The following is a 72,089-nucleotide window of genomic DNA, read 5'->3' as shown; positions in this document are numbered from 1 at the left end:
CAGCCTTAAGTTGACAGTCATTTTCCAAAGGTAACTGTTCAAACAGAAGCTTTTGGCCTTGAATTACTATCCTTAGTTAATGAGTTTTGCTCTTTGTTATAAAATCCAAAAATTGTTAAATTCATGCTGTATTTGTTAAACCCAAATACATTTTACTTTACTAGATGGTGATCAAAGTCATAGTTTTTGTATTTATAAAGGAGGAAGAAGAGTTTTTATAAATAAATGAGGAGGAGATTCATGCATTTTATAATTTTTGTTTTTGCTGTTGGAGGAAAAAACATCTAAAGTAGGAGTGAGCTCCCGTTTTTAACTCTATACCAAATAGGATAATGTAGACTCGATAATAATAATACTAAATTAAAAGATATTAACATATTCCATACATTAAAATAATAATAGGGGGAGAGTAGATGAGAACTCCATGATTAATTGATCTCTTCCCCCCCTCTTTTCAGCTGATGAAATTGTAAAATATAAAGAGCAGATATCAGAGATAGCAAAGTATTAAGGGCTTAAGAGCAAAGTAGTGTTATCTCTGTTATCATCTTCATCATTATCTGATATCATTATCATCAATATAGAAATTCTTCCCTCAAATTTGCTAAAATTAGAGAGCAATTAGCCATTTTCTGACCAAAGGATCAGTGTGCCCTTAGTGACCTGATGAATTACAAATATCTTCTTTCCACATAAATATAAACATTTCAGCTCCACTAAATCCCTTACATTTTCTTTCTCTTTTAACCTTTTTAGGTTCCTCTTGGGTCTTGTATTAGAGATTAATTTTTTTGTTTCATTCTGGTCTTCACTTTATGAAAGTTTAAAATACTTCTATTTCATTGAACAACTATTTTTTTTTCTCTTAAAGTATTCTACTTAATTTTTCTGAGTAGGTGATTCTTGGTTATAATCCTAGCTCTTTTGCCTCCTGGAATATTATATTCCAAGGCCTCCAGTTCTTTAAAGTTAAATCCTGTGTAATCCCTGATAATTGAATTATTTCTTTTTGGTTACATAACAGCATTTTTTCCTTGAACTGATAGTTCTGTAATTTGACTTTCCTGAGATGACCAGTGGATTCTTTCTTTTTTTCCCTTTTTTTTTAGGTTTTTGCAAGGCAATAGGGTTAAGTGGCTTGCCCAAGGCTACACAGCTAGGTAATTATTAAGTGTCTGAAGTCACATTTGAACTCAGGTCCTCCTGACTCCAGGGCCCATGCTCTATCCACTGCGCCACCTAGCCGCCACCTAGTGGATTGTTTCAATACCTATTTGGCCCTCTGGTTCCAGGATACCAGGACAGTTACAATAATAAATCCTTGATAATTTCTTGAAAGATGACGTCCAGGTTTGATTATGGCCTTTAGGCAACCCAATGATTCTGCCATTGTCTCACCTGTATCTATTTTTCAAGTCAGTTATTTTTCCAATAAGGTATTTTTTTTCATTCTTTTGAATCTGATTAATTATTGACATCTCAGAGTCATTAGCTTCCATTTGCCCATTAAAACATTTATTTAAGGTAATGGGGTTAACTGATTTGACCAAGGCCACACAGCTATATAATTATTAAGTGTCTGAGGCCAGATTTGAACTCAGGTACTCCTGACTTCAGGGCTGGTGCCACCTAGCTGCTCCCTCTAATTGTACTTCTTAAGGAATTTTTTCTACAGTGGATTTTTGTATCTTTTCTATTTGGCCAATTTTTAAGCAGTTTTTTTTTGCCAAGCTGTTGATTTTTTTCATAATTCCCTCTCATTTTTTCCCCAATTTCTCTTCTACTTCTCTTATATGTATATTGAAGGGGTGTTGTGGGGTGTGACTGGCATGGCTGGAGATCATAGGGTCTGACAGCTTATATGGTGTTGAGTTGGGGTCCTACTGCTGGAGTCCAACATGTGCTGAGGTCCATGGGGTATTTCTGTGTTTTCCCCGGGCTAAACTGAAGCACTTGGGGGGAGGGCGTCTCAGAGCTAGAGCCTGCCCATTCCCATAGCTATGCTGAAGTATGGAGAGGGTCCTGGAGCTGGTGTTTGCCTGCTCTGCTCTACTGCCCTGGGGCTCAGGATCTCCTGTTAGTTTGCTGAGGAGGGGCTTGCTGATAGCTTGGTGGAATGCTTCCTGGCTTTACCTGGGACTTTTTTTATACCTGAGGCAGACCTTTCTCATAAATCTTCTCAGATTATTTCACTCCATCTTTTTATCGCCTCTGTTCTTCCAGAATTATTATGGGGAGTTATTTTATGGGATTCTGGGGGTGACTATGGGACAGGTATGATGATTTACTGTTTATTTTGTCTTTTTGGCTTCCAGGAGTCTTGGTGGCCTTTAGAAAAGCAGCTCATGCTCAGCAGACCACTGCCCCCAGATGACCTCCTGAAAAATAAAAAAAAATTGGGGGCCCTGCACCAAATATGGATAGCCTCATCCATCCACGAACCAGAAGTTTGTAAATCTACTAAAATATTTCTATGTGATTGCCTAGTCTTCCAACCAATAGTGTGTGTAAATTAAGTTTACCCCAGTTGAAAGGTAAGATTTTTTTTTTTTACTATTGTTGTGACTATGTCACCTAATTTGCTAATTTTGTCTAAGGAGTCATGAAGACTCTTCTTCCCGAGTTCAAATTTGGCCTCAGACATTTACTAGCTCTGTGACCCCGGACAAGTCACTTAATCCTGTCTTTCTCTGTTCCTCATCTGTAAATGAGTGGGTATTATTGAAGTACCTAGAAGTTATAGACTTCAAATCGGGAAGACTTGAGTTCAAATCCTGCCTAAAACCTACCTTAAGAGGATTCATCCCTTTCAGCCTCAGTTTCCTCATTTGTAAAAGAGGAATCATAACAGGATCTACCTCACCAAGAAATGAAATAATATTGGTAAGGCACTCTATAAATGCTAATTGCCAACATTGCCTATATTTATAGAGTAGAGATACAACATCCACATATTTTGGAGAACATTTATCTGCCTTGGGGAAGAGCTCAATTAAGGAGAAGGGAGAGCAAAGAGAGTATATAAGAGAAGCCCCTCTTATCTTTGGGGAATAATCACAGAGGAATTCTCAACAAGTATAATGTTCCAGGGTCTTATCTGAGTCATTTTTCTAGTTACAAGCTCATTTTTCTTGTGTATGTGTTGGTCTATTAATCTTAACCCAACCTCTTAATTATATAATTGGGAGGAGATTCAATCAGTATGTAATTCTGAAACCCCAAAGGTTTGTCTGAGAGGCCCCTCAGCTCTGGGAGACTTGCTCTTCAGTTATTTTTAGAAAAGCGGAGAATCTGAGGGCAGTATAGCTATGGAATGGTTATGCCTGCCTTGTTCCAGGACCCCTTCATTAGTATCGTTCTCCAAGAAATGTATACTTCACGATAAGCCCAGGACGAAAAAAGAATAAAATTGAGCTTTCCAGAAAATTCCCAACTCCCAAACCAAAGACTGGAGGCAGGATTTGTCAATCCCTCAGAGAGAGAATATAAAGAATGATGAGCAGTTGATACATCAGGTGGTATTTGTAAATGTTATTGTCTCTTCCTCCTATCTACAGCCTGGATTAAGAATCATCACCTTTAAATCTTCCTTTTGCAAAAGATCATGCCTGAATTGAATCTGATAGAAAAATATTAAAAGATAAAACCCAAATAAGAGGATTTCAGAAAGAGAGGTTCAGAAAGCATTCTCTTGGGCAGAAGGGATATCTTGAAAAGGGCCAGGGAACACCTGAGGTTTGTGATAACTCCTAGAAATTGTATTTGCATAAAAGATTATAAAGCAAGAATAAATAGATGATGGAAACTCCTTTCAAAAAGATGTTACATTGGCTTGTTCAACACTTAATCTGCTGTCTATGCTTTGCAGAATAGAAAGAACACTACCCCCTGGAATCCTGGGACTTGGGTTCAAATTTCCCTCTGGTGTTTACTACCTTTGTGAGTTTGGGAAAGATGATTTACCTTCTTGGCTCATGATTTCCTTAAGGGTAAAATGAGACTGGGGCAATGAACCTAAAATAATACCTTAAGTTTTTGGTGTGAACATCTGTACTTCAAGAATGGATGGTCACTGCAGACTAAGACTTGACTGGTTATTTTGTGGATTTGTCTAGACTTAAGAAAGTGATAGAAAAAAATAATGTTGACCAGTGTCCTGCATAATTTTTTTTCAGTTGTTAACCTTTACCAGCACATCCCGGAACTGGCCTCTTCTTTCCTTAATTCTAGCGTCTAACAAAATAGAAATTTGGAGAGACCAATAAAAGAAAAAAAAAAGCATCCCAAAACATAGTGAAATGGATTGTGCTGGTTTCTCAGCATTCATAAACTGAATAAGAGTTTTTTGAGCTGTTTGCTTTTTTTTTTTTAGGTCTAATGCTTATAATTGATTTATTTAGCAGTAAGTAGAAGACTGGGCCTGGGGTTAGGAAGAATTGAGTTTAAATCCCATCTCAGACATTTACAATCTGTGTGATCCTGGACAAGTCACTTAACTGTTTGCCTCTGTTTCTTCATCTGTTAAATGAGTTGGGAAAGGAAATGGCAAACCTCTCCAGTATCTTTACCAAGAAAACATCAATTGGGGTCACAAAGAGTCATAAATGGCTGAAAAGTGGCTCAACAATAGCAATAATTTTTGTTCATTTCTCTGATTGATTATTCTCATCCAACTAAGACATCAGGGCATCTTGTCTCCTACTTAACAGTGGACTGATGACATGAATTCATTGATGAATGAATTTACTAGGCCCCCAACCTTTCTCAAATATTATTATTCTAGTTTAACAGGTAAAGAAACAGACCAGCTACGTAGATGATGGACATATTTACCTAAATTTGAGAATCTTATGTCAATTGTTAAGTGCCCTCCATGTGCTAAGCATTTGATTTTTTTCATTCTCCCTTCAGAACTGGGTAGGGACAGCTAGGTGGTGCAATGGATAGAGCACCAGCCTGGGAATCAGGAAGACCTGAATTCAAATTCAGCCTCAATAATCACCTAGTTGTATGACCTTGGCCAAATCACATTTTTTGCCTCCAAAAAAAAGCCCACAAGCAAAACAAACAGTATGGGGTAGAACTATGTCTTGATATAAAGCTAGTTATTTTGACAGTTCAAAATAGAGGCAGTTTGGTGATATAGTGATAGATCGAGGGTTCCTAGCAGTCAGGAAAGCATAAATTCAAATTTGACCTCACACACTTAATAGCTATATGATCCAAGACAAATCAGTTGACTTGTCTGCCTCAGTTTCCTCATATAAAATTATAATAATAATAATAATAATAATAATAGCACCTACCTGGATTATTGTGAGAATCAAATGTGATTATATTTGTTAAGCATAATTATGGGCATTAACCTCATATTTTACAAATGAGGAAATTGAGGCTCAAAGAATTTAAATATCTTGTCTATGCTCACACAGCTAGTTAAGTTTTGGATTCAAACCCAGGACTTTCTCTAAGACCAGAATTTTCTCCATCTCATTACTCAATAAATATATAAATGTGAGAAATTATGATGATGGTGATGGTAGTGGTGATAATGATTATAAAAGATAGTCTGGCTCAGAAGAAAGAGCAGTTCAAGTCAGAAGACTTGGATTCAAATCCCCTGCAATTGATGTGTACCACTTATATGACCTTAGTTAAGTCATTCAAGTCAGTAAGCATTTATTAAGTGCTTACTAGGTACCAGACTCTAAGTACTGGGAAGGCAAGAAACCCCCCAAAACCAATCCTTACTCCTTAACTCACAGACTAATGGAGGAAGACAGCATGTGCAAACAAGACAAGTTGGAAATAAAATCAGAGGGAAGGGACTAAGAATAAGGAAAGACTTCATGTTGCAAATGAGACTTTAGCTGAGACTTAAAGGCAGACAGGGAAGCCGGGAAGCAGAGATGAGGAAGGAGACGACCCATGAAAACATCCAAAGTTGGAAAATGAGGTATCTTGTTTGAGGACCAGCAAGGAGATCATCTCTGAATCACAGAGTAGCAAAGCATGAAATGGAGCATAAGATATAAGAAAGCTGGAAAGGTGAGAAAGGTCCAGATCATAAATGGTGTTTATATTTGATAAAGGCAATAGAGAGTCACTAGCATTGATCAAATAGGGGTTTGGATTTTAGAAAAATCAATTTACGATGGCCTGGATTAGAAGGGACTGGAGGCAGGAAGACCAAGTGGAAAGATAGCCAAGATAGTTCAAGTGATGAGGGCCTGCACCTGAATGGTGGTAGTATCTTAGGAAAGAAGAGGAGGCATAGATGAGAGAGAAATGATGGAACTGGCAGCTGTGAATATTGGGGCAGGGGTGAGAAATAATGAGGTACCAAAGATGATACTTGGTTTGTAAGACTGAAAAATGGTACCTTCTACAGTAACAGAAAAGTTAGGAAGAGGGGCATCTAAGTGGTTCCACAGAGCAGAGGGTACTGGGACTTTCCTGAGTTCAAATCTGGCCACAGCCACTTACTAGATGCATGACCCAAGGCAAGTCACTTAACTCTGTTTGCCTCAGTTTCCTCATCTGTAAATGAGCTGGAGAAGCAAATGGTAAATCACATCAGTATCTTTGCCAAGAAAACAATAAATGGGGTCACACAGACTCAGACATACCTCCAAAAGAACTGAACACATAATAAGAGGGTTTTGGGGGAAGGTTTTTATTTTTATTTTTACTTTTTTAAGTTGAGACAATGGGGTTAAGTAACTTGCCCAAGGTCCCACAGCTAGATAATTATTCTTTTTTTTTTGCAAGGCCAATGGAGTTAAGTGGCTTGCCCAAGGCCACACAGCTAGATAATTATTAAGTGTCTGAGGCTGGATTTGAACTCTTGACTCCAGGGCCAGTGCTCTATCCACTGCGCCACCTAGCTACCCCATGGGGAAAGTTTTTGGGGGAGAGGAGGGAGATAAGATAAGAAATTCTATTTTAGATTTAAATTAAAGAAGACTAGAAGAAATCTGTTCAAAATACCCAGCCTCAGACACTTAATAATTGCCTCACTGTGTGACCTTGGGCAAGTCACTTAATCCTAGTGCCTTAAATTTAAAAAAAAAAGGTTAAAAAAATACTCAGGTGGCAACTGGTCAGCAGAGAGGTTAAGGGCAGATTAGGTAGATCTGAGACATAAATTAAATTTAACGGAAGCTGATGAGAACAACAAAGGTAGTGGTAAAGAGGGAGAAGGGAAGAGGGTCTGTCTGTGAGCTAGATGAAGATACAACCCTAGACACCCAGGAGTAATCAGATAGGTAAGAGGACCCTCCTCTGTGAATCGAGGAGGGGGGTATTATGATCCATATGATCCATAAAGGAAAAGACTGCTAATATAAAATTTCATTATAGTTAGAGAGAAGCCAATTCTGGCCTCCCTACAATCATCTTTTCACCTGCTCTTCCTGGAACCCAGTTGGAACAGCAGCCTGGAGGCTCCTGAAGGGAGAAACAGTCCTAGATTTCAATGTTAGTCTTATCCCAGTGGCTCCTTACCTTGCTCTTTGAAGCAACCCAAATCCTCAAAGAAGAATATGACAGTAAGCTAAATCAACCTATCGGGGAGACTTAGGGGAAATTCAGAACCTGAAAAGAAAATACAGTAAGTTCTCATTCTGTTTCACTGAATAATCTGATTAATTGAGGATCAGCCTCTGTGGATAATCAGTTTTCAAAGAATTCAGATATAATAAAATTCTAAATTTTAGATTCAATTAAATCATGCAATTAACTTAAACCCAAATAAACTATGTCTTGATATCAGATTACTCACTGTCTTGGGGAGGGGGAAGAAAGGGAAGGAGGCAGAAAATTGTGGAATTCAAAATCTTACAAAAAATAAATGTTGAAAACTATCTTTAGATGCAATCAGAAAAAAATAAATGAATAAATAAATAAAATAATTCTATAGTGCATATAATGAAGTCTTTCTTTGATAACAATTTGGGATTCTGTAGTGATTCAAGGCTGTTTACCTGAACATCAATTGTCCTTGTATAGCCCTGTAGATGTAAAGGATGTAAGACATTGTGTTTAATCTGTCCTGACCCCATAATAGGCCCCTTCAAATAAATCCCTAACAGCAACTGGTTTATTTACCATTTATCTCCAGAGCATAGAAAAATTCCAGTCCTTTGATCTTTCCCTATTTGAGGTACAGATAAATGGGAAGTTTCTGTAGATCCAAAACAGATTCATTTCTGATTTTCTCTTTAGTGGTTGGGAAAAAAAACCACTATTTTCTATATTTTTCTTTACAACATGACTTTGCATGCCTCCACATGTACAACCTATATTGAAATGTTTGTCTTTTCAATGAGGGAGGAAGAGAATTTGGAACTCAAATTTTTTTTTAAATAATATTTAAAATTGTTTTTTATATGTAATTGGGGAAAAAAGAAAAAATAAACTTGATTATTTTCTGTTTACCCTTGTATTCTAGGTTAGAAAAAAATGGAATGGATTGTTTTGCCTGAAATCCAAGTCCATGATATTGTTAATATCATATTTCATTAAAATAAGCTTCTGTCTATAATTTGCACCAGTGTTTCAGAGGCATACCACCAAACTAATGAAGTTTTTAGTTACAGTTCTTAGCCATTTGTAGCTATACACCTGCTGATCATCTGGCAACCAAGATTAAATTTTCTGAATATATTTTGCATGCTGAACAGTATGGTATGAACCTATTAACCTGGGTGATGGGGGGATAAAACACTAAGTGTCAACTGATGTTGATAAAGTTGATCAAGCTACCAATACATAACATTTCAACTCTTTTATAAATTATAGTCAATAGGTATAATCCTTTAAGGAGTCATGATTTCATTTGTATGAGTAATCCTTCCACTAATCAATCCATAAACACTCATTCAGATCATAGCCCTGCCACATCTTAATCTTTAGGATTTCCGTGGTAGGAGAAAAAAAAAATCAGTATTAGTGTCAGATACTACTAAGCACTTTACAATTATCTCATTTGATCCTCACAACAACCCTGGCAGGTAGATGCTGTTATTATCCCCATTTTACAGTTGAGGAAACTGAGGCAGATAGAATTAAATGATTCACTCAAGGTCTCACAGCTAACAAGCATCTGAGGCTGTATTTGAACTCAGAAAAATGAGTCTTCCTGACTCCAAGCCCAGGATTCTTTACACTATGGCACCACTTGGCTGTCCCAGATACCTGTATAGACCTTAACAAAGACATGAGCCTCATTTGATCTTCAGAAAGCTACCTTAGTGTATTCTTGTCTCCACTGGATGGAGCCCATTGAATACATTTCTTCCCTTTTTTAAAAAAATTTTACTTACTTATTTTTCAAACTACATAAAAGAAAGTTTTCAACAGTCATTTTTCTGTAAGGTTTTAAGTTTCACATTTTTCTCCTTCCCTTCTTTAGAATTGTCTTTGATCATTGTTCTACTGAGAAGTCCATCATAGTTGATCATCACACCGTGTCGCTGTTACTGGTGTGCAGTGTTCTCCTAGTTGTGGCCATTGAGCACATTTCTATAAACCTTTCAAATGTACAGGCAAAGGTTGGAGGTGGTCTTCCTCTTTCTGGACTATCCCAATCTATTCATCCAGCAAATACTGTTGTATTCCCATTATATACTGACAGAACATTGTGATACACTATGGGAAATAGACTGGAATAGAATCATTGAATCTGGGGGTTAGAAGGGACTTGAAGGAGCGGCTAGGTGGTGTAGTGGATAAAGCACCGGCCTTGGAGTCAGGAGTACCTGGGTTCAAATCTGGTCTCATACACTTAATAATTACCTAGCTGTATGGCCTTGGGCAAGCCACTTAACCCCATTTGCCTTGCAAAAAAAAAAAGCCTAAAAAAAGGGACTTGAGAGATTGTCTAGTGAATCTGACACTCTCCCAAAGGCAGAAACATTTTCCAATAAACCATTACTGTCAAGTGGCCTTCCAGTCTCTGGTTGAACACTTTTTATAATAGGGAGGTCCATAGGAAGTAGAAGAATAAATTCACTTTGGAGGGATTTCAGAGAAGAAATTAATGGATTGGACACCTGGGGAACCAAGAAGGGGGGAAAAATCTAATACAGTAAAGCTTATTTCCAATTTCTTGACCAGGGAGCATAAAGATAAAGGGAGAGTGAGCAATTAAACATTCAATTTATTTAAGCAATAAATGGAAAAAATCAAGCAAATGAAAAGAACATCTAATTAGGGGCTGAATTATTCAAACTAATTGGATAATTGCCTAACTTTTTTTTCTATCCTTGTTTTTTGGGGGGTTTTTTTAGTATCAAACAGTTTATAGTAAAAATATACAAAAGAATACAAAAGAAAACACATTTACAGGTCATAATGATATAGTTATATGATCAGATTTTACAAAAATCTAAAACTTTCTAAAATTATTTTAATAGACTGCAAGAGAATTCAGTGTAGCATGAGTTTTAAGATATTGGAGAGAAGTTTGAGATCATTATAAGTGATTTGTAATTTCCTGATGGCTTTTCTGGTCTACTCTCTCCTTCTCATGTTGAATTTTAGGTACAAAGTGTCCATTTGTACCCTCTGTCAAAAAAAATAGAGACATGTATGGATATGGCTATATGTTTATATAGATATGTATGTATATGCAAATTATGACTATGAACACATACTTGTAAATATGTAAGTGTATATATTCATATGTGTCTCAATTAGTCTTAACTAGAGAGCTTTATTATTAATTGAAGAATACTAAAGGAAGGGAAGAAATTAAAAGTAACACATTTATATAGTTCTTTTTTAAAATTTTATTTAAAGGGGCAGCTAGGTGGCGTAGTGGATAGAGCGCCGGCCCTGGAGTAAGGAATACCTGGGTTCAAATCTGGTCTCAGACACTTAATAATTATCTAGCTGTGTGGCCTTGCAAAAACCTAAAAAAAAAAAACCCTAAAAAATTTATTTAAGGCAAGGTCACACAGCTAGGTAATTATTAAATGTCTGAGGTTGGATTTGAACTCAGATCCTCCTGACTCCAGGGCCAGTGCTCCATCCACTGCACCACTTAGCTGTTTCTATATAGCTCTTTGAATGAGTGAATGAGATGGATGGATGAATGAAAGAATGAATGAATGAATGAATGAATGAATGAATGAAAAAACACATGATGAGTGTTACTATTTGCCAGGCTTTGCATAGAAAGCTTCTATCCTGTCATATCTTTATTACTCCATTTCAGGTCTTTCAAAATTTTAGATCTTTGTAAAATCTGATCATAAAATTATATCAGAGAATTCTCCTCTGAAGGGTCAGAATATGAGACTGGGCTGCTGTAAATAGTTGGGGGAGAATGAGGGCTTTCTAGCTAAGATAGTGGAGAGAAATCAGAAAGTTGCTTAAGCTAAATTATACTTCCAAAAGAATTATAAAATAACAGAATCCACAAAAAGAGAGAGGGAAACCATTTTCCAGTCCAAGAGACCTTAGAAGGATTTCAGGAAATCTGTCTCACCAGGGTGGGAGTCCAGCTAAGTGGTGAGTGGGCAAGCCAGCGAGAGGCTCTTAACCAAAGCACAGATCAGCGACCAGGGGTCCAAGTCCTGGCTGGGCAGGCTAGCTGTGAGACCCCCACCCCAGCACAGCAGGCAAACTGCCAGTCCCAGAGCCCAAGACCTAACCACCCAGCACAGTGGACAAGTATACCGTTCTCCCAGAGAGGTAAATCAGTAGCCTGCACCCAAAGCAAGAGGCTTAGGGCAGCACCCTCTGTACCCCAGGAGCAGAGCTCAACTTTTTTTAAAAAAAAAGGCAAAAAACCAAAAAGAGCCCGGATTATAGAAAACTATGATGGCAATAGGGTACATCAAAATACAAACTCAGAAGAGGATGACAATGTCAAAATGCCACCATGAAAAAACTACAAAGAGGAATATGAATTGGTCTCAAGCCCAAAAAACCTTTTTGGAAGAGCTCAAAAAGAATTCAAAAGTCAAATAAGACAGGTAGAAAAAATTGGGAAAAGAAATGAAAAATATGCAAGAGCTTGGAAAAGGAAGGACAAAATGGACTAAAGAAAACAGTTCCTTAAAAAATACAATTGGCCAAATAAAAAAAATACACTAAAGAAAACTACTCCTTAAAAAACTGAATTGACCAAATGGAAAAGAAGGTACAAAAGCTTACTAAAGAAAATAATTCCTTAAAAATTAGAACTGGGCAAGTAATGACTCTTGAAATATCAAGAATCAGTCAAACAAATTCAAAGAATGAAAAAATAAAAGAAAATGTAAATAAGTTACAGGGAAAACTGCTGGAGGTATCTATTATATATGGGAAACTCATATCCATCCCATGCAGAAACAAAACAATTCTCCCTCAGGGTGACATAGTAGTTCCTCTTGAGAAGGCCTTATAATACTTTGAATTCTTCCTGAGACAGTGGTGTTCCATTCTGTCTGATACCTTCTATGCCCTCCTGTTGAAAAATAACTAGGAGATTGCATAGGCTGTATTTTTATTAATTAGATGTGTAATATACAGAGACAATATAGTTTTATCTGACCAAAATACAACATCAAAGTCAAAAGGTTTTTACTGTTGGAAGATCTGCATAATAAAAACATGATTTCAGGCCAGTGGGTAGAGGGCAATGAAACTGCAGCCTCTTAGATTAACTTCTATCTAACTCAAACTGTTTATATGCACACCTGAAAGAAGTTTGGGAATTTTTAACCCTAAATCAGAAAGTTTTCCAGGAAAATGAGGAGCTAAAATGAAAAGAATTAATCTTAGAAACGAGTTGCTGCCTATAAAGGTCTTTACAAATGTTCAAATTTTATTTTAAGGTTAGGTATTATTATATAGAGATTTCTCTAAAAAATTCTATAATGTCATAATATTTGATTGAGCAGTAAACTGGCAAATCTGTTTACAGTATGTTTACACAGGTGGTACCTGCCTCTGACACTTATTAGCTGTTTAACCATAGGTAAGTCATGGGTCTCATGTACCTCATCTGTAAAATGGAAATATTTAGAGCTATCACACCTAACTGGGCTCTCATAAGAAACAAATAGCATAGTGTATATAAAGTACTTTGCACACATCAAAGTTCTATAGAATGTTATATGAATGTTGTTTTTATTATCGGTAGTGTAGCATATTATATTTATATTTTATCTATACAAACACATACAAAGGGTTTATCAAAAGTCGAATTAAGCTTAAAAAACCTGAAAATCTCTCCATATGATTTATGCTATATATAAAACATACATGTTATATAACATATTTTATGGGTTGTACACGTGGGGAGAGTAGGGGAGAGAGAACTCTGAATTTATTCTCCTGACCCACACACTCAAGAGCAGGTCCCATTTCTAGAATGTGACTGGCTTTCCCTCAGAACTCTAGGGGTATCCCTGAAGTTCTTCTAATGATATCTGCTTGAGCTGCCATCCAGCATATACCCCTCCAGAATCATTTGTTTAGTGACAATTAATATTCATATGTCCTCAATATCACTGATATTAATAACATCTCCCATTATCAATATAATGTTATTTCCTTAATATCAATAATTAACATAAATTAACTTTTACAAAGGGATATTTACTGAAAAGGTATAACAGGACCTTAAGTGCAAAAACTTCCCCCCAAAACTAGGGCCTCTTCTCTCCTATACAAGGGTTCCTGAGTAGAGTAAGCTCAAAGTTAAAATGGAAACTTTAATAATTCTTCCCACTAGGTTCACTTCCAAATGAGACACACCTCATGGTCATATCGCTCCCTTGCTTTCGGAGCTGGATTGGTTGTTCCTCGGAGCTGCGTCGGCAAGCTTAGATGCTGATGCTACCCTTTTCAAGTTTGCTAAAGATCCTAGATACTGGACCTCAAGTGGTTCACAAGATCTCACTGTCCGACCTGGGCCACTCTACAATACTCATTCACCTAAGATCAGGAAAAAACAAATTTAGGCTAGCCCATTACGCCCCAGATTGACCTCTGCTCCAACAACCTTCTTTAAACACTGGCCAACAACTCCACACCTATTTCTTTCTTCCTTCTCTGATAGATGGGTTCTTCTTCAAGCCTCCACTAGAGGAAGCACCCGAATCAGCAGTCTTGTTCTCTTCCAACTCAGACCACCCCAGACTGCCTTTGCACATTGTCCTCCCCCCCCCCCCCCACTAATCCCTTCTGTTTTTCATCTCCTTTTAACATGTTCTCTTCCCCCACTGGAATGTAAGCTCCCTGAGGGCAAGAATTCTTTGTGTTTGTTATTTGTATTTCCAGTGCTTATCAGAGTGCCTCTCACATGGTAAGTACTTAATAAATAATATATCTCTATATCTATCTCCCTAGTTTCATCTAAGGATGAATAAAAAAGAGGCAGACAACATGGCATGTGTTCATGGTCAAGTGTTGACCTGGATGAAGACAGATGGCAACTCCTCCTTTTCACCTACAGAATTAAAGTCTTTTTTTTTTTAGGTTTTTGCAAGGCAAATGGGGTTAAGTGGCTTGCCCAAGGCCACACAGCTAGGTAATTATTAAGTGTCTGAGACCACATTTGAACCCAGGTACTCCTGACTCCAGGGCCGGTGCTTTATCCACTGCACCACCTAGCCACCCCTAGAATTAAAGTAATTTTTACCTCACCTGCCAACAGGGAAGAAACACAGGTTGAATTGCCCCATTGGAGCCTTTATCCTCCCATTCAGTTCTGACTCAACAACCCACTAAGAGGCTTTCCTTTACCAGTAAAGTAACCATCTGAACCCGTCACAGAACTATTCCATTCTACACTATCACTCACTTCCCCAAGTTTCATCACCAAGTCATCACACATCATTGTCGCATCCCCCATTACAATAGCTAAGTGAAAATGTTGTCCAGCTACAGTAGGTTCTCCCTCCAGTCACTACTAACTTGCCCTTACTGTTAGAATTGATTGTAAAACAGCCTCCACTGACCTTATTTTTTAGAACTGGGGGAGGGGGGGTAAGTTTTCCTTGAGAAATATCGTTTACTTCCATTGACCTGTGAGATGCAACATCCTGTTTCTCTGTTCTGCCAAAAGCTGATAAGGGGCCAATAAGTATACACGTCCTGAACCGAGAACAAACAATGCTCACTCCTCATGATACATTGTCCTGGCAATCTGAACATTGGGAGTCAACCCTGATCTGGGGTCATGATCATCAATCATTGCAGGCTTGGGGGAAGGGGGGCGGGGTTTCCTACTTAATTTCTTCAACCCTCAGTTTCTTCATGAGGATCAAATGAGATACTATATTTAAAGTCCTTTGCAAAGGCGATTATCCTTCCTTTCAAAGACAAATCTTTTACTGTTCTTTGGCTATAAAATGATGCTTGTCTTTTGATTCCTGCACCAGTCCCAAGTGACAACTAGCACACAAACTGGAATCAATAAATTGCATGTGTATTTTTATTTGAATATTTCTGCAAATAAAAACATCTGAAAAGTGAACCATGCATGCCCTGCTTAAGATTAATTTAAGCATATGTACCAGGAGAGTTTATATAAGAAAAGAAGCATGCACTTGGAGAAAAACATCTGTTATGGAATGTCTGACATTTCTATTGCGATCAATAGACATGTGAATCTCTCAGAAAGCCTCAAGACTCACCAGCCATTTCACATAAAATATCTCTCCCCAGCATTCCCCCATCAATTTAAGTTGTGCTTAGATTTAATTTGGGAACTGTTTCACTGATACCAATTGGCAGTTTCTCTGTAATTTTAAATCATTTACCAGGGACGCTGGGAGGCTAAATGCTTTGACCGCGGTCACAATGATAGTATATGTCAGAGACAGAACTTGAGCCAGGGTATTTATGACCACAAAGCCAGTCCTCTATTCACTACACTACACAGTCAGAAACACCAACTGACAGACAGACAGAGAGAGAAAGAGCCAGAGGGAACCCATCCTTGATCTTAAAATTGCAGTCAGCCTAATTGTCAGGTGACTAAATGACTAAATAGGCTAAATATGGCACACATTGATCCACCTCATGGCAGAGAAATAATTGACTCAATATGCAGAAAAGGACATTCTTTTTTGGATGAGCTAATTTCTTTCTAGTCAAAAGAGTAAAGTATAAGAAGCATTCTATAAAGATTTTTCTCACTCTGGGTAACTGAATATATATTATAAAACACAAATGAACCAGTGGCCACTCTATTTAGGGCATTGTAACCACAGTTCCTATATATTTAATGCTTAATGTTCCTAATCTGTCCTATGTCTTATAAGGGGAAATCTTCACTTAATTTTATTTCTCAATTGAGTAGCGTCTCTAGGCTTAACTGCTATGGGGGTCTAGACCCTCACAATTCCAGAAAGTGGAGCAAGGGTGGGTTTTGAGCATACTTTGGAGGTAGGGATGAGAAAGGAAAGGGAAGGAAAGGAAGAACCTTGAAGCCGAGCAAGATTGGCTTCAAGGTTCTTCCTTCCCAGACCTCCCCTCATGTCTGAAGGTTTTGGACATGTTTCCTCTTTCTCCCTTTTATCTACAGGAGCTCTGTTCAAGTTTCCAATTGTCTGGCATATGTCCTATTCTCCCATCTGTGACTGAGCAGTATCCCTAGATCAGCTAATAGAAGTTTCTGAATTAGTAGCCATCCAAGTATTGGTCACTGTCAAATAGTTCAATATCAGAAACAGATTACCATCTTAGCAGTGGAAATAGCAGTTGAAAAAGCCATTAGTACCATCTGCTTTGCCATTTCATCCTAAGGACTGTGGGTTAGTCCATTAAACTCACAGCTGCAACCTCCCCCACCCCCAACCCAGGTATCTTCCCCCCCATTAGAATGTGAGCTTGTAAAGACTAAGTAAGGCCTGTCTACCTTTACTATCCCCATTACTTTACACATAATAAGCACCTACTAATTGCTTTTTCATTCACTCATTCAAATAATATGGGCTTAGGTTATTTTAAGAGAGTCATAGCTTCCAGGAATAAAGAGCTGATAATCCCACTGTAAATAAGCTCTGGTCAGATTCCATATGGAGTAATTGTGTTCCATTTTAGGAACTACATTTAAAGGAGGGTGTTGATAAACTAAGGAGTGTTCTGAGAAGGGTTATGAGGATGATGAGGCTAGATCAAATGAACATAAATTGAAAGGATTGGGGATGTTCAAGCTGGAGAAGAGAAAACTTCCAGGATTCTTTTTCTTTAGTTTTTCTCAAGCATTTGACAGGTGATTATGGGAAGAAAGGAATTAGGATTCTTCTATTAAAGACAGTCTTCCAAAAACATTCTAAAGAAACTATGGGGCAGCCATAGAAAAGGACACCAGCCCTGGAGTCAGGACTAGCTGAGTTCAAATCTGGCTTTGGACCCTTGGTTCTTACAGTGTGATCTTGGGCAAGTCACTTTATCCCACTGCCTTGCAAAAAAACAAACAAACAAAAAGAAACCATGGCACTACAAAAATATATATCTGATAATTATCAACTACCTTTGCCAGATTCATACTTTTCAAATGATATTTATACCATGATGACACTGAGTAATTTTAATTTTTAATTATATGCTTATTACTTCATTTTGTTTAAAACAGTTTATTTTTCACCAGAAAATGAGTGATGGATCCAAACCAAAATTTTTTAATATATTCTAGATAAATGATGTCCTAGATAAAAGCAATGAATGAAAACTATAAGGAAACACATTTAGGGTTGAAGTCCAGAAAGACTTTCTAAAAATTAGGCCTATCCAAAGGTAGAAAACACATCCTGGGAAAGTATTGGGTTCTACCCAAGCAAAGGTTGGATGACCCATTCATCGGGTTTTTTTTTTGAGATCCTGTAAAGTCTCTCCCAACTAAGAAATTCTGTGACAGGAGGACTTCGAAGGTCCTCTTCCTACCCCAATGCCTAACAAAACACCATGCATAATAATAGTAAGGAATCTATAAATACATATTGAATATGACAAATTTGTCTTACTTTTTAATTATAATTATTAATTATAATTAGGAGGGTTTTTTGCAAGGCAAATGGGGTTAAGTGGCTTGCCCAAGGCCACACAGCTAGGTAATTATTAAGTGTCTGAGACCGGATTTGAACTCAGGTACTCCTGACTCCAGGGCCGGTGCTCTATCCACTGCACCACCTAACCACCCCCTTTACTTTTTACCAAATTAGATGTTTTAACAATAAATCTGAGTCATAAAATGAATTGCTTTTACAGAGCAGTGATTTTCTGTTATCCCACTTAGTTTTCTTCTTCCAGATATATTCATAACTTAATGCATGCATATGAATTCATAATGTGAATTGCATATGCAAGCTTTTAAGAGAAAACACACCCCCAAATAATCAGCTGTTTAACAGAGACTGATGCCAAAGAGAGTACCTTTGTTATGGAAGGGGAACTAATGACTGATGTGAAATTTAAGAAAATTTCATATTTTTAAATACCTTATTTTATCTTCTTTCAAAACTACCATTTCCTATTTAAGGATACTTAGAAAGATTTTGTGTGTCTGTGTATGTGTATATAAATATATATATATATACATATATATATATATATGTATATATATATATATATAATGCAGTAGAAGGAGATCAATTCTAGAGTCAAAAGGCCCAGATAGATTCAAATTTTTCTTCAGTTACTTAGTAGATGTGTGACTTTAGTCAAGCCAATTTCTCATATTTAAAATTGAGGGCTAGAATAGATAGCAGAGTGAGCTCTCTAAACCTATTTCACCAAGCAATAGTTTAAAAAAAGAGAAAATATATTTTAAAAAATTATCATAGTAGAAGTCTGCCAGGATCCTGGGCTATCAATACATTCCAAGGACCCCAAGCCAAGCTCCAAGAGGGATGAATTAGATAATGATGGAAGGAATGAAGACTTCCCACTACTGAGACCCCAGAGGAGTTCCCTTTGTTTCACTGACAGTCAGGGACAGTAGATTCCTATTTGATTCTTCTTTTAATTGCTTTCAATTCGGGCTGTCTCTAATCACCAGGAAGAAGTCTCAAGTTCCATGCTGGAACACTATCTTCCCTCCTCCACAATTCTAGGCACTGTGACCAACCCAGGCAGTTTCTAATTAAGACAGGATTCAAGCTGAACCAATCTAGAAAAGACTTCAGTCCCTATTTCTCAAGGGCAAAATTCTAGAGAAACAGTAACAAGTGTGGAAACTAAAAAATTTGTTGGTATCTTCTACCATCTAGTGGCCCAATGAAAAACATGCAAATTATGTTCCCATATAAAGTCAATTCAATCTTATATATATTTAGGCATTAGTTCTTAATAGAAGAAAACTATGCTAGGCAATGAAATCTAGACAAAAATTTAACAGTACCTGCCCTCAAAGAGGTTATCTATACAGTTACTAAAGTTAATTTTCTAAAAACATTTTAAAGAAAAATATTAATCTGCATAATTATCAATAATCTTTCTTACTTTTGCTAGAATCATACCTTTCATGTATCATTTATACTTTGATGAAATTGAATGAAAATTTTCATTTTTAATTACATGATTACCTCATTTTATTAAAAACAGGTTCATTTTTTTCAACAGAAAATATGAGAGTGAATGATGGATTCAAACCAATATTTTTGAATAAATTCTAGATAAATCATGGCCCAGATAAATTTCCATTTGGGATTCAAGAAATACCCAAACAGCTGATAACTTTCATGGAAGAAATAGTAGCTCATAGTAATACAAATCAGAAAAATGAGAAGGGGAAAAAAAATCTGTTTTTGGAAAGGCTTAAGGCTGTAATGCAAGATCCAATATATCAAATGCTATCCTTTCAACCTAGTGTCTCTAAAGGGTTAAATGGTGAAGGGTGCAATAACTCCATTAATGTAACAGAAAAGTTACAAAATAAGCATAATCTTTTGGTAGTCCAGAGACTCCTGATCCCCAAATGCCCTTACTAATAAGTTATATGGAATTTTGAAAGTTAAAAAATTGGAATGGGAACAGAACTCAAAGATTATCTAATTCAACTTTCTGCTGATGAAGGGTACAAAGTAAAATTTCTCCAGACTTTTCCAGAGCCAAACCTCAACCACATTTAGGCAATTCCAACTTATTTTGCTATTTCCCTACTGGTAGTCATCAATACCTTCATTATCTGTCTGACTTTATGGATTTCAAAACCATACCTCCTCTGCTGCTGTAGAGAAATGACTCCACTTCCCTGAACACCTGGGACTTGCTTGCTTTGAACTATACCTCCTCAGGACCTGCTTCATTCATTGCTTGGTGAGTTCATCCTGGAGTCTCTCTTTTGGAAAGGACTCAAGCCCTCATTCCTCTCCAAGCCTAATTTCTAATTTTTTTTTTGAACTTTAAAACCATTCCCTGTTAAGGATACCTTCATTCCCCTCCCCCTCCTTTGCAACTGCAATTCTTATTAAAGTAAAAGCTCCTTGAGGGCACAGAATATTTTTTTAAGCTTTCAAATTTTTATTTTTAGTTCTTTTCAATATGTTTTGATACAACAAAGTTTTGATATAATATACTAATGAAATCTGGAATTTAATTTTAATCCAAGATAATATTTACTTACAATATTGTCTTTCTTTTTAATTTTTATTCCCAGAGCTTATTGCAGTGCCTGGTTTGTTGTAAATACTTAATAAGATTTGGACCCAGGTCTCAGCATCCAGAAAGGCATATCTCCTCCCTAAAGGGTTCCTCTGTCCCATTATCCACACATCCAGTATTCTACTGACCCTACAAACTTCCTGAGTTCCCGGCCATCCCACATTTCTGGGGGATCACAGATTCCCCACTTCTGAGGGCTTTCCCCCCCTGCCACACCCTTCTCCACCTCTTCTAGTTTTCAGAGGTCAAGGATTGACAGCTAAACTAAGCTGCACATAGACCCAGGATAGTCTGTCCTCAGTCATACAATTCTGTCCTCTCCTCTCCCCACAACTAAATTTTTCCCAGGCAAATTCATGACTATGTCATTCCCCTTCTCAGTGAAACTCCTAAAGCTTTGACTTCAGTATATCCTTTACATATGACTGTCCCATCTTTAACTCAATGCCTTCACTATCCCCCAAATCAGTCTTTTAGGACAGCTTTTATTATCTTTAACAGAATTGAATCTAAATGTGAGTGTGAGTATAAATGTGTACAATCTAAGTTGTGCAAGTCCATGTCTTTTTTCCCCTATCTTCTCCTCTCTAATGTGTGAGTAGACTCTAAAACATTCATAAATCTTTTTCTCTCATTCTTTGCTTCATTTCATTTATTCACATATAAATGTGATCGAATACTATTGTGGTTTTTTGGGCCTATCTAAATTCAGAAGTGTGTTTATTTTTTTGATAATTCCTGAAACTGGCTTGGGTATAATATTCACAAATACTATATCCACAATGTGGCATAAATGTGCTAACTCCCCACCAGTCTCAACCACTAACACATGTGGTTATCCATTCTCACCACTAGATGACACCAGTAACTGACAGGAGACATGGCTCTTCCACCATGCTTCTGCCATAGCTTCTCATTGCTTTCAAGGGCACTGCCACCTTTACAATCTCCGAAGCTCATCCTATTCTCTTCATGCTCACTCACTCCACATAAACATACATATCATTTCTTTCTCTATAATACCATGAGCATGCATTCCCTTCCCACCATTCACAGAACCCTTCACGGTGGGTATTGCAACTGCCTCCTAATTGGTCTCACTTCTTCAGACCTCTCCCTACTCCAATCCATTCTCCACAATGCCGCCAAAGGGATTTTCCTATATGTCACTAAACAGGGAAATAGGAGGGAAAGGAGAGAAGTGAAAATGGGGAATTAGAGACAAGGTAAATTGAGGCAGGGTAGTTAGATGGTACCAGTGGATAGTATAAGAGTATAGAGTATAGGAGTCATCTTTCTGAGCCTTAGACACTATGGAATGTGTAACCCTGATATGTTGCTATTCAGTCATTTTAGTCATGCCTGATCCTTCATGACCACATTTCTTGGCAAAAAATATAGAGTGGTTGCTATTTCTTTCTCCATTGGATCCATTTTGTCAAACAATCAGAGGTTACATGACTTGCTCAGGTTACACAGCTAGGATGTATTTGAGGTTAGATTTGAACTCAAGTCTTCCTGACTACAGCTCTATCCACTGAGCTACCTACTCTCTCCTGGGCAAGTCACTACCCTGTTTTCCTCAGTTTCTATACCTGTAAAATGAGTAGGAGAAGAAAATGACTAAGTACTTCTGTATCTTTTCCAAGAAACCCCTAATTGGATCACAAAAAAACTGGATACAATTGAAAACTACTCAACAACAACAAAATTTAAGGCAAGAATTAGTTTGGAACAAACCAAAACTCTAATTAAGAATGCAAAAAATATATATATATATAGCTTTTTTTGAGGTGGCAAAGAATGAAAATCTAAGGGGTTGCCCATTACCTGGGGAATGACTGAACCCTTTGATGTACCAACCTCTCAGACTGATTTTTTATTTTTTGAACTAGGCCATTCTTTATTTCACTTCATTTATTCAATATACCACATATAAATGTGATAGAATAGTATTGTGTTATAAGGATGGTTTCAGAACCTGGGAAGATTTACATGAACTAATGCAGAAGAAAGTAAACAAAATTAGGAGAATAATTTATAAGTTGAAAACAATATGTTAAAAGCAAGCAATTTAGAAAGAATTAAGAACTTTTAGAAGCATAATCCTCAAACTGCAATTCCAGTGGACTAATGATGAAACATGCTATCCTCTACTTATAAAAAGGCAAAGAGTGAAGAATGAGGTGTGTGTATGTGTGTATATATAGATGTAGATATAGAATAGATACATAGATATATAGATTATAGATATAGATATAAATTTGAGGCCAATGCAGAAACATTTTTTTTTGCTTGACTATACACATTTATAACAGAAGTTTCTCATTAACTTGGGAATGGCAAATTAATTTTTTTTTTGGACTAGGTAAAAGGGGTCATTCTTTCCTTCTCAGTAGGCATTAGAATGATACTGGAAAAGGAATTCAGATTTTTAATAACTGAAAAAATGTAATTTTTATAAATTAACCAAAAAGATAGTGACTTTCCTAAAGCTCAAGTCTGACCATGTCATTCCCCTTCTCAATAAACTCCTAATGCCTAGACTCAAACTCAACTTCCTTGGTTTGTCTTTTAAAACTTTCTACAACACATCTTTCCAGTAGGAGGATCAGTAAAAGAAACCAAGAATCAGAGGGGGTTTGAATTAAAACTCAGAACTAGCTATCTGATCCTGAGCACATCATTTAATCTCTATTTGCCTCAGTTTCTTTATTTACAAAATGAGGATGAAAGCCATACCTACTTCCCAGGGTGGATGAGATCAAATAAGACAATAGTTTAGTATAGTGTAGTGTGTTTGTTCTAACAGTAAGCACCAAATACAAATGTTAACTGATGTTATTAGTTCCTTCATTTTACTTTCCCTACCTGAATTTTACAATCTAGCCATACTGGTCTGTTTGTCTTCCTGGACTTGAGTACTTGTCCTACAGCCTAGAACGTTCTTCCTCATCACTTCTGCTCTTATTTGAAATCCCTGACTGCTTTAAGACTTGGCTCAAGAAATATAGTCATTTCTGCTCTCACTTTGCAGTCTCTAGTGCTCTCCTTCCCAAAACTACACTGCATTTTTTATCAAAGGGGGTAGTATAGAGGACCAACTAGGTGGCTCAGTGAAATGAGCACCACCCTCAGAGTCAGGAGAACCTGAGTTCAAATCCAGCCTCAGACACTTGATACTTTCTAGCTGCCTAACCTTGGGCAAGTTACCTAACCTTGATTGCCTCACATCCAGGGCCAACATCAAGACTAACAAGCTTAGAAAATGTTGTCTCTTTAGAATAGTTGGTAAGAATCCAAGAGTTATCTCATTTGTTTTTAGTTTCCAGATTGAAATCATTTGTACAATGCATCCTTACTCCTCTTAACTTTAAAGACTTCTGACTGCATTCTATGACCATTTTGTTTTCTTTGAAAGGGTTTGGAATTCCAAGCTTAGGAAACAAGATGTGGATTCAGCCTTCTCTTTCCTCTGACTCTACCGTGCTACTGGTGCAGGCCCCCATCCCTGGCTTTTTTCAGTGGCTTGCTTTGATCTCCCTGTTTGGAACCACTTCACACTCGCCCTTCTTCCTCCCAGCTATTAAACTGATCTCCCACTGCCCATGTCACCCCTTGCTATTCAGTAAACTCTGAGGCAGTAGGAGATCTTGGCCTTTTAAAACTAAGTTCTTTAACAGGTCCCAGTTTGACAGAGGCAATACCTATTCAGAGATCTAGTCTAGATAAGAAAGAATGAAGCAAAAAAAGGACTCTTTTACTTAGTCCAAAAAAGAAGGAAAAAGATCAATCTGGGAGGCTTGGATATCCCAGTTTGCCTAGTCTCCCTAATTAGACTGTGATCCTCTTGTAGGTAGGGGCTGTCTTTCTTTCTGTTTAAATATGTATCTCCAGCTGTAGCACAATGATAACAGGTGCCTAATCAACAATGATTAACTTACTGAATTCTAATCTCTGTGTTTCAATAAAACAAGCTATCCTAATTTGTCCCTTCAGTATGGGGGACAGATTCTGAGAATCAGGTAGCGACAGTTTCATGGACAGGAGTTAGAATTGTGGCTATAAGGGGCTGCTAGGTGGCATGGTGGATAAAGTACTGGCCCTGGAATCAGGAGTACCTGGGTACAAATCCGGTCCCAAACACTTAATAATTACCTAGCTGTGTGGCCTTGGGCAAGCCACTTAACCCCATTTGCCTTGCAAAAACCTAAAAAAAAAATCATGGCTATATCAAATCAATCCTTTCTCTTTTTCTGACCTTAATTCCCCACCGCCACCACCAAGTTGAAAGGGTGTTTAGCAGGTGAATTTGGTTCCCCCTAATGAGGAAGGAAGGCCTAGCTGTGTGACCTTGGGCAAGTCACTTAACCCTATTTGCTTTGCCAAAAAAAAATTTTAAAAAAAAGAGGAATGAAGGGTGGGGAAAAGAAAGGGCAGTATATACTGAAAGGAAAGAATAATAGTAAAGAAATTGGGAAGGTTTCTACAAAGCTGATGATTGTGACAAAACTGTAAAAAGGATTCAGTTGTCACGGCTAGGTCTGGGTTTGGGTAGAGCAAATCTTCTTTGGGGAAGACAGCTGCAACAGCTGCATCCTCTCACCAGGATAATGAAAATGTTGCACAAATGAGTCTCCATGTGGGCTTTCACAGGTGAGTGGCTCAGGAGAAAATCCCTCTTTACAGGCCTTTTCAAAGCTACAGCTTCTTGGAGCCACGGGTGAAATTTAGATGCCCTCTAGACACCAAAGGTAAGTGAGCAGAGGTGCTAGTCCCCCCTGAATGCCCTATGTACCCCCAACAGATTCCTGAACAATGGCTGGGTCCAGGCCCTCTGACAGAGAGGTAGAGAGCATAGGCAAAGATACAGAGGTAGGAACCTAGAAGATATTTATAGAAGATAGAGAGTAGGTGTCTTTGGCTATAATGTAGACCAAAGATGCTAAATTCAAATAGAAGCAGGAGCCATTAAACCATACATATGGATTACTCAGGCCACATAATGACTTAGAAACCACATATGTGGTTTTATTTGTCCCTGAAAAAAATATGAAATAGAGGATATTGTGAGGTATAAAATGGATAATTTTGACTTCATTAAATCAAAAGGGTTTAGTACAAATAAAGCCCATGTAGTCATAATTATAAGGAAATTGAGAAAACTGAATTTTTCTAGTCAACTTCCTAGATAAATATTCTTCTTAAATATATTAAAAAACTTTCAAATTTATAACAATATGACTCATTCCCCAAATGATAAATAGTTTAAAGGATATAAATAGGCAGTTTTTTCAATGAAGAAATCAAAATTATAATAGTCATATAAAAAGTGTTCTAAATCACTGCAGTTCTATAATCAATAGTGATTTAGAGCATTTCTTCCATATGACAATATAAGTTTTGATTTCTTCATTAAAAAATTGAAAATATTATTTCCTACCCTATTAAATTGGCTAAAATGATAGATGGGCAAAAGTAATGAATGTTGGAGGACATGTGAAAAAAATCCCAATTTTTTTCACTAGCTGACTACTGGGGGAACTCTAAACAGATCCATCCATTTTGGAGAACAATCTGGAATTAAGCCAAGAGTTATAAAACTATATACCCTTTGACCCAGAAATACCACTATTAGGTATGTTTCCCAAGTTGATCAGAATCTATGTTCTAAATCATTTATAGAAACTTTCATTGTGATGGCAAAGAACTAGAAATTTCAGGGAGGCCCAACAATTGGGAAAAGTAAGTTGTGATATATGATTGTGATGGAATACTACTGTGCTAGGAAATGATGAGTTGGTTGATTTTTTAGTAAATCACATTAGTGGCTGAGTAGGGAGAGACTTAAGGCAGGGCGACCACCCCAGCAGGCTAGTGCAAGAATCCAGGCAGGAGACAATGAGGGTCAGCAACAGGGGTGGGAGTGGGGCAGCATATATGAGAGATGATGTAAAGGTGAAATTGCTAGGCCATAGGCATTTTGGATATGGGAGTGAGAGAGTAAGGAGCTGAGGATGATCCTGGGGAACCCATGGAACAGGAAGAGGGAAGTGTTGAAGCTGATAGGGTTTTGGGGGAAAGATAATTAGTTCCATTCTGGACATGATGATTTTAAGATGACTATAGAACATCCAGTTTGAGATGTCTGAAAGGACATCTTTGGAGTTGGAGATATTAGTTTATAATATGAATATAGCATAATATTTTAATAAGTATATATTATAAGCTAATCATTGTATAATTATATAATAAGCTAATCACTATATAATTATATTATGTAGCTATAATTATATATTATGTGATTATGTAATATATAATGCTACAAAGGTTGGGGCAGGATTGGTCAATTTGAGAATCCTCAGCATGGAGATGGAAATAAAATTGATGGGAAGTAATGTGATCACCAAGTGAAATAATATGAGGTCCCAAAGTTTTTAATATATTGGAGCTATGATTTTGGCTACATTGGCTTTATTTGTACTTTTGATTTTTTTTTTTTTTGATAGAAGAACCAGAAGAGTGGTATATCAAGGAGCAAAAGAGGACTCACAGTATCAAAAGTTCCAGAAAGGACAAGGAGAATGAAGATTGAGAGCAAATGGTCTCAAATGACTATGAGAGGAAAGAAAGGAACATATTTTAGAGTTTTAGAGATAAGGATGATAAGATTTGCCTATTAACTGAATAAATGGGTAAGAGAGAGGAGTCAAGGATGACATCAAAGTTAGGAATCTGAGCTCAGGGCTGGTTGATCAGATACAGGAATTATTTACATGGAGGTGATCCTTGGACCCATGAGCACTGATGAGGCCAAACAGGGTCTTCACTTGATAGACTCAAAGAACAGGACAGAATCTTGGAGGGTATCCTAGAAGGGGGCTGATGTGGATTGGGATCCAGCCAAGGAGACTGAAGAGAGGCTAAATGCTAGAAAGAGAAGATGGAAAGAGTATCATCCCCAAACAGAAGAGTATGCAAATGACAAAGGCTGATATAGAGTTCAAGAAGGCGGAAAACCAAAGGAGGCCATTAGATCTGACAAGTTAACTAGTTTCCTAGGCATGGCTCTAATTAATTGCACTATTTTAAAGAAGTTCAATACCTTTCCTCAAGTTTCAATAGTTTTTTCTTTTTTTCTTTTTGCAAGGCAATAGTTAAGTGACTTGCCCAAGGTCATACAGCTGGGTAATTACTAAGTGTCTAAGGATGGATTTGAATATAGTTTTTTCTTTTTGTTTTTTTTTGGAGGGGGGGGTAGGTTTTTGCAATGCAATAGGGTTAAGTGGCTTGCCCAAGGCCACACAACTAGGTAATTATTAAGTGTCTGAGGCTGGATGGGTACTCCTGACTCCAGGGCCAGTTCTCTATCCACTGTACCACCTAGCCATCCCCATAGTTTTTTTCTTTTAAAAAACACTCAGTTGACTAGGACCAGGTCTTTGGGTTTCTAATTTAGGATTCTAACCAGAAGTTACTAAGTAAAGTGTATTATAAAAAAAAATGTAATTTTAATGGTAGAGGCATGACATAGATAGCAACAAGGGGGATATCAAATGTCATTAAAGAGAGTTATGCTTGAACTTTCTCAGGCATGGTATTTTGATATTTTGGGGCTGAATCAATACAGGAAAGGAAAAGTATTTGGGGCTAGACCAATGAATCTTTTCTTGGTATTCACTGAGCACTTTCTAGAGTTGGGACTAATTAAAAACTTAGAATTATATTTTTTATTTATTTTAATTCCCCTCAGAATTTAATCAGAGAAACACAACTTATTGACAACTATGCCTGAATACAAGTGAAGTTTCTCTGGAATTTGTGATTTTTTTAGTATAATATATAGATCTAAATAATAAATAATAATCCAGATTGATATATATATATATATATATAATATAAAAAGTGTCTTTTAAGGCATGAATTGAGACAGGAGAGATTAAAAGACAAGGGCATGGGATTTGAAGTCTTTTTTTTTTTTTTGAGGCAACTGGAGTTAAGTAACTTGGCCAGGGTCACACAGCAAGTAAGTGTCTCAGGCTAAATTTTAACTTGGGTCCTCCTGACTCTAGAGCCCATGTTATATTCACTATACCACCTAGCTTCAGTCTTAATTCTTCCAAATCCTACCTGAGAAGCATAGGGTTATAATCATGGTTATGGAGTTATGGCACAATGGGCTTGGAGTCAAGAAGTTCAAATCTGTCCTCAGACACATTTTAACCCGTTACTTCAGTTTCCTCAACTGTAAATTGGGGTTTTGAGTATCAAATGGGATGATAATTCTAAAGCATATGGTGGAGAAATTCAAAGAAGGGAGAAAACTCCTTGGAGTAATTTGGAAGGGAAAAAGGAGAGTAGCTGATCTTAACGGGAAAAGAAACACCTGAACTGGTAAGATTTCCAAAGGTGGAAAAAGGAAGAATGAGGAGGTTCTAGGTTTTTAGTGGGAGTGAACAGAACAACCAGAACAAAGTTGTAGAGGTGGGGGAAATTATTATCCTATGTGTGGGAGAGAGCAAAAAAGGGGAGGAAACTCTTTCCTGCTTGTACTTCCTCTGAGTGGACTTTGGAAGAAGGAAACCTGGGAGCAGGGGGCTGGAGAGCTAATATGATTTTGTCTTGACCTTAACATGCTATTAGGAGTCACTGTCAGTTATTAGCAGGTGGGAATTAATAAGACAATTAAACAAGATTTCCTCTTGCTTAGCAGGTGGAAACTAGATCTGTGAAGCGCTTGCTATCTGCGTCTAGAAATGACTTTGTATGGGGACAGAGACAGAGAGATAGGAACATGATAGGTAAAGGGGTGGGTAGATAAATAGAGATGGACAGATGAAGAAATAGAGACGGATAAAGAAATAAGAGATAGATAGATAAACAGATAAATAAATAGCCATGGAGAGATGGAGAAACAGATGGGGGGTGGAGTAGAGAGTCAAATAGGTAGATAGACTAGATATTTGGACATAGACAAAATAAAAAGGTAGATTAGACAAAGTAAAGAGAAAGGTAGATTAGATAGATAAGAGGGGCAGCTAGGTGGGGGCGCAATGAACAGAGCTCTAGCCTTCGAGTGGAGAGGACAAGTGGGCAGTTGCCACTAACTAGCTGTCTGTCATCTGACCCTGCTTGCCTGGCACCTAGGGCCATCCCCCGTCTCCTGATTCCTATCCGACCCCTGGACCCAGATGGCTCTGGAGGAGAAAATGCCGCTGGTGACTTGGTCCTCAAAATTCAAGTGTTTGTCACAGCACCCTTTTCTGATGTCCATGGTCTTCTTTGGGAAGGAAACACAGACATGATGACAGCTAGACAGAGGGACTTGGAGAGAAGAGATAGGCGGGTCGGGCAGAGACAGACACGAGTGAAGAGGTGGATCCCGTGGGTACAGGGGCAGAGGCAGAGCTGGGCAGACTGGAAAGATGTGGGCATGGAGAGTGAGCAGTGGGTTGCAGGACAGAGGGGCAGGCCGGCTGGGCGGCCCCGCGGGCAAGTCCAAATGCCGCCTCGGACACTCGGCTGCCGCGCTGGGCGGCCTGCAGCTGGTCACTCGGCCCCACTGGCCGGCAAAAACCTAAAATAAAAAGAGGGACCAGAAGAGATGAGTAGAGAGCCGAGCGGACGCTGGAGCCCGGGGCCCGGCCCCCTCCCTCTCTGGGCGCAGGGGGGCCGGAAGTGGCCCCGGGGCGGGGCGGGAGCGGCAGGACGCCCCAAGTTTTCGAATCTGACCGGGAAAATGGCGGCGCCGCTGCCCCACGCCGGGGCCGGGCCCGGCTTCCTCCCCGCAGCCCCGGCTCCTCCGGGCCCCCCCAGACCGCAGGACGGCCCCCCAACTCTCCAGCCGCCTCCGGGAAGCGGCGGGTGGGAATCCCCGCCCCTGCCCCCGGGCCACGAGCCGTTCCCGGGGCGCTAAAGCGGGTCCTCCGCGCTTCTGGCCTAGCACAGCCCTGGTGGGAAAACGTGCTTTTTTTTTTTATTTTTGCAAAACTTGAAATAAAGTTATTCTCCTGGTTCCCCTTTTCTGCACATGCCTACCATTCCGCGAAGGGGCCCTTTGCCTTGCAGCTCGCCATGGCCGGCGGCCCGCCGCGCGGGAGGCTCGCCGGGCCGGACACGGCCGCCCGCGCCTCCGCCGAGGAAGCCGGCCCGGGAGCACGTGCGGCGCGGCGCCCGCGGGCAGGCCCCGCCTCCGGGCACGTGACCGAAACGGACCAATGGGCGGAGGGGCGCGGCCAGGTCGCCTATAAAAGCGCCCGCCGGGGCCGGCCGCCTGCCGCCATTTAGGTGAGCGGAACGGGGACGGCTGAGCTCCGTGAGTATCGGCCCGCAGGCCCCCGCCCTCCCCCGGGCCCCGGCCCTCTCGAGGGCCCTGTCCGCCGGGAGGCCGCGGCTGCCGGAGGGGCGGCTGGGGGCCCGGCGGGCCGGGCGGCGCGGCCCCGCGGCGGTTAATGGGGCCGTTGGAGCGGGTGGCGCCGCGGAGGCCCTGGGGCGTGGGCGGGGCTCCGGGCATCCGGGCACCCGGGCATCCGGGGCCTGGCGCGGCGTCACCCCGCTGCTTGGATCTCGAGTCTTCGAAGCACTTTTAAAAATGGGCGTCGGATGGGGCGGGATCCTTTGTTGCCGATTCATTCATTCCGCTTGTGCCACTTTTTCTCATTTAAAAAAAAAAAAAAGTTTTTTGTGAACATTTTCCTCTTCATCACCAAGGGCCATTTTACCTGGCACAATCACCTAATCTTGCTTTTTTCTTCTATTTCATCATTTTGTTTGATTTCCATATTTTATTATTGAAAACGTTTAAGTTTGCGGCGGGAATGATTTTCACACTAATTTCTTATTGTAATCTACGGCTTATTAGGATTTGCCTCCGTCTTGCCGAGAATAGAGTTCTGAAAAATGATTTCCTAGGATTTTTTTTTTATGGTGCGATATTTCACATTTAGGTCCTGTATTTGGAACTGAGTGTAGAGCGGGCCCTCAGACGCCGGTCGGAACCAAATGTCCTGCGGCACTTGGCGTGCAAAGTCGTAGGCTTAGGCTTCCCCCACTGGGGCGCCGAACGGAGCCCCACAAATGAGCCCCGGCCCTGGAGGGCAGAGAGCGGCCCGGGACGCTCCTCCCTGCCGCCTTCCAGGACTTCGTCTCTGGTCCGGAGCCCCGGGTTCCTCGGAAGCGCGGGAAGGGGAGGCTTTCAAATAGCCTTTTTTCCAGTTCCAAAAGGAGATCTGAAGACAGCACGTACACATAAAATCTGGTCTAACCTTGGCCATGCTCCTCCACGGAATGCCTAAGATGAAATTCTGAAATAAAATGTTCATCTTTTAAACAAGTTGTACATCTTGTTTGAAATGTCTGCACTTGATGACTATGGTGATAGAGGTTCATTAAACACTAAAGGTCTTTTAGGTTATGACAGAGAGAATAGCTGAGTTGGGCAGAAAAAGGACGACCAGACCAGAGACGCATAATCTGTCTTTTTTATTTTACTGTCAGACGAGGATTAAGCACCTGGCACAACTGCCTTCCCAGCCTAATCTTGGGGAGGCTTGGGGAGGTACAGTGACTCTACAAATGCTCATTGATTGGGGGGTCCCCAAAAGTCTAGGGTAGGGAAGTGAGTTGACCTGAAGGAGAAGAGAAGCTGAGCCTCAGAGAGGAAGGAGAGCCTTTCTGGGGTGAGAGCTCGCCCCTTCTGCCTACCGGCTTTGGGACGGCCTCTTGAATAATGGGGTTTTGAGGTGGGAGCTCCCGGGCATCCCTTCCCAGGGTGGATAAGAAGAGAAAGAAAATGAACTAAGTCAGGAAACGGACCAGATCTTTAATAAAGAGCCTTAGGACAAAGTCGCCAAGCCTCTGCCCACAAGATTTATAGTGGATCTCTAGAAATAATGTAATTAAGTAAATAGAAAATGTCCATTGGCCAAAAAACTGGTAAGGGGGACTGGATAAAGCTTCAGGCAATAAACTGAGATCCAGGAGAGGTTTCTGGAGCACAGAGAGCATCTGGGGTTACACAAATCCTTTAAGGAAGGAAGGGGATACCATGATTGGGCCCATATTTGGGGGAAATCACTTTGGTGGCTGAGTGTGAAGAGACTTAGAGGGAAGCAAATAGGTTCATTCAGTTCTCTGGGTGCGAGGTGATGGAACCTATATCAGCACTATGGCACAGGGGAGAAGCAGGCAAAGGTAAAATTGACAGACGTTTTGGAAGTGACAGGTTAGGGTGTGAGATGGTGAATACTAGAGGATAAGACCTAGGCTGCATTCCACAGTACTAAGAAAGTTGAGAAGTGGCTAGGGACTGGGGAAAGGTGATGACTTCCATTTTGGAATTTGAGATGTCAACTGCACATCTAGTTTGAGAGGAACAAAAGACTACTGGCAATGTAAAATCAGAGGTCAGATCAGGACTGGATAAGGAGATTGGAGAATCATCTGGTTAGAAATAATTAAATCCATGGGAGCTACTGAGATCCCCAATGCAAAATTGTAGAGAAGGCCAAGGGAGAAAAGGCCTTCAGTCACTACGTGATCTTTGGTAATTTTGTAATTCCATATTTTATGGAAATCTGTTTTTCATGCTGTATGATTAAGCTCAGAGAGAGCACTTTTGGCTGGTGAGGCTGTGAGCATGACTAAAGAGTTGAGAAGACAGAAGTGAAGGCATTTCTTGTAGAAGAGATCTGGGATCGTAGGGATGAGAGGAAGCTGTTGGGGGAGATGAGATGGAATGGGGTTGATTGTGCCAGGTAAAAATGGCCCTTGGTGATGAAGAGGAAAATGTTCACAAAAAACTTTTTTTTAAATGAGAAAAGTACCTCTAAAAGTTATGGGGGGGGGGATAAATGCTCAAGGGTGCATGAATATGTTTAGGAAAGTCAGTAGAGTGGTCTTTTTTGTTGTTTTTCTCTCTTTGCAAATAAATGACTCCTAAATTTATTTTTATTTTTAATTTCCAATTAAGTTTATCTCTATTCTGTTTTTCAGGATTTCTATTTTAGGGTTAATTTGAGATTTTTAGTTTGTTTTTAGGCATGTTCCCTGGTTATTTTCATGAAATTGTTGATCGTGTGTGTATGTGTGTGATTTGTTTTTAGACCCATACATTCTTTTTTTCTAATGTTTTTATTTTTTTAATTAGTTTTACATATTCTGCTTTTTGTAACCTTTTTAAGTTCCACATTTTTCTACCTCCTTCCCCTCAAAACCCATGATAGTGAGTAATCTGATCTAGGTTGTATATGTACAGAAATTCAATACATTTCCATATTACAGACCAGCCCATTTTTTTTAGGATTAAGATAATTTCCAATATTTAATTTCATTCCACTGCTTTCCTCATTATGTACTATGTTAGTTTCCTTTATTGAATATAATTATTATTAGGATCTACAAAATATTAGTTTACTAGTTCTGCATTGCTTCTGATAAATTTCTCTTACCCAATACATAATTAGTTTTTATGAAGACGCTGTTCTTAGCTCAGAGATATATGTATGATCTTTTGCATTCCTATTCAGTATTCTCCAGAACCCTTTTTTTAAAAAAAACATTTATTTATTTATTTATTTATTTACTTGCTTATTGATTTATTTTTTTTATTTGTTTATTTATTTATTTATTTTAGTTTTTGCAAGGCAATGTGGTTAAGTGGCTTGCACAACAACACACAGCTAGGTAATTTTTAAGCGTCTGAGGCCATATTTGAACTCACGTCCTCCTGACTCCAGGGCCAGTGCTCTATCCACTGCACCACCTAGCTACCCCTCTTTTTTAAATTAAAGTAATTCTGAAATTCTATTCAGTTTCTTTATTTTGCTTTTGGTTTTAAGGTTTATTTAGGTCTAGAAGGGATCAGTTAAGTCCCTGACTACTATAATTAATATCTTTTTTCCCCTACAATTCTTTTAATTTTTCCTTTAAGAATTTAGATGTGACGCAAACAATATAAAGACTATCAGGCTGTCTTCTGTGGGGGGGTGGGGAAGGGAAGCGAGATGGGGGGAAATTGTAAAATTCTAAAAAATAATTTAGATGTGAGGGAATGAGAGAGGGGGGTGTGTGTGTGTGTGTGTGTGTGTGTGTGTGTGTGTATTTTTTCTTTTTATCATTTTGAATGACATTTAAGTTCTGTTTCCTTTGCTTCCCCCCATATCCTTCCTCACACACACCCCCAGTTTATTCACCTCCTCTTCCCTTTTTCATTCTTCTTTTAAGATGACCAAAACATGGCTAGGAGAGGAAACAGCATATATACTCAATGGGGTATAGGCATCTGGAGTAAGAAGAAAAGGGGGGGATGTGAGTGATGGAGGAGACGATGGACCATGGGGGGAGAGTGGTCAGATATAACGCATTTTCTCTTTTACTTCTTGCAAGGGGCTGGGATTGGAAGGCCTGTCCAGGACCATAGGGCCAGGTGGATGCTGGGCCTAAGGGGTGGTATGGGGGCTCAGGGCCTCTTGGCCCCAGGACCAGGGATCTGTCTGCTGCCCCACTCAGCTCCCCTACAGCAGAGTCAGAGTGAAAGGAGAGAGAAAATATAGTACATGGTAGTGGAGAAATACGAAAGGAGGGAGTTGTGATCAGCAATGGCAATGGTGGAAAAATATGGAAGTAACTTTTGTGATGGACTTATCCTAAAGAATGTGATCCACCCACGACAGAGCTGATGGTGTTGGAACATAGACTCAAGCACATTTGTTGTTATTATTATTATTATTTTGGGGGGGTGTGCAAGGCAAATGGGGCTGGGTGGCCTGTCTGGGGCCACATAGCAGGGTGATCGTTGGGTGTCTGAGGCCAGATTTGGACCCAGGTGCTCCTGGCTCAAGGGCCAATGCTCTGTCCACCACCCAGCCACCCCTACTATTATTACTATTTTATTTTATTTTCGCTCTTTTTTTCCTTTTTGGGGGGTTTTTGCAGGGCAGTGGGGTTTGGGTGGCTTGCATGTCACGCGGCTGGGTGATAGTTGGGTGTACAGGGCCGGATGTGGGCTCAGGTGCTCATGGCTCCAAGGCTGGTGCTCCATCCATTGTACCACCTGGCCATACCTACAATTATTACTATTTTTTTTTAATTTTAATTTTTTTCCTCTCCCCTTTATCGCTCAAGCAAATCTATATTTATGGGGGAGGGGATATTTCATTTACTCTTAAACAAGAATATTTTATTAATGTAAAAAAATTTTTTTGTACAAAATGAGAATAAATATTAAATTAAGATGACCAAAACAAAACTATTCCCAAGCCTTTTGTCTAATTAAACTTCCTATATATTCCTCTGATGGTAGGATTCCAAGGGGATACTAGCATATGTCATCTCTTATTTGTAAATCTCTTATGATTGCTTATTGTACTTGTTTCTTTATAATTCTTTTGTCTCCTGTCTTTGTATTTCAACTTTGTATTCAATTCTTTGCGTTCAGGTCTTTTCATCAGGAAATTCCATATTTTATGGAAATCTATTTTTTCATTCTGTATAATTATCCTCGGTTTTACCGAGTAAGTTATATATGGTTGTAAACTTTCCTCTCTTGCCCTTTTGAAATACTGGATTCCAAGGTCTCCATTCATTTAGTGGTGGCAAATTCATTAGAGAGCCCAATTGTGGCTCCTAAACATTTGAATTCTCTCCTGTTATTTGTATTATTTTTTTCTTTGGAACAGAGGCTCTGTATTTTGGTCTTTCACGTTTCCAGGGATTTTCAGGAAGTGTCTAATGGATTACTTCTTTACCCTAAGACTGCATGCCATTTTGTCACAGAATCCTCCCCCTTTAGAAATGTGTATATCTCTCACTTCACTTTCCTCTTGCCTTAAAACTTGGGCCACTCTGACACCTTTCTCTTCTCCGCCCCTTCCCCCAACCCTTGTCATAGAAGGCAAGCTGCCACCTTTTGTGGGGGCTTTTGCCATACTCTAATTTAATCTTATGATACCCCTTTAAAGCTCCATAGCTCTCTCTTACCTCTAGGAGTTATAAATTCCAAAAAACTTCCCACCCTATCCCTTATTTCCTATAATTTCACCAAAATGACTTTCTGGCTGTTTCTCTACCACTGATAACAATAATACTCTTGTCTCAGGGTCTTTGTCTGTTTTCCCTTAGGCCTGGAAGCCCCCCACCCTTTGGATAGCTCAGCATGCTAGACTCTGCTCAGGTGGTCCCCCCCTTCTGGAGCCCTCCCTGTTCCCTGGGGGCTGCCAGGGCCTTTCTGCCTGTGTCTGCTAGGTTTGTGTACCTCTCTTGTGAACCAGCCATAGTGCCAAGCAACACAAGGGGACAGTCTGCCCTCAGAGAGAGTAAGTTCTGGAAGGGGACAAGAACCTGCCCAAGATTCTGTCCATGGCCCATAGACTTAGGGAGTCTTGAAAAGGAAGCCAAGCAGGGACATTGAGAGCAGAGGACTTAGCACGTAGTAGACAACTTAACGTGTGGTTGGTGAATGATTACAGTTCAGGGTGCATTGTCTCTTCTTGTTGGGTCAGATTTGATCATTATAATTATCAAGCTTTCTGTTCTGATTTTGTTGTTTGCATTTATATTGGGGTCTTGATCCAAATCAAAATCAGAGAATGAGAGCTGGAATGACCCTATAAGGGGATGTCCCATGCCTCCCTTTTTTTTCATAGGAAGAAGCTGGCATAAGGAAGTGAGAGGATATAGCTAATCTTCTCTTTCTAATCATGGTTTTCAAGTAGTCCAGTGATTTAACACTAGTTGTTTTTGCTATGAGATGCTTTACATAGGCATTCTTTTTTTAGTCTTTAGAAAATGTCTTTTATCTGGTCCATTCTAATTTTCAGAGAGTTTATTATTTGGGCAATTTTGGACTTCTCATGCTAAACTGTTGTTCATTCCCTTTTCCAATTCTTCAGAATTTTTAATTTCTTTTCCTTTTTTTTCCCCTTCAACACTCATATTGACAAACTTTAAATACTGAAACACTGAAACTAAGGACTACGTAATGGACATACTTTCAGTGATTTTATAGGGAAAAAGGTATCTATAAAAGGTGGTGTAGTCTTGAATGAATAAAAAATCATTTAATACAGTCTTCCAGACACAAGACTAAGCCCTGGAAATACAGGTACAAAAAGGTAGAAAGTCTTCCCTTCAAAGTGCTTCCTTTCCAGTGACTCCCTCCCAGGAGGGTCTTCAAGTGCTGCACTGAGCCTGATGGTGATTGCCCTGTGGATGAGCTTGTCCAACCCTGGTAGTGATCAAACTAGGAAACAAGGACTGGAAAGGCTTTCTCATGAGCCCAGGGGGCTTCGGCTCAATGAGCTGATGATCTCTCTAGTATATCTTAATTGTCTGAGCACATCTTGCTTTTTTTCCTCCCCAGGATATATGTGTAGAGAAAACAACCCCCCATCAGGAAAAAGTTGTTCAGAATGTCTCTGTCAAGTCGACAGATGGCTATTGTCAACCCCCCTCCACCGGAGTTCATAAATGCCAAGAAAACCGGCCGTCTCACCAATCAGTTGCAGTACCTGCAGAAGGTGGTCCTGAAGGCTCTATGGCGGCACAGTTTCTCCTGGCCCTTCCAGCAGCCTGTGGACGCTGCCAAGCTCAAGCTCCCGGTGAGTGGGAGCAGGGGACCCAGGCTGCAGAGGTGGCCAGGAGGTGGTCAAGGGAGGCAGGGCCACACTGTTCTGCAAGTGTTGTTGTGGGGTCAGTGATATCCTGGGACTGGCTCTCCCCAAGCATCTGAGCCTTGTCACCTGCAAAAGGACTGATGCGATGGGAAGGATGCCCTGAGTAGTTTAAAACCATCAGCCCCATTTTGGTTTTGTCTATTCCTTCAACCTCAAGAGCTGAGAATTTTTATAATTTGGGTCACAAACACTTTTTTTCTGGAAGTGGATGTCTTAGGTGAGGGGTAAAGGGTTGGTATAACATTGTGTTAGAAATTGCTATCTGGAGCAGTAGATAGAGAACCATTCACTGTTAGGAAGACTGGATTCAAATTGTGCCTCTGACATGTGCCAGTTTAGTGACTAGGGCAAGTCCCAAACCTCTCAGTGCTTCCAGACAACTCTGGACCCAGCTGAGGGTGTCCCCTATAGTGATGAACCTGATGCTTAGGAAGCTTCTAGAAGATTATATACAGTAGGATCTCTGCCCCCCTTCCCACAGAGGGAAAGAAATTAAAACAACAAAATTTTCTTTCTTTAGAACCAGTAGATGCTTTTTCTAGCTTTAAACTTGCAGTTGGTTTGTCTCCAGAGTGCTCTTAGGAACCCTTGACCCTGAAAAGCCTCCTCGGGTAGAGTTGAAACCAGATGTCCCCCAATCATTGTTGGAGTAGTCAAAGCAGCCTTGGGCTGTTCGGACTGCCCCAATTTTGGGTCCTTTGCTGAATTGGCTTTGAAGTCTGAACCCTTCCACCTTGCTTTGTGCTGTCAGGAAAGTTATCTGCTTTCATTATGAGCCAGTGAATAACTCGAATCCCTCTGACATTCCAGAGCTGTGCTACCTCAATGCTGGCATGCTACTGTCACCTGGCCAGTGTGAACATTCCTGAGGGTCATTATATTCTAACATGTTAGACTTTGAAATATTTAGGGCATAGTATGTTGAAATGCAACTGAACTTTTCTTTCTATATACATTTCTGTGACTAACAACACTGGATTTGTTATTACAAGGCAATTTGGTTTTCAGATCCTGTCTTCATGATGAAACAAATTAAGGATAATGGAAGTTAAATGTTCCATATTTCATTGTGCACCAATAATTATGGTAAATGTTCTTATCATTCACATTCTCCTACCTTAAACCTACAGGACTATTACAGCATCATTAAGAAGCCAATGGATTTGAGTACAATTAAAAAGCGCTTAGAACATAAATACTACGTGAAATCCTCAGAATGTATAGAAGACTTGAAAACAATGTTCAACAATTGCTATTTATATAACAAGGTCTGTCACTCTTCCTAATCTTCACTACAGTATTTGGGTACTGTAAAAAATTTGTTCAATTTGTGGTTTTAGTTGTCTGTATATTCAGTTGATGATGGTTTTCATGGACTACTAGTAGCTAATCTTTATGGAGCACTGAATTCTAGGTCAGACCCTGTACCTCATGCATACAATTAGGATTCCATTTTATCCTCATTATAATACTGGGAGGTAGGTATTATTGTTATACAACCCTTTTACAGATAGCTAAGGAAACTGAGGAGAACAGGTCACCAGACTTTCTTAGGGTCACACAGCTGGGAAAGGCCCACAACTAGATTTAATATGATGGAATCCAGGCATGGCCATCTGGCCACCAAGCCACCTGTTGTCCCAGATAGATAATTATTTAGCATATATTTGAATTATGCTTTGTGTGTATTTATTTGAATGCACTGTGTTGTCTGTACCCCCCCCCCCCAATTAAACATTAAGCATTTATTCCATGTAGATCACTCTCCCTGGTTGGTCCCTGTCCTCTCAGAGGCTTCTCTAGTCTTGGTATACCCATTGTAGACAGAGGGAAGAGTGACGAGCTGGGAAACTTGTAGGAGTCAGTTATCATCTCCTGTGGACAAATGAAGAAAGGAAGTGTAATGAAAGAGTAAAGGTGATGGAATGGCATTTACCATTTAGAAATTCATAGTTGGAGCAACTAGGTAACACAGTGAATAAAGCACCAGCTATGGAGTCAGGAGGGTCTGAGTTCAAATTTGGCCTCAGATATTTTATAATTACCTGAGTGACCTTGGGCAAATCACTTAACCTCATTGTCTTGTAAAAAACAAAAACAAAAAACCCAAAACAAACCCCCCCAAAAGTTCATAGTTACCCAGCTGAAAAGTCCATAGACTAGCAGCCTTCTTATCTGATTACCTGCTTCCTGCTCGTTATTTTACAGAGGAGGAGAGGGAAGGTTCAGTGACCTACCTGAAGTCCCCTGTGAACCTCAAAATGGGAATTAATGGGAACAAGGAGAAAGAAGCCCCTTTGTAGGTAGAGGGTTTCCCCTGGACTAAAGTGGGGAGGCAGATCAGGGAGGTCAGTGTTGGCTTATAGATGTTTAGACTGTCCCTTCCTTGGGCAAGGGTCTCCTAAGGAAGCATACTGGAGTGGGAGCGCAGCAGATAGCTCCTCTACCTTTCAGGGGTTTCCCAGACCTGTTTGACCTTGGACCAGTGGCTCTCTCTGGTCCACCCCAGTGACCACTGAGGTTGAACTTTCTGACTCTTTGCTCCCACATCTGCCTCACTGTGACTTCTCTTCTTAGTCTAGACCCTTATTTCTTTTCCAGAGACAAAATTGGTATAATAATCACATAGATTAATTAATGTTTTTCCATTGGAAAGAGATACAGTCTATGTAAAATTTAAATAGAGGTAACAGTAATTTTTATGCTTTGCTTTTATGTAGTCATTTCTGATGTGCTGAATGTTTTTTTTTTAAATAATGCAATGCAATTCTTACTGAATAACACCATAAATCTTTAATTTGCTTTGTAGCCAGGCGATGACATTGTTCTCATGGCACAAGCCTTAGAGAAATTGTTTATGCAAAAAATGGCTCAAATGCCTTCAGAAGAACAAGTAATAGGTGGAAAGGAAAGAAAGAGAAAAGGTAAAAAATAGGGGAAAAAAGAGTTGCCTGATTTCAAAACTTTGGATTTGTCTAAGTTCTTGTGTTTGGGCTTGAAAATTAAGGGGTTCTAATCTGCTGAATTTTGTAATGTTACTGTTGTGCTTTTGAATTTCTCCAAAGACTCAAAAATCATATTAATTATGCTTGGCTTTTACCAGCTTCCTGAAGATTCTTGGTTTCTCTCACACCAGCTGTGCTTGGCTCATTCTGCTAAAAGATGATATGCCAACTTCTTGACTGTTTATTGTTACCAAACTATTACTTTGGGATTTTTGACCAGGAAGGTGGAGTTGTGTTGGAGCCTTGGTAGAAAACCTTAGAGCTGAGGAGGGGACCTCTTGAGCATCATTAGAGATCCCGCTTCATAAAAGCATGTTTACAGAGAAAAAAATGGGTTGTCAAAGTAGAAATGAGGAGGCCTTTAACAAAACTGTACCAGTATGATATAAATAAAATGTCTTTGATGACCTCACTTTATAAATCAGTATCAGCAGGGTGGCTGGGTGGCACAGTGGATAGAGCACTGGCCCTGGAGTCAGGAGTACTTGAGTTCAAATGGGCCTCAGATGTGTAATAATTACCTAGTTGTGTGGCCTTGGGCAAGCCACTTAACCACATCATGTTGCAAAAACTAAAAAAACAGTATCAGCAAAATCAATGTCTTCATATTAAACATTCAACTCCAGAAGTAACTTCAGAGAATAGTCAGTACCATGATAGAATGGATTGGGTTGCATTGAGTTGTTGATTGGATTTCAAATTGTCCGAGACCATTCAGGCTCTTGCTGTCATGTCCCATTACAGGCACCCCCTTCCCCTCCCAACAGCCACTTTTATCTACTTGTGTTGGTTCCAACTTTCTGATTGATGGTTTTCTAGGAGTTGTAGTGTCACTGCTATCATCTGGAAGTGACTGCCTCCAGAACCGTCACCCTCCACAGTGCTCAATGAAAACTGGGGCAGGTGAACAGCATTGTTAAGAGAATTCTTGGCTCTTCATCTATGACCAGGAGCCTGGAAGTGGCAGGCAGTACCCCAAGGACTGATATTCAAACACCAAGAAAGAGATAAGGTAGAAAAGGCTTGGCACACCTTAAGCCAGCCATGTAGATCTTGGCAAGGTTACTGCTTTTAGCATCCATTCTCAATGAGGGTAGTCAGAAAAGAAATAGTGATACTGTATTTGGACATACAAGTCTTCAGGAATCATTTTATTTTAACTTAAAATTACATCTAGTATCTACAGAGAAGGAGAGATGTCCAAACTGTGACAGTACTCCATCTTTTTTGGTTTGTTTTTGCAAGGCAGTGGGGTTAAGTGACTTGCCCAAGGTCACACAGCTAGGTCATTATTAAGTGTCTGAGGCGAGATTTGAACTCAGGTCCTCCTGACTCCAGGGCCTGTGCTCTATTCACAGTGCCACCTAGCTGCCCCCAGTCCTCCATCTTGATCACAGAAAAGAGAATACCTTTCAATGGGCTAGCTTTTTTCCAAATCAGCAGTTTATACTCCTCTTTTTCTTTGCTGGAACCACTTTTGTTCTGAAGGATGGAAACTTCCCACAGTGCTGTTCATCTCTTCATCCTTTCTTTTGAGCAGCACTGACCTAGAGATGTGCTCTTGGGGCGATCTATCAGTAAACATTGATGGAGTGCCTACTATGTGGGAGCCATCATTCAAAGGGCTAGTCATGAATCCAATTGTTTCTGGGGTAAGATGGCTAGGATCTGAACAAAAGAGGTATTTTTTTGTCCAGAGTTTTTAACTCCTCTTAATTCATCTCCTTAAGAAAGACCTGTTTCTTCCTGGGAAGCCTGGAAAAAACTTTTAGACCAAAAAAAAATGATCGAATTATATAATGAAATAAAACATAAGAGTTCGTGTGTGTGGGTGTGTGTGTGTGTGTGTGTGTGTGTGTGTGTGTGTGTGTGTGTGTAAAAGTTAATGCATAAAAATGGAATTCTGAAAGAATAGTTTGTCAGTATTTGACTCATTTGAACACTTTTTAAATAGGTACTCAATCATCTTCAGGAGTTTCTTCAAGTAAAGAAAAGCCCTCCTCCAAGGCCTCTGAAATGGTAGCTAAGGAACAAGCCATTCCATCTTCTGTATGTTCACAGACATCACTTTCTCCATTGCACATGACTAAAGCAGCTTTGCCAAGCTGTGCTACCCAAGCTGTAACTCAAGTAAGATATAGGTCATTAACACTGGGATGTTATACTGTATCATGTCTTAGAGTGTATATTTAGCAAAAAAATTAAATGCAAGGTGGTCATAAAATCATTTAACAAATTCTAATTTTTAACTGACTCATTCTTGAATAACTGTTTTGCAAAGCAATTTTTTAACAGTTTCTGATTCCTTATGAAAGGATTTTTGGAGCTCCATTTTAAGTGTTACTATAAATGGTGGAATTTGTCATAATCTATATTATCTATAAGTTCTGAAAAATTAAACTTTTTGAGTAATTGTTTAAATTATGGATTTTCTTCTAGGCTAAAAGGGGTGTGAAAAGAAAAGCAGATACGACAACCCCTACAACTTCAATAGTCACAGCAAGCAGTGAATCTTCACCACATCTAGTTGAACACAAATCTGCTAAAATGCCATTTTTAAAAGATAGAGTAGTGAAGAATATCATACCAGATTCTCAGCAACAATATAAAGTGGTGAAAAGTGTTAAATTAACCGAGCAATTGAAATACTGTAATGAGATTCTTAAAGAGATGTTTGCAAAGAAACATGTTGCATATGCTTGGCCTTTTTACAAACCTGTTGATGTTAACGCTTTGGGACTCCATAATTACTATGATGTTGTTAAAAATCCAATGGATCTTGGAACCATTAAAGTAAGTGGTTTGGTCTTCTCTTTATCTAGTTAATGATCCTTTCTCATTCTTGTGTCATTGGTTAAGATTTTATATTGACTTTGGTTTCATTGTTGTAGCCTTATGAATCCCAAACTCTTTGTTATTCACACTTTGTTTTCATAATGTATTCCTGCCACTAATGAAAAAAGTAAACTAGTGATGAGACTTAATGGTGGTCTTGGACAGAATTGTTGAAGATGCTCATTGTGAAGCAGGAACAGATGTGTCTGGATGAGTCCATGGCTGCTGTCCGAGGGACCATTTCCTCCTGGGGCCTCTGGACATAACTTTCTTCAGAGATACTGATCTTATATGGATGTTGCTGTGGCTCTGTTTGGATCACTTGACATCATTCCTTAGTAGCCATGATGTTCTTAAAATAATCCATTTCTCCTTTAACATGGTATAATAATAGTCCATTATATTTCTAGTCTACAACTTGTTCAGGCATTCCCCAGTTAAAGGTACCCCCTTTAAATTACAATTCTTTGCTTTTCTTTTTTTCCTCTTTTTTTTAATCTCCCTTCAGGTCTAGGAAGATTGTTTACAACTGTTTCCTCCCAAGTTTTATTCTCCACTTCTTCTCTCCCCCCCCCCCCCACAATTCTTTGCTTGGTTTCATGTTGGGTTTGATTATCCTTTAATGACTCTCGCTTGGAATGAGAAGGATGTTCTTTCTATAACCCCCATCCCATTCTCTGTTCATGTAGTCGTGGTCCCATGAATTCCAATTGTGGAAAATAACATGGCACAGTGGACAGAGCATCAACCCTGGAGGCAGAAGGACCTCAGTTCAAATTTGGCCTTAGACACTTGATATACTTAACAGCTGTGTGACTGTGGACTATGGACAATGGTAGACCCATTGCTCTACCAAAAAAAAAGGAAAATAGCAAATTCTCCCTTTTTTTCTCCTTTCTACTAAGTATTTCTTTTACCTTTCTCTTCCCATACTCTCATAACAGAACCAGTTCATCCAGAGACTCTTTTTTCTCATCTATCCCAATATCCTTTACAATACAATCATTTAGATTCTAGAGGAGTACTTGTTTTGTTTCCCCATTAAAATGTTACTACATCACTGATGAGTTCCTTCTAATTAATCAGATTGACCCTTCTAAGCTTCTCTGCGTTCTGTATTCCGAAGTTCCTACTGGTCTCTGGTTTTTCATCCATTAGAGGCCTAGCTTTGCAGGGTAAGTTATTATAGAGTATAAGACTATCTCTTTGGTCTTCAGGAATATTGTAGACTTAAGACTATCAGTTTCTTTCTAGATGCTTATTATCTGTCTATATATATTTATATCTGTGTGTGTGTATGAACTTTTAATTTATGACCACAACATTACTGGGATTTTTCTTATTGGGTTTCCTTTTAAGAGGGCTAGGATGTATTAATTCTGTTCATGGTTTCTTGGAATACCATATACAGGATAGTATTTAATCATGGTTTAAGTAGTATGGTGATACTTAAATTATCTCTCCTTGACCCAATTTCCTAGTGAGTTGTTTTTGATATCTTACATCTGAGCATAGTTTATTCTAGTTTTAAGGGATTCCATTTTCTTGAGGATAACCATTTTATCTTATATCTGTTCTCTTTCCAGTTCTTTCTTTTCATTGTTTAAACTCTTGCTTCATGTGCTTTCAGGTGGTTATGTGGTCCTTGTGCAGAGTCCCAACTTTCTTCTTTTGGTTTGTGCTTGGGTTTCTTCTTTTGGTATATTTGTTGGTTTCACAATCATTTTTTAGATTTGCTAAGTGTCTTCAGTTTTAATTTTTGACTTGGTGCTTTTTTCCTTGGCAGAACTTTGCCTCCTGGGCTGTTTTTTGGGTGATATGTAGTCTGCACTGGGGCCTGCACTAGTCATCTCCAGGGTTGGTCCCTTGGGATCTTGCAGGCTCAGAGGAGCAGAATATTGAAGGTTCTTGCGGGTAGATTCCCTTTAGATTCCCTTTCCAACTACTAGTGGTCTTTTGGGCTGGACAAATCTGTGACTGTGATTTCTTACTGGATTTCTAGGTCTTTCTTGGGTTTGGGGCTAGGACTGACCATCTTGCTTCCTCGACCTTGTTAGCATTATGTGCATGTCCTTGTCCCAGAGAGTCTCTTTCCTTCCCCACCCCCCCAAGACATTAGTTCATTAGTTAAAAGCTTTCATTTTCTAGTTGGAAAAAACTTGTATTGCAGTGATCTTGAGTGCCCCCTTAGTCCTCTATGCTGCCCCTAGGGAGCACTGGACCTTGTCTGGAGGAGTGTTTGTACCAGGGAACAGTGGGCTTGAAATGAATGTGGTGCTGACCTTTATTTCTGGAGGAGAGGGAGGGAAAATGGTGGGCCAAACATGACCTAAGATGGAAATTACTGCAAGGGAGCACTAATTATGTATACTTCTGGCTTCTAGAATTTTTGGAACTCACTAAGTAAACTCCTGGATTTTTTTTACAGCAAAAAATGGACAACCAAGAATATAAGGATGCTCATGAATTTGCTGCCGATATCCGGTTAATGTTTATGAATTGCTACAAGTATAACCCTCCGGATCATGAAGTTGTAGCAATGGCAAGAACCCTTCAGGTGAGGTGTTATTTCAAATCTTTCACTTCTTTCATTTTTAAGAATACAGTTGTGTTTATATGACTTTTGTAATTAATATTTAAGAATCTTTTCTCAATAGTTTTGCACTTTTAAGATTCTGATTAAATAAAACTGACTAAAGTCAGTGTGGTTGCAGATGAAGCATGCACAAATCCTCTTCACAGTAGGTCCAATTGGGTGATTTGTGATTGCGTCTTTAGAGTGACAGGAATGTGACCCCCTTGATATTGTAGCATGCTAGTTTACATTTCAGGAGAGAAGAGAAGAACCCCTTGAATGGGTTGAGAACATAGGAATTCAGTCATCCAGGATTAGAGGAAGGCGGTGAGAAGGAAGAATACCTGAAAATACCTGATCTGGACCAACATCTTGCTGTGCATTCTGTAGGACCATTACTGGGTATTCAAGCTGTCATTCCTCAGGAGTAGTGTGGCTCTGGTGATACATGTATATTAAATGTAAGGTAGACTGTTTTGTTTTTTTGTATTTTAGGATGTATTTGAGATGCAGTTTGCTAAGATCCCAGATGAACCCATTGAAAGAATGCCTATTTGTTACATTAAAAAGGATGTCACAAAAGCTTATTGTCGAGATAGCAATGGTGATGCTTCCTCTGAAGACATCTCTTCTGAAGACTCAACTGATGAACGAGTCCAGCACCTTGCAAAGCTTCAGGAGCAGGTATGTCTCAGTGCTTACTTCTTTGTTAGGATGCATCACATCAGTAAGGTCATTATTTTTTGTATACTACAGGGCACTTTCTCCAGTTAAATTAACCAAGCAATTATTTCCTTGTTTAGGTAAACAGTCAGAAATTTGAAGTGAATGTCTGGTTATAAGCAGTTTACATGATAGTTCTGAAATGTCTCATAAATATGGTTTTAAGCTTTAAAAAACAAAAGCATTTCCTCACTGAACAACTTCTAGTTATAACCTGTTTTATGATTAGAAATCATAAAGTCAGTCCATGCTTAATTTGGAAATTCTTTTTGGTTTGTTGGGCATGTTCTACACCTGTTGTTGAATTAAAATTAAAGTTCTTGTTTCTTTGGTCTTTTTTTATTTCATATCTGAAAGTTGGAGACTATTAATTTATATTTAAAGAAAAGGGACAAACTTTTTCCTAGGACATGAATGAATAAAACTGAATGTGCACGGCTTCACAGGAATGTGAGGGTCTAAGTTTATTTAAAATAATATATCTGAATTTGCAGGCCCTTCATTTTTCATAAGTTTCTTTAATGTTTAATTCAAAATGTTAAATATTTATCTTTATTAGCTTAAAGCCGTTCATCAACAACTACAAGTTCTGTCTCAGGTACCTTACCATAATAAGCTAAAGAAAAAGAATGAAAAATCTAAAAGAGGGAAGAAGAAAGAAAAAAAGAAATTCATCAACAAAGATGAAAGTCAGAGGAAAAAACTTAAGCAAATAAAACTAAAGAAAAAGCTGAAAAGCAGGTGATTTTTTGTGCTATAAATCACATAGTAAGTGCACGTGTGAATCATATATATTACTAAACTAAATAAAATTTGTTAACAGTCAACCAAAAAAGGTGAACCAACCGATGTTGACATATAACTCTGAGGATGAAGATAATGCTAAGCCTATGAATTATGATGAGAAAAGGCAATTGAGTCTGGATATCAACAAACTTCCAGGAGACAAGCTTGGACGAGTAGTCCATATAATAGAGTCACGAGAGCCATCTTTGAGGAATTCTAATCCTGATGAAATAGAGATTGACTTTGAAACACTGAAAGCATCAACCCTGAGAGAACTGGAAAAATACGTCATGGCCTCTCTGAGAAAGAGGCCCCGGAAATTACATGGTATGTACCTCTGCACATTAGCAGCAGTCTAACTGGTATTTGCTTTTGGCCGTGGTCATGCTCACTTTTTGTCCTAAATCATGCAGCTAAGAAAATAATGAAGTCCAAAGAAGAGCTTCATTCACAGAAAAAACAGGAGTTGGAAAAGCGGTTACTGGATGTCAGTAACCAGTTAAATTCTAGAAAACGCCAAACAAAATGTAGGTGACTGTTTAAAGTGTTGGTGCGGCCCCTTAATTCTACTGGTGGTATATTCTCTTTCCTCCTTTTTTGCAGCTGAGAAAATTTCCTTGTCCAAGGCCATCGGAGGGGTCAGCAGGCTGAGCGAGAGCAGCAGCAGCAGTGTAGGTGGCAGCAGCTCTTCGGGCTCGGGCAGCAGCAGCAGCAGCAGCAGCGACTCCAGCTCCTCTGATAGCAGTGATTCCGAATCAGGTTAGCTGCCCCTTTCAGTCTCTCTGTATAGGTGGCACAGCTGTTTCTTGAAAGGCTAGAACTGTTCTCTTTAAGGAATGTTTGTTGCATCTAACAGGAAGCTGTGATTTGTACTGTCAGATCATCGCCTTGTTGTCCATCCCAAATTTATCTTCCTGCCTTGAAGTATGTCAGCTTGTCTAAGTCTGATAGGCTTGTCATGTCTAAGAGAGAATTAACAGTTGACTGAAATAGGGACAATTGCTTAATAAAACATTTTTAAAATGTTAGCTTTATATTAGCTTATCACAAAAATAAAGGGTCACTAAAGGTACCTCACTTTATAGTGACTGTAATCTGGTTTATCATGGATAGCAAGGTTTAAAATGTATTCTCTGTTGTGTGATACTTCATTCTGAATTGAAATTAGTGTTTTGAATTGAGAGACCAACCATTCCTGCTATCCCTTTGAATTAGATTTACCTTTTTTATTCAAAGTGTAGCAAAATGGTTGTGCACTTTAAATGACAAATTCTCACTTGTGCTAAATCTGTTATCTTGTACAGTTAAGTTTGAGACAGTTGAGAATTCTGTCCAAAGAAATAACTCATGCCTCATTCATTGGGTCTTTTGCTTTAGAAAATAGTCTTACAGTTCACTCACAATCACTGCCACAAAACTAATGAGTTGGCAAAAATTTCAATAAATGTATTGGCCAGAGGTTAAAGTTGAGAATGTGGGGAATTTTTTTATGCACTGAAAGCTTTTTTTCTTTGTTCATAAATGAATTCTATACTAAGTAGCATCAAAGCTGAGCCCTAGTTCATAAAATAATATTGTCCCATAAAAATTCTTGCTATTTGGAAGAATTCTGCCTACTGGGCATGCAGTAGTAACTATTTCACTTTTAGACATTATTTTGTTTGAGTTTATAGTACTGACTTCTGAATTTCACATTCCTCAATTATATTGTGATGACCTTATATTGCATTTTTATAGACTACTAAACATTTTGAACTTTAGTTAAAACTTGTCATGCTAAACAGTTAAAAGATTCGGGATCCATTGATATATTGTAAGACCTCCCCCCCCCCGACTTTTTTTTTAAACAAAAAGCAACCTTCACAAAAATCTAAGTTGCAATTTAGTGTTTTAAAATTGTACTTACTCTTTGTAATTTTTCATCCAATAAAGAACTTGTGAACTGACAAGGTAAATTGCTGTTTTTTTCTTTAGTTGTAAGCTTTAAGAATTACATGGGCTGTAGTTTCGACAGCTACAAAAATCTTAAGTACTTCTTAGCTGTTTTTTAAAAAAGTTCTTTGATTCCTAGAAAAGTGGCGATCTTACATATATATGAGGACTCAAAGCATCATTATGGCTTTTTTCTAGTAGCCAACTTATTTGTAATGACAATTATAATGTGCATTATTATTCTTTACTACTAAAATGAACAAAAATGGTAGTCCATTTTAGCTCACAGTCTAGTCCCATGAATCCTCCTGACAGGAGGATTGTATAAATCAAATTGTATAAATTCTCCTTCACGAAAGCAGTATATCTCACCAGAAAGATCATCATTCAGGTCGGACCCACTCCTCCTGCATGCCGGGAGCTCCCAGAGATGTCGGCACCCTTGGCCTTGACTGCTTGGGCCCAGGGCTGGAACCCCCAAGAGCGGGCCTTTCCTTTTGCCTTGACCTTCTCCTGGTCCTCTTGAATGGAGTCTGTTTCCAGTGTTCATTTTCTGGTTTGCTCTCCAGTTATATCTCACCTATTTTTAGTAATGCTGTAAAATTTCTTTATGTTGCTCAAGGATCATGTGTAATTTGACTCTTTGGTGTTTCTGCCTTTTTTTAAATTCATACTTGAGGTTAGTGGAAAAACTGCTGTCAGTATGTCCATAGTTTGTCATATCATAGAAGAAAATACCATTGTTAATTCATTGATATCCAGTTTTGATATTGGCAAGGTACTTAAATTTCTTGTAAAGCTATGTTTTGTGTGTGTGACTGTGTATGTCTGTCTGTGTGTTGCCATCAAAAATAAATAAACCTCACACCCTCTAGCTCTATTTGTCCATGTGAAAGAAAGTCTTCTGATAAATTGGAAGGTGACCTTGAATGAAAAAGGTATAATTGGATTTTCTATTTGTTTAAATGAAGCAACATGAAACCAGGAAGTCAGGCAGGCAGAGATGCCCCTTTTTCTGTTGTAGACTTGAATGCACTTAAATTGTCCAAACGTAGTTAGAATAAGAAAAAAGACTTCCTATGAAAAAGGACTTGTAATTTTGTGGTGGAACTTAGAAAAGGTAATGTGTCTTTTTTGTCATCTTAACTTTAGCCCTATGCTTTTTTTTAAGAATCTTAAAAGAAGTGTGAGCTTTGTTAGCAATCATTTCTTATGAATATATGTAGTAAACATTAAAATTTAAAGGCTGTTCTAATAACCTTTCCCAAAGCACAAATAGTACAGAAGTAAAATCTTTTTCATAAGATTAACAATCAATTATTGTGCTTAACAGTTTCTTAGTTTGCATTCTCATTCTATATCAACTGGTTGGAAAAATAGGTGATTTGGTCTGTTATCTTACCATGGTAAAGGGGAAAATCAATAGCCTCCTTGCTGTAATTAATGATAGCTTTGCTTATGACAATCAAATGCAAAAGGCACCCCTTTGCTTTCCCCCCGCAAACACAAGTGGATTTATGGGAGGACATGAAGTGGTATGGATCAACATGGATGGGTTGTATCTGCATCATGGGAGGGAAACCTAGAGAGATTCAACTGCCTTCACTATTAAATTAGATCTTCTATGAATTACTGAACAAATGATATTATCTCTGAGATTTAATGTTGAAGATCTCAGACTAGTTTTTGTATTTTGTTGCCATTTGTGTATATTTAAATGACTTAATGTCCTGCCTTCCAATACTTAAAATACTGTTTATAAACTTTAAAATCTGAGCTTTCACTTCCTTACTAATATAGATTAAAATTGGGAAATTTTGTCTTGAAGAAAGACTCCTATACCATTCGAAAAACATAGGTGGAAGTGAAAAATAAAGACGTTGACATTGAGCAATAAGGAAAACAGTCCCAGAAATAGACTTCAAGAATACTCTAGTTTCTATTTGCCTGAAGTTCTATGTAGAAAGAATTCAGTCACGAACCTGTTGACTTGGGAGGGTGTGGTCTGATTTTTGCCCCCCTTCCAAGTGCAACTTGAGGGAACTTCTAGGTTTAGCATTTCCTTCAGTAATGAATGGTAGGCATCCATAGGCTTCTCCAGACTGCCAAAAGGGGTCCATGACACAAAAGGTTGAAGTGCTCAAAGATACAGGTAAGGTACCAGTAAAGTATCGGTTCTTTCCATTTGACTAATTAGATGTTTTTAACAATAGGTCAGTTTTAACACATGCCAAAAGGGATATTAGAGATAGCATATTGTTCTCTATGTTTAGAATAATAACTGTATAATTAAGTATTAAGACCAAGATGGGCCGTTCCAAATTTGTAACAAAGGCTTTTCCTAGGCATCAGATCTGGTCAGTATTGAGTAGCTTCTGTGAGAGTTGAGACTCTTCCGGTGCAAGGGTATCACACTCAAATCATAACTGTAGGCTATCTCTTGACTTAGACAAAATTGTGTTGAATTTTTTTTTTAATTTTGCTTACTCTTTCCCAGTTATAGTTCAACTCAGTTGGGGCTGGAGGGACCAGAGTTTGAAGTTTACTGCATGGAGTCATGAAAATAATCAGTGGGGCCCCATCCTTTGTTCCACATGGTCACTCTTTCACTTGAGCTGCACACCAAGCTTCTTCTCTAGTCACAGGATTAATTCACATGTTTAATTGTGTAAAATGGAGAAGAAAATTGCCAGCATTATATTCCCCCTTGGATAAACAACCAAAAGAAAATTGTAACTTTTCACAGACAAGAACAACTCACGCTATGTAAGAAAACTGCTTTATCATGTGTTTTTTAGTACTACTTTTCTACTTATTGATGGTAATCCCTTTATTTTTTTCAAGAAAGTAAAGCATGCTGCAACCATAAATATTGCCAAGGTTTTAATTTATTAGGAAATGTACTCTTTACTGGAATGTTTTTAAATTCCCTTGCTCCATTTTTTGATTTGATTTCAGAACTGAGAGCTGAAATGTCATCTTTATGAAGCCTTCAACTTTCTTATTTCATAGTGATTGAATAAACTATAAGCTAGCTATATCTATTCTTTGAGAGTCTAGGACTTAGTTCTAATGGCTAATTACTTTCTTGTTCACTAATAGGTCCCTTGGAAGACAAGGTTTCACTGAAAATATGCCCAATCCATTTTTAGAGTTTTGGAATATCTCTTATTGGGAGCTTGGGGGCCAGGTAAGATAGGTGAATAGGAAGGATGCAGCACTCTATCTGGTATACTTTTAATTATTACTGTGTCTGAATCCAGTCATAGAAAGTTTTCATTAAGTGCTTACTGTATGTTTGCCACTGTGCTAAGCTAGGAGGGGACAAAAAGAAAGGCAAACATGGTCGCCACTCTCAGGTCACACTCTAATTCAGGAGATAATATACAGGTAACCAAGCACCCGAGATGTAGTGTCAGCATTTGAGGAACATGATATGGTGGTAGTTGGGGGTCAGGGAAGTAGGTAGACTGGGCCAGTTTATGAAAGGGGCGTTAAATGTGATCCTTGACTGGGCAGCAGGGGAAGAAGCCAGACCTCTGCTGTAGGGAAGGCAAAGTGATGGGAAGGCCTATGCCAGTGCCAGAGCAGGACAAAAAGGACCACATACCAGAAATGTTGTGAACGTAGAAACAATGAGTCTTGGCACCAGATAAGGAGACATGAAGAAGCCCCTTCACTCTGGGTGCCCCAGAAGATGGTAGCACCCCTGTAGGAGCAAGAAGTTAGAATGAGGAAGGGGTTGGGGAGGGAGAAGAGGAGGAGGTCAGTTTTCAGACATGTTTAGTTTAATGTATTCACTAGGCAGTTGGAGGCAAAGTCAAAAAAAAGGGTAGGGCTGAGAATCATCTGCATAGAGATGATCATCGAATCCATGGGAGCCAAGGAGATCACCCACCAAGCAAGGAAGGAGAGAGAAGAGGAAAGGGCCCAGGATCAAGCCTTTGGAGATAGTCACTGATAGTAGGCATGCCTTGGAGAAAGACCCAGCCAAGAAGATGGATAAAAATAGGTAGGAGAGCAAACAATGCCCTAAAAACCTAGAGAGGACACACTGTCTGGGAAAAGAGAGGTCAACCATGTCAAACTTGCAGAGTGTGGAAAAAAGATGGATAGAGTTGGCAGGAAGAGAAGAAACCTCTCAAGGATTGACTAGGGTCCTGATGCACTCCTATTAAGGTTGGGTTTTTTAAAGTAAAATTTCATGTTGTAATTTGTGTCCTTTAGTAACTGGTAGTATTTCTGAATATTTGTTTAGAATTTCACAGTACATCCATCAGTCAAGAAATTTGAATGGTAATCAGATGATTGGAAGAGAAGCATATGACCATTCCATCCAAACCAGATCTGAAAAAGGAGTCTTCTTTATAGCATATATGAAAAAAAATGGGTCATGCTGTTGACAAATGAAGACCTGTTCTTCCAAGGCAGTCCATTCCATTTGGGGACCATTAGAATTGTTTTTCCTTGCTCTGCTTCTAAGCTTTTCTCTATAGCCCCTGCACTGGAGGACTCTAAAAAGTCTGTCTACCTCTTTGTTTTTGTCTACCTCTTTCAAGAGAGATACCATTGTTTCCTGAAAGCCTTATCTCTAATCTATATGTTAAATGATTGTAGTTTCTTGAAGTTGAAATTCATATGAAACCCTCTACTATTTTGCTTGGCTTTCTCTGCATGCCTTAGCTCCTCAATATTTTTCCTAAACTGTGTTGGCCAGAAGGGAATCAGTTATCTGTGGGGTTATTATGTGGTAATTATTTACTACTGTGTTACTGTTCCTGAGAAATTGTCTATTTAAAAAATAACCTAAGGTGGTTTTTTTTTTTGGCCTGTCACATTACTTTGTTGATTCATTGAGGTTGTGGCCTAGTAAAGGTCTCAGCAATTTTTTCTGGATAAGATACTGTATAGCAGTTTCTTTTCTAGCTTCTACTTGGGGCCCAAGGTCAAGACTTAGGACTATTACATTTCATTTAAGAAAAGCATTAGAGACTTGAACAAATGCTTTTTATTAATATCAATCAGCTTCCTCCCTTTACCTCTTGGATAATCCTATATGAGCTTTTTGAAAGCATGCTGGTTGTTAGCATTTTCTATTTTTATTCAACATCCTTTTTAAATAGATTCTAAAATGTTACCAGAAATAAGAATTAAGGTCACTGTGCTCATTCTTTATTAGGAGTCAGGTCAATATTATTATCCCTTCATCAATCCTTTAGCATTTCTTAGACTTTCAGTGATCACTTCTACCAGTGGTTTCAACCCTGAGGATTGTTCATATGAATCAAGTTATGTGAATTTATGCAGACCATTCTAAGTTTTCTAAATATTTCTAGCATCTTATTAGACCCTTTATCCTATTCTTTCAGATCTGAAGATATTTCTCTTAGGAAAAAAATCAATTGAACTACTTCCTCATTTCTCTCCTTTTAAAATCTCCCTAAATCCCTAGAGTTCTGTTGGTTCTGTAATTTTTTTTTGGCCTTATTACAGACTATCTTAATATAAAACACACTTTGATCTGTGGGCAAATCATTTCCCTTAACCACGTAAAAATACAAGCTCCTTAAACTCATGTCCTCAGGACTGGGTTGCATTAGCTCTTGTTTCTGAAACCTACCACCAGGTGAAAGTAAGCACAGTAACACCTGTATGACCTACCTCACAGGGCTGTTGTGAGGGAAACTCTTTGTAAGTCAAACACTAAAAAGAGTGTCTGTTGTCTTCGGGTCCCTGGTAATGCAGCCGAAGACAGGCAGTCCCTGCTCTGGCATTTTTAGGCCTCTCTCAACTCTGCCCTCCCACAAGTGCTGCCCCACAGCACCTTCCCCAGCCTACGTTGGGTGTCCGACAGAGCCTGCTAGTGCCTGCCAGAAGTCCCTTGATAGTCTTCAACTTTAATCCCTTAGAAACTAAGAGATTAGCTCCAGACTAGCTCCAGAAGCCTTGGTGTCAGTTGGAAGCTTCTGTGGTACTACTGCCCCCAGCAATTTTCTAAGGGCAGCCCAGCCAACTGACTGCCTCCTGTTTTGTTCTGGACAGTTGACCCCTCCACAGTGGGAGGGCCACTTTATAAATTATGGCATATCCTAGCTGGGATCTGGTGGGTGGGGGGAGGAGTGTGTGAGAGATAGAAGCAAATTTGTTTTACACTGAAGACATGGGGGACTTTCTCCTCTAATTAGGCAGAGTAATATTTCTAACCCCGCTTTTTTTCAGTAATCGGTACTATTAGTCATGTTGACTTAACACTTCAAGAACTTTAAATTCTTTGTCTACTGGAACTTAATTCTTTCATGGCAATTTTAACAACACCCAGCATTGAACGTTTTAGGAGAGGGAAGGACAGTAATACATCCAGTGCAAAAGTGATATCATTTCAAGAGGCAGAAGGTAATTATTGAAATTAGGATGGTTAAGGTAGATCAGTATTGACAATGAGGATTAGACTTAGCCACCAGAGAACCTCAAGAACAGTTGGACCAAGGTACAGTGTGTTGGCAGGGTATGTGGGGCAAGTTGTGTGTGTGTGTGTGTGTGTAGCGAGTGTGGGTATGCGAGAGAGAATGAGGGTGAGTGAGTTTGGAAAGGCAAACTCCACAGAAAATAAAGAAAGCTCTCCATAAACAGCTGTTCTTCCCAAGCCAGCTGTTGTTGAGGTCCTCGAGGGCCCTCACCAGTCATTTGTAAGGGATGCTTCTTGAGCACTTTATCACAGAGTAGTTTTGCCATATAGGTGAAACTCTTTATATATTTTTTTCACTGAGTGAAATGCTTCACTCCTACCCTTGAAGAGTCAGTGGTACAGGGAAAAGAAGGCTGGGTTTGATTCCTGTCCCAGCTCTTAGGTTATACCGTTTTGAGCAAGTTTAGGCAAGTGAATGATGCTGCACATTTATTTCGTCATCTGTAAAATGAGGGATTACCCATAAAACTAGGTGATTTCTTAAGTCTTCCAGTTCAAAATCTGATTCTAGGCAGGTGGGTGGGTGGGTGGGTGGAGGCTGAAGGTTTCACTGAAAATGAGGTTTTTGATTATTTTTTTCCCAGTGGCTAGAAACTTTTGACTAATTGTAAAAGGGCATAGGAAATGCTGTATAAAGGCCTCAAATCAGGAGTTGTCTTATCTTCAAGTCAGTCTTCAGTAAACCAGCTCTATGAATACAAATCATGGGATAGTAGGGGTAATGTGCAGAATAATATTGTAGCCTTCTAAACTAATAGATACTGAGAAACGGATTTATGTACATTGCAGAAACATTTCCCATGTTAGCTGGAGTCAGACAGAATGGTTCTCCTTCCAAAGGAAAGATGAAGGTAAGTGGATTTTAAAGTAATTTGGATTTTTTAAGAGTGCAAGACTGGGGGGGGGGAGTGCAAGACTGATAACCTGGTTTAATATTGGAAATATAGTTTAAAATCTCTGATCTGTGCCTGATAGAAAGCCAGCCAACTTGAGCCTTTTTCCCCCTTGAATGATGCCTTCCCTCCCCTCCCAGGACCCCAGCAGAGCTGGTAGCAGTTTGGTGTAGCAGGTAGAGCTCTGCCCATGAAGATGGGAGGTGAACAAAAGTAAACAAAAACCAGGAGCGTGGTCAATAACATCAACTGGTGCAGAGGGGACTGAGAAGAGGCTATAGGACGGCAAAGGGATTGGGAGGATCTAGTGAGGATATTTGAAACATCAGGCAAAGAGTTGCTTCTGTTTGTCGTTTGGCCTTCAAAGACCATGACGTCAGGGAGGTGATGCCATGACATGCACATGAATTGGAGTGAAGGTAAGCTGTGCAAAGTCACCAGTCACTTTGTTCTCTGGAACCATTTGGCTGCAGTGCCCAGATTTGGATCAGGATGACTGGAGAAGGCCCTGAATGTGAGGCAGTCAGGGCTAACTGATTTACCCCAGCTAGTAAGTGTCAAATGTCAGGCTAGATTTGAATTTGGGTCCCCCTGATTCCAGGGGTGATACTCCATTCACTGCACCACCTAACTGCTTGTGTTTGTAGACACTAAGTAAAGAACCAATAGGTAATGAGAGATTGAAGATAAGAGCCAGAAGATTGATAAAACTGAGGGGAAGAATTAGTATCCAAGAGTGAAAAAGGTTGACCTGGAGGAGGAAAGAACCGCTTCTACAGAGACCTGGAGAAGAAGAGGAGGGCAGAGTAGAGAATGTTAGGGAAGGAGAGCAGAGAATGTTGAACAGTCACTGAAGTGAGCAGGATTTAGAATCCATTGGCAATAGAAGGATTACTTTGCTGCAATGGGGACCAAATTCTGAATGGGTCTCCTGAATTTGTAGTGGACCTGTTTAGTTCTGCTTTCCTTCAGCAGGAGGTCCTTTCAGCATCAGGTGCTACTAGGAACGGAAGATGTAGGTAGAAGTTATGCTGAGTTGTGTTTGGGCAGAGCATGAGCAGCTAGAAAATGGGAGCAAAGAAATGGATGGAGTAGAGAAGAATGGAGGAAAGGTCATGGGCACCATGTAAGAATATAATTACATATAAGTGTTCACCTATTCAAAGAGGTCCCTTAAAGAGGGTCTGTATTTTTTCCCAGTAAAGCTTCCATGGCTCAACATTTTTAAAAATTTTATCTTGAGGGGGGCGGAGCCAAGATAGCAACAAGAAGAGATCAAGTCTTAGGAGCTCTCTGATAAAATTCATCAGCTAAGGACTCTAAACTTTCAAGAGACACAACCCACAGAGGGACCCAATGAGGCAGTTCTCCTCAAGGTAACCTGGAAAAGAGCAGAAAGGCTCTGCTCCCCGGGGTCAGAGGGGTGGCCTGCCAGAGGGGTGGCCCACCAGAGCCAAAGAACTTCAGCCTCCTGGAGGCAGCCCCAGGGCGCTGGGAGCCGCAGCTCACAGCAGCGGGGGAGTCTCCTGAGCTGCACCCCGAGGAGCACCGGGCACAAAGTGGGGGAGGGGGGACCTCTGCCAGAGCAAGCACTTGGAGCCCAGCCCTCAGGGCACACAGCAAGCAGCTTGGTCTTTCCCCAGCCCTGATCCAGTAAACAGAAGCAGGTGGAGCGGGTAAGCAGGAGCCCCCCCCCCCCCCCCCCAGGGCATGAGCCCATTGAGCTGAGGGAGGGGAGTGAAGAGAGACTGCCCAGCTCTGTCCTCTGCCCCTGGAACAGGACTCTGGGGCTCTGACCACATTCAGATCCTGATTGCAGTCTAGGCCCCCCCATAGAACAGCAGCCCCCCCCCCACCTCGGCCCATGGCAGAGGGAGGTACTTAGGGTCATTCACAGACCAGGAGGGAGGACAGAGCCTCACACACTGAGACCCTTGTGGGACTGCCCCAAAAGCTCAGGAAGCACCCCCAAAAAACAGGCTTAGGCTGGGAAAATGAACAAAGAAACAAGAGGAAGACCATTGAGAAATATTTTGCAAATGAGCCCAAGAAGGACCAAAATACTCAGTCTGAAGATGAGGAAGCACAAGCTCCTGCATCTAAAGACTCCAAGAAAAACAGAAATTGGGCTCAGGCTATGATAGAGCTCAAAAAAGACTTTGAAAATCAAATGAGGGAGTTGGAAGAAAAACTGGGAAAAGAAAGGAGAGAGATGCAGGAAAACATGAAAATGAAGTCAGCAGCTTAGTCAAGGAAACCCCACAAAATGGTGAAGAAAATAGCATGCTAAAAACCAGCTTAGGTCAAATGGATAAAACAGTTCAAAAAGTTATTGAGGAGAAGAATGCTTTAAAAAGCAAAATTGGCCAGATGGAAAAAGAGATAAGAAAACTCTGAGGAGAACAAATCCTTCAGGCAAAGAATAGAATTCAGGGAGATTGATGAATTTACCAGAAATCAGGAATCAATACTTCAAAACAAAAAAAATGAAAAATTAGAAGAAAATGTGAAATATCTCATTGAAAAAACAACTGATACGGAAAATAGACTTAGGAAAGATAATTTAAAAATTAGTGGAATACCTGAAAGTCATGATCAGGAAAAGAGCCTTGACATCATTTTCAAAGAATTACTACAGGAAAATTGCCCTGATATTCTAGAAGCAGAGGGCAAAATAGAAATGGAGAGAATCCACCGAACCCCCCAAGAAAGAGATCCCAAAAAACCAACCCCTAGGAATATTATAGCCAAGTTCCAGAACTCCCAAGTCAAAGAGAAAATATTACAAGCAGCCAGAAGGATACAATTCAAATATCGTGGAGCTGCAGTCAGGATCACACAGGACTTAGCAGCAACTACATCGGAAGCTCGTAAGGGCTTGGAATACAATATACCGGAAGTCAAAAGAGCTTAGAATGCAGCCAAGAATGAACTACCCAGCCAGGCTGAATGTCCTCTTCCAGGGAAAAAGATGGACTTTCATTGAACCAGGGGAATTTCAAAGGTTCCTTTTGGAATGGCCAGAGCTGAACAGAAGGTTTGATCTTCAGATACAGGACTCAGGTGAAGCATGGAGATTGGAAGAGAGGGGGAAATATGAGGGACCTAATGAGGATGAACTGCATGTATTCCTGCATAGAAAAATGACATTGATAATACTCATATGAACCTTCTCAGTTAATAAAGCAGGTAGAGCTTTTATAGTTGAAGCACAGGAGAAAGCTGAATTTGAAGATAAAATATGGTGTAAAAATGGAGTCAATAGAAAAAAAGGGAAATGGAATGGGAGAAAGAAAAAGAGGGGGAATAGTCCAAGATATGTCACATAAGATTTTTTTATTACAATGAGCTATTGCAATGATATGGAAGTGGGGAAGCAAGGGGGAATGAGGGAGCCTTTGCTCTCATCAGAGATGGCTAGGAGAGGAAACAGCAAATATACTCAATGGGGTATAGACATCTGGAGTAAGAAGGAGGGGGTCAGGGGGAAGGGGTGGGGATGTGAATAAAGGAGGAGAGGATGGACCATGGGGGGAGAGTGGCCAGATATAACACATTTTCTTCCTTACTTCTTGCAAGGGGCTGGGATTGGAAGGCCTGCCCAGGACCATAGGGCCAGGTGGATTCTGGGCCTAAGGGGTGGTATGGGGGCTCAGGGCCTCTTGGCCCCAGGACCAGGGATCTGTCTGCTGCGCCACTCAGTGACCCTACAGCAGAGTCAGAGTGAAAGGAGAGAGAAAATGTAGTACATGGTAATGGAGAAATAAGAAAGGAGGGAGTCGTGATCAGCAATGGCAACGGTGGAAAAATATGGAAATAACTTTTGTGATGGACTTATCATAAAGAATGAGATCCACCCATGACAGAGTTGTTGGTGTTGGAACAAAGACTCAAAAAAAAATTTTATCTTGAGAGAGTCTAGATTCATATTTTAGTTAGCATAAGTAATGCCATATTGTTTATGGGAATTCGTATGTTTACAGAGAAACCTAAAGTACTTTGATTCATTATCACTTGTAGTCTCTAATGAGAAGAAAACTTAGATAGCTTATAATTATTTAAATTGTTCCTCTGCAAATACTCTTCTTTGTAAAGGGTTTATTTTTCTAATACTATTCTTGGTTTTCAGGCCTTATCATCCTGTAGGGTAAATCAAGATCTATTTGCTCTTAACCAAGAATCTCAACAAGTTACAGACTTTGCAAAGCCTTCCACAAGCACAAATTAGCATATCCCTCTCAAGTAAGAAATTAAAAAGCAAAATGTCATTTGAGAAATTGTGAATAGTAAATATCTGTATAGAGTAAATTATGTTAAAGTTACTAAGACTAAATGATGGATAACAATGCTAAAAAAAAGTTTGTATTCATTGAGGCTTTTGGTTTTGTTAAGCTTTCCTCTGATGTTTTGGGATTTTCTTTTAATGTTTCTTTTGGGTATTTTAATTTGTTGTTTTGTGGCATTCCTAATTTGTTGATCTTCTCTTTTTTTTTCTTACTGATGTTTAGAGAGAAATTTTTCCTTAATTACCTCTTTGACTGCATTCCAGAAATTTTCATTATTTTCATTGTTGAAATTGTTTCTTTGACTCATCCATTCTTTAGCATTAAGTTTTAGGTGGCCCAGTAGATAGAGTGCTGGACCTGAAATCAAGAGGACTCATCTTAATGAGTTCAAATCTGACTTTAATACTTCTGTCACCCTGGACAAGTCACTTAATCTTGTTTGCCTCAGTTTCTCATCTGTAGAATGAGCTAAAAAAAAAGCAGTGGCAAACCAGAATCTGCTAAGAAAACTCCAAATGTAGCCAGAAAGTGTAGTCATTTAATTTCTAATTGATTGTAGCCTGTAAAAAAAAAAAATGTGTTTAATATTTTTAACTTTTCTTCATTTTGTGAGGTTTCACACCCTGATACGTGGACAATTTTTGTGCAGGTGCCATGCATAGCCAAGAAATATGCTGATTCCTTTTTATTTACATCCAATTTTCTCCAGAGATCTATCTACTTTGATAGTTTTATTGTTTCTCTATAAACATTTTTAACTTTCCTTTAAGAATTTTTAGATTCTCTGTTATTTCATGCATTTGTGTTTGGTATTGAGGTTAATTCATTCTCTGTTGGAGACATTGGAGCAAATTATGGATATTTATCTTTTTCATTAGGCCTAGTTTAGTGTTGTGGTACTTGTTTGAAATCATTATTGCTATCCTTGCATGTTTACCTTTGGTTGAAGCATGCTAGGTTCTACTTCAGTACTTTGCTTTGACCGTGTGCACATCTGAATCTTTCTTGTTCAAAACAAGAATTTTTAGATTTCCAATTTATAATTCATTATGCTATTTTCTATTTTATAGGCTGTTTCTGTTGCTATTTTCTTGACTTATTGAGTGATCCCAGGGATACTTTGGAGACTTGCCACCTTTTACAGTCCTGGAGTGGGCTAAAAATCAAGCCTTCCCTCCCCACCCTGTTATGTCGTCTGTACAAACCAAACCTGGGTTTGGGTTTGGGTCTGAGCAATGGACCCTGTGCATTGAGTTCCAGCAGACACTGCCAGGCTCTATCCTTCAGTCAGTTGGGAGGCTCTGCTGGTTCAGAGGGAGGGAAGTGCAGGCTCCCTTTGGTCTGGGATTCCTTCCCTGACTATACTGCTGCAGGTTCAGACTGGCTGGAAGCTTAGGACCAGCTGGAGCCCCTGAGCGCTACTGCTTGTATCTGGACTTGTTCTGGTCCAGTTCTTCTGTGAGCCCTCTTCAACCCTGGAACGCCACACCTAGACTAGTCTTTCTTTGTACCCTGAATCTCTGACCTGGAGCGAGGGAGGGACAGAGCTGCCATTTGGCTTCAGACTCCTGTAGTTTTGGCCTTACCACAGCCTTTCCCCCTTCTGTAGTACCTTAAGCATTGCACCTCCCGATCAGATGCTGTCCCCATAGCCAGTGACTTCTCCCAGCCAACCTGGACTGGAATTTTTGTGATTTGCGGTTTTGGGGGGGGGTTTTGTTAAATATTTAAGATTTCTACCTCGGGATTAGTCAGGTGCATCATTTTTAAGATCTTTGTGGAATGAAGTTAAGTTGGAAGAACCAGGGTTGATTATTTTCTCAGTGTTCTACCATCTTGACTCTACCCATGAGTGATTTTTTTCATTAGGGAAAGGAGAAGATTTAGGGTGTCTAGCTTAGCTGTGGTCAAATATTTGGTGAATGAGGAATCTTTTTTTTAATCCATAGGAGAAGGTAGAGCAAGAACCACAGGTAAAATTTGAAAAAGCAACCAATTTTTTTGGGGGGGGGGGTAAAGGAAAGTAATTTGAACTCATCAGAAATGAAATTAAGCAGCCTCAGAAAGCAAGGAAATTCCCCCTATTTTGCAGTCTTCAAACAAGATCTGTTACATTTTCAAGGTCAAGTGAAGCAAACACTTGCATATACAAAAATGTATCTTAAGAATTTTGAGTCTACTATCTCTCTGTTATATGCTTCATATTCTTTCCTCTGACCTGTCATTGCATTCATTGGTCAGAGTTCTTTAGTTTTTTAATTATTTTTCTTGACTTTAAATTCTAGTTCTGCTCAGTTTTAAGTTTTTTTGTCATTTGAGTTTAACTTCACCAGGGATTATTTTCCTTTTATAACATTATTGCTACAAACCCAACTTTCTTCCTCTGACATTACATTAGTGAAGTTGTTTTTCATCAAACCAATTAAAGACGGTAGGGTGAAGAATGCCAGCATACTTTTTTTTTTTAGTAAAAGTACTTTTGCTGGTTACTTAATATATCCATTATGAGCTGTACAAATAGGAAAAAGTGTTTTATTTTCTGTATGTGGTGGTGACATTATTCTCAACTTTCAGGTCTTCCTGAAATTGTATCCCCCATAGATGTTACTTCTCTGCTACAGAATTCCTCAAATGTCATCACTTTTGAACCCATCAACCCCATTCTCATTGTTTCAGAGGTAACTCTTTTTACTATATCAAATAGGACTCAGACTTAAAATACTAGTTCTGAAAATGTGTCTCTGAACCATTTTGTCAGATTGGGCCATGAATGTACCAGGAAGATCTGTGGAAATGTGGATTTGGCCTATTTTGGAAATAATTAGCTTCTAGTTTCCACATCACTCCATTTAGAATGATTAGTTCTCTATTTTTTTTTTGTTTTTTCTTTTTTGGCTTTTGCAAGCTAATGGGGTTCAGTGACTTGCCCAAGGTCACACAGCTAGGTAATTATTAAGTATCTGAACCTGAATTTGAACTCAGGTACTCCTGACTCCAGGGCCAGTGCTCTATCCACTATGCCACCTAGCTACCCCAGTTAGTTCTCTTTTAGAAAAGACTTTTTCAGAAAAACAGACAGTGGGGTCTGATGGGAAACCTCAGTGGGATCTAGAGGCCGGCAGGTTCTAGGCCAACTGGCAGCTTATTTTCTCTGTAGCCCTGGGTGCTAGACTTCATTTCCTTATCTGCAAAAGGGGAGGAGGAGATTTCTAAGAATGTTGAACTCTTTTAAATTACCTGAAAATGGAAAAATAGGTTTTTTTGTTCTAGAATTTTAATAAGGTTACCTTAAAAAAATGTTTATATCCATCCCATGGTAAGATCACAAATTTAGAGGTGAAAGACAGACTTCATCTTCAAGTCGATTTAGTTCAGCATACTACTCTTGTTTCTGTGTTTAAAGACCAGATTTTTGTAAAGTGATTTGCCCAAGGTTGTATAGGTTCATAATTCAAGATCTATTCCTCTTTTATTTTATCCATATTTTATCATCCTCATTTCTGAAAAGTAGAACAAAAGTATGTGGAATATCTGTGTTCTTGCTTATTCATAACTTCACATACTATATACCATTGTGATCAATCCTGTTTCTCGGTTCTGTTTAATGTAATTGATGTAACATTTAAGATTAAACTTGAACATAAAATTAGACACTGAAATTTAGACAGTTTCTAGTTTTCCATTCAAGGGATGAACTCCCTTCCCTCTATCCTTTCATGGCAGTGAACAATCTGATAGAGGTTGTATGTGTACAATCATGTTTAACATTTCCATTTTAGTCAGGTTGTGAAAGAAGAATTAGAACTAAGGTGGGGGGGATCATGAAGAGAGCAAGAAACAGCATAAAAGAATTTTAAAAAAGTGAACATTGCATGTATGTTTTGCTCTGCATTCAGATGCCATAGTTCTATGGATGTAGATGCTTTGTCCATAACAGGTCTCTCAGGATCTTCCTAGCTCTCCAAGCTGCTGGGAGGTGCTGCATCCAGCCTAGTTGGTCAGCTCTCAGTGTTGCTGTTCATGTCTTCCTGCTTCTGCTCCCTTCACTCAGCATCCGTTCATGCAAATCTCTCCACCCTGTTTAGGATTTCTTACAGAAAACTTAACATCTACATACCATAACTGTTCAGCCATTCCCCGATTGATGGGCATCTTCTTAATTTCTACTTCTTTAAACACTATACAGAGAGTATCTGCGAGAGACTGGCATCACACTGCCACTGTTTCCTATTGTAACTGAGGGTGTTTGTTTTTAATCTTTGAGGAATAAAAATGATTTGAGAAACTGAACATCACTGAACTACCTTGGAGCTTGTTTTTTCCCCTAGAATACTTCATTAAGTGGTGACAGAAAAAGTGAGATCATGTCTGTAGTGAATGCTGGGCAATCAGTCCCTCTTCTAAGCATGATATGGGAAGGACTCAACTCTAAAACACTGAAAAAAGAGGAAAGTAAGTGTGAAAGTCCTTTGACTCACATTCAATACTTGTTCCACTGGGCCTCAGTGCCCAAGGCTTTGAAATGGACATTTGTGTTGTAGGAGAACCTGCGCAACCCATTGCAAACATGTTGCACCAGACCAGCTTGGACATGAGTGTGGTGGAGCCTGAGCTGCATGCTGCTGCTAGGAAGGTATAGAAGTCCTGATGTCTGTCAGACTCTTTCAGGACATGAAAACTGTCCAAAGGATAAAGCTATCTTACAGCTTAGAGTTGGAAAGATCTCTAAAGGAAAGAGTCCTCTCACTACTAGCAGGGGAATAATCCTGGCAGAGTTTTTCAGATATTGTTGGCCCTCCTAAACTTGTTACCTGACCTAACCCAGCCAGGGACTTTTTAAAATGATGAATTTGTTTTCAGGAAGGTAAGAAACTTGAACCACAAGGTATGTAAAATTGACTTTTGGCAACCTGAAGCAGTTGGAATCCAGTATTTCTTACTAATCTTAGTGAATTTAATCCTGACCTACTGGCTCTGGTTCTGAACTGAATTACCCCTGGGGACTTCCTCCTTTGGGATCCCTGAACCAAAACTTCTTGGGTGTGGTTCTAAATATCTTCCTTTCCTATATTCATTGATCAGAATTCTACCTGATTCCAGATCTACTTTGGAATTGTAAATAATATCCCTGATAGGAGGGAATTATAGAAAGGTGGAGCTTTTTTTCATTATTGAGGTGGAGCAGAAGTATTTTGTTGTTGTTGTTGTAGGAATTTGCATTTCTTGGGAGGTGGAATGAAGATGGTCTTTGTAAATATTGGATCTTACACTGTTTGTAAATATTGGATCTTATACTAGACTATCTGACCCTTATCTGAGACAAGATTGGATGCAAAGATTTTTCTTCCTTCTGCCCCCAAAGCTTGGGTGTACTAACATTTAAACTTTTCTTTTAGGAGATAAAGATTAGGAATGTGGACTGTTGGACAAATTTAGGCAAAACAGCTACAACTTCAGTTTTACCAAGATCATCAGATGATCTCTTCAGGCAATTCCAAAAAGCAGCAATAGAGAAGGGAGCAAAGACCCCAACACAGGAGCTGATACAGAAGCTGCAGGGTCCAAAGCCAGAGAAGTCCAAAGCCCACCCAGATCTTCCCAGGTGGGCAAGGAAGTGGGGGACTGGGTTTTAAATGTTTCCAGAATCCATATTTCAACCTTTTTGTCCACATTATAGTTTAAATAGATATTTCATATTTTTATCATTGATATGCTCTTCAAAAGCAACAGTAACTCAGAATAGATTAGATTTCTTTATATTGAACATTAATTGCTTACTGTGTACATCTAGATGATGCCACAGTATGTACAGTGCCCAACTGAGTTCTAATCCAGCCTCAGAATTACTAGCTAGCTGACCAAGTCACATCACTTTGCCTCAGTTTCCTCATCTGTAAAGTAAGCTGGAAAAGAAAATGGCAAATCACTCCAGTATCTTTGCCAAGAGAATCCCAAATGTGGTACGGAGTGTCAATGTATATGGGGAAATCCAACATGTCTCAGAGAAGGAAGTTCATATTGTGAGGGTAGAAAGAATATTGACAGTGAGGAGGAATCATCTGAATTCTACTTAGGTCAAGGGCCTGGGCCCGAACTCAGAAAGGGAATGTCAACTGGAATTAATAATAGCCCCAAGGCCAGTGGAGCACAGTGATTCAAAGACCCTTGTACTGTCCTCAGAATGCCTAATAATGCTTAGTTTTTGCCTTTTACTGATCTCTTCTCATTTTGACCCAGCCTTTCTCATCTTCATTTTGACCCAGCCTTTCTCATTTGGAATTGGTTTGATGGAAGCTAGAGGCTCCCTCCTCTTTTATAAGGCATGATTCTTCCCTTGTGTCCATTTTATTTCAATATGAACCCTGTAAACTCTGCAGTTATTGATTTGATGGCAACATTTAAATCTGTCTCATCTCCACACACACACACACACACACACACACACACACACACACACAGGTCTTACCTGGGGACCACCTCTCCATGACTCTTGAAATACAGTGGAGCTGTAGATAGAAACACTACAGCTTAACTTTTTTTTTTAACAAGTTACTGTCATTTTACAGTATTGATTTCAAAATAATTCCCTAGGTCTTAAAGTAACACAGTTTAGTAGATCATTTATTCAAGACAATAAAGACCTTGAATAGCTTTTTAATATTTTCTTTTGAAACAAAATGTGGTTTTTTAAAGGATCTTTGACAAGAATGTAGATGAAATTCAAGATGAATGTTACTCTGAAGTAGAGAAGCCCCATCAGGCAGCAGTAGAAGTTCAGGAAGATGGAGGGCTTATTAAAGATCAAAATTTGGCAAGAAAAAAAGAGCAGGAGCGAAGGAGAAGGGAAGTGGTAAGTAAAATATGGCTATCTGTTCCTCCAGCTGACAGGCACCTGCTCTGATTGGCGGGGTCAGCCTCCCTGAGATGGAAGCCAGAGGACCCAGCCCCAGGCCCTGCTGGGGTCCCTGCTCCTGGGCCTCTGTGGCCTTGGCTTCATTAGATCCCTCAGGCTTGGATTCAGGCCTGGGTCCCACACAGCAATAACTCCCCTTAATCCCCTCAAGTTCCTGCACTCCCTTCCTCAGTCTCTCTTCGGCTCCCACCTAAGTGTGTGAGAATGACTGAGTTCATTGGTGTGTGCAGGAAAATCTCGACCTGGTCTGCCTTTCCCAGCAGAACTTATAAGGCTTCATTTTCTTCTATCTGTTTTCTTATTTTTCCCCCTGATTTCATTTCTAGCAAAGCAGTGTTTTGGTGTGTGACTTGCAGGTCAACTTTTTTATTATTCAACAGAAGTGTCTCAGGAATTGTACCATAATTTAAAGTAGTGGTAGTGGTGGTCTCAAAGGGTTTAGATATCCAAAATGTTTAGTCTAAGGAAGACAGAACAGCCTCACTCATGTGTTGGAAGGACTTTGCACTGGGCTTTAGGAGCATTGGGCAGTCCTTGAAAAGGGACATTGTAGGCCTGACTCTCTCTAACAGTCCAAAGTTAAGGAGCATCCAGGGATGACCACGGTCAAGGCAGGTCCCTGCTCTCTGCAAGTCTTATTCTGCTTTGTCTTTTTCTTTTATATCTATTCCCATCTTGTGTAGCTTTTCAGTTTTTTTTTGTAGTCGCTGCCAGTCAGTGAGAGTATGGAGTTGCAGAAGCAAAATCTAGACCCCCAAATCCAGATCTTCAAGCCCATCCTCTATTTTCTTGACTCTTGTGATGGTTCTGGATATTAGGGTGGGTGTTTTCAACCTGATCTCTACACTACTTAGGTGATGGTTTAGTTCTACAGGGCAATCAATGCTCATGTGCCACCCTGGACTATTCTAAACTCAGCTTTTTTCTCCATGTGGCTAGAGGAATCCTGATCTTGCTAGATGTTTCCTTGTGATTTCCTGCTTACTTGAGAGCTTCTTACCAGAACAAATGTATGATGTTTTCTTAAGATGAACAGTACCTTCTTCATATATGCAAAGAGGAGTAAAAAAAATGAATTGCTCAGAAAATTAAGATTACAGTAATAAGATGCTTCTGGTAAAATGGGAAAGCTTTCTCATAATTGATTTTGAATAGATTAAGGTTTTCTTGTACCAAAAGGACTACTTCCATCTTTATTTTCAACATCTATTTTATTTCTCTTCCTTTCTCCACAGATGGCCAGCACCATTGATATGAATCTGCAAAGAGACATTATGATGACCTTCGAAGAAAACCTCGATTAAGTTTGACACTCTGAATTAGTTGGTTTATTTGATTAAGCTCTGGGCATAAAAGGGAAGCAAATGTTAACATTAAAGCTGAAGCTGGTTGTAAAAACAGGCCTTTATACCCCAGGTATCAGAGTTACTTTGGGTTCTGATTCACGGGGTCTAAGAAGATTTCGAACTATTTTCTTTACCATCTGCTTTCTTTTATATTCTCAGTATTTTTTATATAAGCCATATTTACAAGGAAATAATTTTGTAATGTTAATTGCCTAGATTGAGTGCTTACTGAGTAGTCTTGTGAAATATTAAGACTATATAGGAATATTTCAGAACAACTTAAAAGACTTTGAATTCTAGTGTTCCTTTATACTAATTTTTACCTTTTTTTTTACATCAAGCATTTATTGCCTTTGAAAATGAGCACTTAGCTTAACAAATGACTTCCATCAGTGGGTTCCTGTAAGACATTCTCCTGTGAGCACTCCTTTTTGAGCTTTATGATTTTGGTGCTTTTGAGTCTTCTGTAAGTAAACTCAGTCGTGATTGAATGTCCTTGGGTCACATCCACAACAACCCCTATGGGGCCTGCTCTGCAGTCCACCACAGTCTAGCACACTCAATGTCTTCTTCCGACAAAATATTTTAAAAGTTTATTTTATCCTAATTATTTTGTAAAAGTAAACCTGCCTCCTTTCTTTCATGTTGTTAATCCAGAAGCCACTTTGTGGCCAGCCCAGCATGCCTTGGGGAAGCTTGGGTGAGGGTCTCATGATCTAATGGATCACCTTAGTTACATACCACAGTGACTAGTGTTTAGTAGGCACTGCTGAACTATCAGTGCTGCACCTCATCTAGTGTTCACAACTCCATGCTATTGATTTTTGTTTCTTCTTAACTAAGTATCAGATTGGAAATCCTTGTAAATGAAGTTTAATCACTTTATGGTATCACCTGATAGAAGTTCATGAAATGTAAGTGTTAGAACCTACACTGTTTTGGGTTTTTAGCCTTTGATATAACTGGACACATTTTTTTCAGGCCAGTTTTTTAAATTGATTACAAAAAAATAACTTGCTGTCAACACTCGTGTATAAAATAACTCACAAGTAAGAAAAATAGAAGTTAGGACATAGTTAAAATTACTTAAATAGTCTGGAGAATTTACCTTCTCTGATATTTATCAGTGAACTTCTATAGTGTCTTTCTAAAGTTATTAAAGTTTAAAGTTGGATAAAGACTTCATAACCACCTTCTATTTACTGTCATTTCCTAATAATTATTGAACATAGATAAAAGTGTATTCCTCTATCAGTATTTACTGCATTCTAAGAATCTGGGATGTTCTCTGTCTGGGTAGTATTCCTCTTTCTGGAGGCTCAGTGGTCCATAAAGACAAATTACTTATTTATATGCCCATTCTACATTACTGTAGAAGAACAGGCTGTTCTTCATTTAACTGATAATCAATCCCCACTCAAAAGTGTGGTTAGTTTGATCTGTTCTACTAGGGTTTCTTCTCTCCTTGCATAGCTTCAAGAATCCAGTGTCACTTCCACATGTATTTGAGGAAGCCAAGATGCCACAAAGGTTTTAGAATCATTTGTATGTGTTTGGGTCAAAATTTTGTCAATACATGTATAGACTTTATGAGTAAAGGTGCAAACATTATTAGGAGTGGTACCTGTGCACCAAAGGACAACATATTGTCCTACAGAGCCAAAAAATCAACATGGGTCATTAGTACCATCCTGATTGTATAATGTGAAATATGTTGGCCTTTAAGTTATTGACGTTCCAAAAAAAGCTATGCATAAACAATGACATTTTTCTGTTGACTTAATTTTGAAAAATGCACTCAAAGTTTTGGTCTTAATGAACAGTAAACATTGAATTCGAAAATTCAGATCCACGGTCTAAAAAAATGAGATTTCTTTCTTGTAGTACATTATATATCTGATTCCTGATTCTCTATACACACCTGATGTTAATACAATTTTGACAGTCAGTTTATAAGCACACCTCTGACTGCTGTGTCTTGATGCACAAATTATAGAGAAATGAGATGGGGAGACTCGGATTACATGGGGTCTTCCAATACTGTGCTGCT

General features: G+C 39.3%; 1 protein-coding gene across 1 annotated transcript; it reads left to right on the top strand.

The window, feature by feature from the left end:
* The first annotated feature begins 30,816 nt into the window (after positions 1-30,816).
* On the top strand, positions 30,817-71,149 carry BRDT (bromodomain testis associated). The gene is given in 21 exon segments (XM_074221690.1): positions 30,817-30,922; positions 37,967-38,204; positions 39,410-39,547; positions 41,089-41,203; positions 43,239-43,414; positions 43,724-44,077; positions 46,548-46,676; positions 47,190-47,378; positions 47,977-48,158; positions 48,241-48,530; positions 48,617-48,730; positions 48,807-48,962; positions 57,391-57,452; positions 61,624-61,656; positions 61,658-61,736; positions 64,355-64,458; positions 66,109-66,232; positions 66,322-66,413; positions 67,177-67,382; positions 68,474-68,630; positions 69,929-71,149. Coding segments are annotated over 20 exon segments (2,958 nt in total). The 5' UTR covers positions 30,817-30,922; positions 37,967-38,015; the 3' UTR covers positions 69,998-71,149.
* The last annotated feature ends 940 nt before the right edge of the window (positions 71,150-72,089 follow it).

The sequence above is a fragment of the Macrotis lagotis genome, chromosome 2 (assembly GCF_037893015.1).
Source record: "Macrotis lagotis isolate mMagLag1 chromosome 2, bilby.v1.9.chrom.fasta, whole genome shotgun sequence".
In the NCBI taxonomy this organism is placed as follows: domain Eukaryota; kingdom Metazoa; phylum Chordata; class Mammalia; order Peramelemorphia; family Peramelidae; genus Macrotis; species Macrotis lagotis.
Note: the sequence above shows the minus strand (reverse complement) of the source record. Positions and strands in the feature narration are given on the sequence as shown.